The 72,089-nt window shown below is 43.1% G+C and overlaps 1 protein-coding gene across 1 annotated transcript; it reads left to right on the top strand.

The window, feature by feature from the left end:
• Positions 1-19,488: 19,488 nt before the first annotated feature.
• LOC309550459 (succinate receptor 1-like) lies at positions 19,489-54,189 on the top strand (the record flags this gene model as incomplete). Its single annotated transcript, XM_082250832.1, has 5 exons — positions 19,489-19,549; positions 22,215-22,362; positions 49,169-49,286; positions 49,792-49,941; positions 53,205-54,189. 5 exons carry the CDS (start codon positions 19,489-19,491, stop codon positions 54,183-54,185), a joined length of 1,458 nt encoding a protein of 485 aa, XP_082106958.1. The 3' UTR covers positions 54,186-54,189.
• Between the last annotated feature and the right edge of the window lie 17,900 nt (positions 54,190-72,089).

The following is a 72,089-nucleotide window of genomic DNA, read 5'->3' as shown; positions in this document are numbered from 1 at the left end:
AATGGCTTGACAGTTTTCTCATGATTAAAAATATTGACAGTTTATGACCCCGGTTACCCGACATATCGGGTTACATCATAGGTTTGACAATTCTTGTGTAAAATTCAGGGTCCTGGAGATTATACCCCCTGATCCCAGAGGAGGCAATTGGGACCAGCGGATATTGCGGCGTGAAACTCTCTGGATAGAGAGACTGAACGCTACCATGCCCCCTGGACTGAACGAAGCCCACTCTTACAAATCATTTTTGTAAGTCATTCATAACTGAATTTTTTCCTCTAGTTTTTCATCTCTTAGTTTGTTTTCATCCCCCCCCCCCTTCCCCCGCCTCTTTTTTCTCCCCTTTTTTTCCCCTTTTTCCTGTTCTGTCTCCCTGTCCTTCATCAGTAATCCATGCTCAATTTGTATGATGTATATAATTTCTGGCTCTAATTTATAGGGTTTGACTACCCTGTTTATAGCCAGTTCTTATGTGTAGAGTGATAATACCACTTCTACTATATAATACATTTATCGAATCTATTAATATGTTAAATATGTTTCAAAATGTTTATGGTCAATTGCATTTTTGTATTTGGCAATGTATCCCATTTGTGTCACATTTATGTATTTATGCACACAATGTATTATATAATGTGTGTTATTTTTGCGCTCATGTACTTTATTATGCAATATGTGTTATTCTTGTGTCCATGGTTCAGTATTGGCGGCCATGTATCATCATTTCCTTGCCCTCTGGCATCGGCCCGGATACTCATTGTTTTTTTCCATCCACCGTCAATGGGGTGTGACTGCTTCGGGTCTCTCCCCCAATGGCGGGCATGTGACGTCAGGTATGGCCCTTCCCACTATGGGTTCTGGGAGATATGCTGGATCGTGACTGCCATTCCCTCTTCCGCTTCCGGAGCCCCTCCTCCTGCCCCGTGCGGCGGTCGTTGGCGTGTGTTGGTCAACGTCCGGCTAGTGCGCATGCGTGTTTGCGCGCGCACTCCTCACGCCAACCCCGATGTTCGTCAAGACATCTGTCTTGTACGTCATCCGGGTGGAGTCTCCTGGCCATATATAGCGGCAACTTGGCGTCCTTCCTTGCAATCGCAGGGACTGGACGTGTGACTCGGTTTTTCGACAGGTAACTTTTCCTCCCTCTTGTCATCTTATTGGGCAATAGCAACCTGTATCTACTTTATATCTTGGCGGTGGAGCAGTTTACAGACGGGATAGATCCTTGCTATATCTTTACAATTTATGGCTAACCTTCATATGTCTCATGGATGGATCAATATATGGATTATTATCCATTCAGCCTTTACATTTGCGAAACTAGTATTAGATATATGGTATATGGATCATTATCTATTTAGCCCTTATACTTGCTAAACTAGTACTATATATATATATGTTTTTTTGCTGATATGTCAAACTATTACTATACACACATATATATTTTTTGACAACCAATATCTATCTGTACTGCTCCTCCCCTAATATATTGTGATACTATTGCCTATATAAACTCTTTTCAACCACTTGTCACAGTGAATATGACCTGCCTTATGTCCATAGTGATTCCCTATTGAAGGCAAACATATATATACAGTGGGTACGGAAAGTATTCAGACCCCCTTAAATTTTTCACTCTTTGTTATATTGCAGCCATTTGCTAAAATCATTTAAGTTCATTCTTCCTCATGAATGTACACATAGCACCCCATACTGACAGAAAAACACAGAATTGTTGACATTGTTGCAGATTTATTAAAAAAAAAAAAAAAACTGAAATATCACATGGTCCTAAGTATTCAGACCCTTTGCTCAGTATTTAGTAGAAGCCCCCTTTTGATCTAATACAGCCAGGAGTCTTTTTGGGAAAGATGCAACAAGTCTTTCACACCTGGATTTGGGGGTCCTCTGCCATTCCTCCTTGCAGATCCTCTCCAGTTCTGTCAGGTTGGATGGTAAACGTTGGTGGACAGCCATTTTTAGGTCTCTCCAGAGATGCTCAATTGGGTTTAAGTCAGGGCTCTGGCTGGGCCATTCAAGAACAGTCACGGAGTTGTTGTGAAGCCACTCCTTCGTTATTTTAGCTGTGTGCTTAGGGTCATTGTCTTGTTGGAAGGTAAACCTTCGGCCCAGTCTGAGGTCCAGAGCACTCTGGAGAAAGTTTTTGTCCAGGATATCCCTGTACTTGGCCGCATTCATCTTTCCCTCGATTGCAACCAGTCGTCCTGTCCTTGCAGCTGAAAAACACCCCCACAGCATGATGCTGCCACCACCATGCTTCACTGTTGGGACTGTATTGGACAGGTGATGAGCAGTGCCTGGTTTTCTCCACACATACCGCTTAGAATTAAGGCCAAAAAGTTCTATTTTGGTCTCATCAGACCAGAGAATCTTATTTCTCACCATCTTGGAGTCCTTCAGGTGTTTTTTAGCAAACTCTGTGCGGGCTTTCATGTGTCTTACACTGAGGAGAGGCTTCCGTTGGGCCACTCTGCCATAAAGCCCCGACTGGTGGAGGGCTGCAGTGATGGTTGACTTTCTACAACTTTCTCCCATCTCCTGACTGCATCTCTGGAGCTCAGCCACAGTGATCTTTGGGTTCTTCTTTACCTCTCTCACCAAGGCTCTTCTCCCCCGATAGCTCAGTTTGGCCGGACGGTCAGCTCTAGGAAGGGTTCTGGTCGTCCCAAACGTCTTCCATTTGAGGATTATGGAGGCCACTGTGCTCTTAGGAACCTTAAGTGCAGCAGAAATCTTTTTGTAACCTTGGCCAGATCTGTGCCTTGCCACAATTCTGTCTCTGAGCTCTTTTAGGCAGTTCCTTTTGACCTCATGATTCTCATTTGCTCTGACATGCATTGTGATCTGGAAGGTCTTATATAGACAGGTGTGTGGCTTTCCTAATCAAGTGCAATCAGTATAATCAAACACAGCTGGACTCAAATGAAGGTGTAGAACCATCTCAAGGATGATCAGAAGAAATGGAAAGCACCTGAGTTAAATATATGAGTGTCACAGCAAAGGGTCTGAATACTTAGGACCATGTGATATTTCAGTTTTTCTTTTTTATTAAATCTGCAACAATGTCAACAATTCTGTGTTTTTCTGTCAGTATGGGGTGCTATGTGTACATTCATGAAGAAGAAGAATGAACTTAAATGATTTTAGCAAATGGCTGCAATATAACAAAGAGTGAAAAATTTAAGGGGGTCTGAATACTTTCCGTACCCACTGTATATACAATCTACTTTTTCAGGCAGTACCGCTGCGGATCTGCCCTGATTGACCAATACCATATTGACACCTTGCCCAGTCCCTGTCCATAATTATCTCTGGGAACTACCTAGGTAAGATCATATGTATTCATTACATCTCATACTCTACTGTGGTCTCATACAGATGTCCGTTCATGAATGAATTCTTGGGACATTCTGTGGAGATACTACATTATATGACTCATTGTGGTTCCATATAGATGTCTCCCCTATGAATTTGGGACATCTGGTCGAGATACATCTTATTTATTACCTTCTATTTCTTTTCCTCTTGTTTTGAATCCTCAGACCCTAGTACTCACTAGCTGCAGTCCTGCCCTGGTTCTGTGGTCAGTCTCCCGTGTCCGCCCCCGGGGGGGTCTCCCCTTACCTTGCGGTCTTAATCACATTGCCGGGCCGTTGTTTTGATGCCAGACAGGTGCGCTATGTATGTTTACTCCATTGCCTCTATTCATGGACTCATTACTAACACTGTGTTTTTTCAATTAATATGCAAAGCTTTACTGTTTGACACCTTCATGACATTGAATGTTGTTTATATTTTTTTACATATCTGTGTATGATGTATTTACACTTTCTTCTTGTCTCTTTACCCTAGTGTTTTCATTTGAAACATATAGTGTGAAACCCCCAAAAAATACCCCTGAAGAAGCGGCTATATTGCCGTGAAACATGTCGGGTTAATATTTGTGGGCCGTTTGTTTCCTGTACAGACATCATCTGATTGGATGGTAAACGGGTATACAGTACACTACTACTTACCCCTGTGTAGGATCTCACATTTACCTATATTATAGATAATGAACATGGCTGTAAACTGCATCTGTTTTTAACATCACAATTTGTCATTGTTTATTGTAATTGTTTATTACAGTATACATTTTATTGATTTTTGTTCATAATAAAATATACCTTTTTTACTTCCATTTCTGATTTCTTACCCTTTACATGTGGTTTACCAAGCACCCTAAAAGTCCCCTGTCATAGGCGCCCAATCTTTTCCTTTTGTCGACAGTTATAATTATGTAAGTATAATTTGAAATATTTTTGATCCAGAGAGATGATTTGTCGGCCCTCGGGGGTCAGCGAGGATTTTTTTCTTTCTGTGTGACAAAATTGGCAACAGCTGTCTAGAGGATTTTATTTTGCTTTCCTCTATACCAAAACGACATGGCCTATAAAAGGCCAAACTTTCTAGATACCTTTTTTCCTACTTAAAATGATTGTAAGCCCCAATTTTTTTTTTAATAATAAACATATCATACTTGGTTTTGCACAAAGCAGCCCCAATCCTTCTCTTCTCGGATTCCTCACCGGTGCTCCTTGCTCCTCCTCCCTGCCCAGTGCCTGCAACAGCAAGCCAATTTATGTGTCTATAAGCGCAGCCTATCCCTGCCCCCCTCCCTTCTCACTGGCTGTAAGTGACAGCAGTGGGAGCTACTGTTCTCATACACAGCGCTGGATTGAGTTTGGGCTCAGGTAACTATAAACGGGAGGGGGCTGGGGGGATAGCTGCACTCAGAAGGTTTTTTTTACCTAACGCAGGGAATACATTAAGGTAAAGAAAAAATCCTCAGAACCTCTTTAACAAAGTCATAGGGAATGATTTGACTGTGTACGTCCTGAGGAAGCGTGCCTCACGCACGCAAAACGCGTTGACGTCACACACTTGACGTCCCGCCCCCTACCCTTCGCCCATACATGGCACTGTGGACACAGCCAATACCGCAGCTAGCGGCGCCAAGACCAATGGGATCCTTATGAAGACTGACTTCCGGGTCACGGAGGGCAATGTGGCGTGGCTTCAGCCAGGAACTGTGCGATACCCAACGAGAGAGGAGCTGTTCCTGAAACAAGTGATCTGAAGTATGGTGGTGAAAGAGATCTCTTTCTTTGTGGACACTGCCTGCAACCTGTTTGAATCAAGAGGTATGAGCACAACCATGTTGAGCAGGTCGGCTGATCGGCAAGGGCACTGAAGATATTTGGTAAGACAGTTCCGTTTTATGTCTATGTGAAATACCCATCAGCGATCTATAGCTGGCACTCAGCCATTATACCTGGAAGTTGTTCTTAAGTTGCAGCCAAGTGTAAATGGACTTTTAGCCAATCTGAATGTCTCTGAGTTGGACTGTCTTGTTTCACTAGACATTCAATAAGTCTAAACCACATATTTTGGCAGTACTTTTCACCACTGTCACCCACTTGTGATTTTCTCTACATAGCCACCTGCCCAATATACCCGACATCAACACAGTCTGGACCACTACAGACATACTTCTTGACAGCCGTATCCCTTCATTAGGCTCATTTGTAAGCTGCAAAACCCGATCTCACTGTGAACTGACCACATACTCCTATCAGTGCTGTATCTAGGCCTAGGCCGACAAGGCCCAGGCCTAGGGCGGCACTTTGCGGGGGGGCGGCAAAAAAGCCGCCCCCCCCTGCACGAAACCCCCCCAACCCGTCCTCCCGAATCCCGGGTAGCGGCAACGCTCTGCTGCCTTCCGCCACCCACGGCCGCCTGCCACACACAAGCAGTCCCAGGCGGCCGGCGGCTTGAAGAAGACTACAGATTTGCCTTTCACTGAAGGCAGCTGAAAGGGCGGCGACGGCGGCGTACTTTGCCAGGGGGGAGGGAGGGGAGGGACAGTGCCACCCCCATAGATGCTGGTAACTTCACCTAATTTAGGTGGTGGGGCGGAGCCTAATTCTCCGCCCACCCTCCTCCGTGCAGCCGCCATCCCTGCACATGATCCCTGGGCTGCCCTGCACAGTGCAACTGACTGTGCGTGTTGGACGAGGGGAGAGAGCAGGGGATAGAGAGCACTTTACCTCATTCACTAAGCTAAAATAAAAATTTACATTTTAAGGAAAAAAATCACTTTGCTTAGTGGTTTGCAAGCAAATATCCTGTTTTGTTTTGTTTTTTCTTGCATATGATTGGGTATTCTTTGCAAAATTAATAAATTAATTTTTATTTGTTTCTCATGTTTACTAAAATAAGTGAAAATGTACTTGGAAAATTTATCATGCTTTACTGCTTTAGTAAATGAACCACTGTTAATATAGAGTTGCTTCAGACATCATCCCTTCTCCTCTGCTCAATTTTTTACGAATCAGACAATCCGTACTTTGTTTCCCAAATAATTTTTTATTTTAAGGTATGAAACACAGCAAGTTATTTTTTATTCTAGTTAGTAATGTATCCTGTCAGGCTTCTTACTAATTTTAATCAAGACCAGTAAAAAAAAAATATATTTTACTGCAACCTTTGTAAATAACTCGTTCAAGTCTGCAAATAATTTAAAGATCATCTTACCCTATTATCATGGTGGGTGCTAAAGTAAAACTTTGTGCCACCCTTACATGCATACATATCTGTTTTTAGAACTTTAATGTTCATTATATAAACTCGTATTGATTAATCACATACAGCCTGTATTCCACAAAACATTGCTAGTTTCCCTTACTTTTTTTTTTTTTTTTTTATATTTCTTTATTAAAGATTTTCAAATACACATGATAAAAAGAGATTGTAGTACAATTCATTACATTCTTCATCCAAAAAAAAAGTATGCAGTTTTTCCCCATAGAACTCCCCATTCTCCCTCCCTCCTATTTTCCCCATCCCTATCTCCTCTCTGTCTCACCACTACCGACAATCCCTATTTTCTTTAAACTTTTGCCATGTCTCCCAAATCTCTATCCTATTCTCATATTGTTCTTCTCCCCACACCCTTAGAGCTTCCAACTGTCTCGTTTTCTCCACTCGTAGTAGCCACTCTTTAAATGATGGAGGTTCCTTCTCGTTCCACCTTAGGGGGATTAAACTTTTTGCAGCGTTTAACAGATGTGGAATCAAGGATTTTTTATAATGTTTTATCGACATCTTAGTCCCATGAAATAAACAAACCCATGGATCTTCTTCGATGTTTATGTTGGTGATTTTTTTAATTGCATCTAAAACTTCCTGCCAATATTTTCTGATTTTTGGGCATTCCCACCAGATGTGGGATATTGTACCCGTCACCTGACATCCCCTCCAGCAATATTTTGAGTTCTCCCCATGGTATTTCCCCACTTTATCTGGGGTATTATACCATCGGGAGACCAGTTTATAATTAGTTTCTGCCATACTCATGTCTATTGCGGAGCTATGAACCAGTTTCAGACTTTTTTCCCATTGGAAACCTTGACTATGAGCACCTAAATCCATTTCCCACTTTTCCGCAAATGGAGGCAATGCCAGCTCTTCACCTTCATTAAGGATTTTATACACATTTGAAATACTATTTCGTATTTTCTCCGATATACATATCTGTTCAAATGGCAATAATTCATTTGCCTCTCTAATCGGCTGAGGTAGGGAATTAACGAAGTGTTTCAGCTGGCAGTACCTCCATTCCGTGAGGTTCCAGTCCCCCCTTTTTTTCAAATCTGCAAATGTAATAATTTTTCCTTGTTTCATAATATCCTTTAACCTTACATCCCCCTCTCCCATCCATTTTCCATATTCCTTACCGACCCCTGGTGCAAAAAATTTTGTGCCTTGGAGTGGGGTTAGTGGTGAGTTATATTTCCATTTTTCTCTAGTGTATATTATGTCCCAAATTTTCAATGCCTGTCGTGTGATGTCGTGTGTATTACTATTTAACTTTCTATATTTTGCTGGGATCCAGATCATTTTCCCTAAATCAGTGTCACTCATTGTGTTTTCAATTTTAACCCAATTTTTTTCACTCTTATTTTTTCCCCATTCCAACACCCGTGTGAGAATTGATGCCTGGTAATATTTTTTAAAATCCGGAAGTGCTAACCCCCCCTCTCTCTTACTTTTACTTAATGTCGTGTACTTAATCCTTGGTTTTTTATTTTTCCACACAAACTTGGTTATGAGTGCTTTTAATGTTTTAAAAAATACCCGTGGGATCTGTATTGGTATCATCTGGAATTTATAAGATATTTTAGGTAAAATTACCATCTTTATGATATTAACTCTTCCCATCCATGATATGGCTCTCGGTGTTAGTCTATTTATTTCTGTTTTGATTTCGTTTAATAAGGGCAGGAAATTTATCTTATATAGCTTTTCGGGATAAGGGGTTAGTTTAATTCCTAGGTATTTTAAATCTTCTTTTCTCCATAGAAAGGGGAACTCACTTTCTAGCCTATTCCTCTCCTGTGTACTCATCTTAATGCTTAGAATCTCTGATTTTGTTTGGTTGATTTTAAAATTTGAGAGTTCTCCATATTGTTTTAGGTTTTTTATTAAATTTGGCAAGGAGATTCTAGGGTTGGATACATAGAACAACAGGTCGTCTGCAAACGCAGCTACCTTATGTTCCTCTTTCCCCACTTTTATCCCTTTGATGTCTATGCTTCCCCTTATTGTTGCTAATAGTGGTTCTAGCGAGATCACAAACAACATTGGAGACAGGGGGCACCCCTGTCTCGTTCCGTTGTGCATCTCAAAAGGGTCGGATAATATCCCATTAATTCTTATTCTTGCGGTGGGTTGGTTGTATAATGTCCTGATCCAAGCCATCATCCTCGGCCCCAATCCTAGCTCCTCTAGTGTTCTAAACAAAAATTCCCAATCGACCCTGTCAAATGCTTTCTGAGCATCAATCGACAGAATCACATTTGGGGTTTTATTTTTGAGCATTTGGTTCATCAGCAAGATTGTTCTAATGCCGTTATCTCTACCTTGTCTGCTTGGTATAAAGCCTACCTGATCACTATGGATCCACTCTTTCATTAACCTTTTCATTCTCATTGCCAGTATTTTTGTGAATAATTTGGTATCTGCGTTCAAAAGAGATATCGGTCTATAGCTAGAACATAACGTTTGATCTTTTTCTTCTTTAGGTATAACTGTAATTGAGGCTAGTAGGGCTTCCTTACTCATATTAAATTTGGTACCTAGTCCATTCATATATTTTTCAAGCCTTGGGATAAGAAGATCTTTAAATTGTTTATAGTACCCGATGGTAAACCCATCGGGTCCTGGGCTTTTACCCACGGTGGTTTCTTTTATAGCTCTGAATATCTCCTGACTTGTAATTGGGGCCTCTAGTAATATTAATTTTTCCTCATCGATTTTCTGCATTTTTGCTTTTTCCAAATATGTTTTGATCTTTCCTTCTCTATCTGAACTATCCTCTTGTTTTCTCTCCCCTTTTACTGCATACAGGTTACTGTAATATCTTTGAAACTCCCGTGCTATTTCAGTAACTGAATGGACTAGTTCCCCGTCTTTATTCTTAATTTTGTCAATATAATTCCTTGCTTTTTTTTTCTTAGTAATTCTTGCCAAATTTTTTCCTATTTTATTTCCTTCCACATATTTCTCTCTTGCCACCCTATTAAAATCTTGTCTGATTTCCTGTTCTAATAGTTCTTTTAGTTCATCTTTTTTCCTCTCCAATAGGGGGTTAAGATCAACCTTGTTTGTTTTTATTTTTTTTTGTTTTTGTTCTAGGTCGTACACCTCACTCATCAATCTATCTTTGTTTTTAATTCTCTCTCTCTTCCTTTGTACCCCTTTTGATATTAATATGCCCCGCATATAGGCTTTGTGTGCCTCCCAAATGATGTTTTTAGGTGTCTCCTCTATGTCGTTATTTTGGAAATAGAATTCTAGTTCTTTCTCAATTTCCTTCCCCCATATTTTATCCTTAATTAATTCTTCGTTGATTTTCCATGCATTCATTCTGGGTTGTTTTTTACCCAATTTCATTTTTAATATAATGGGGGAGTGGTCTGACCAGGTTCTTATCCCAACCTTCGCCTCTGTAACTTTTTCTATCCAGCGGTGTTCTACCAGGAAGTAATCAATTCTTGAGTATGTCCCGTGTACATTTGAATAATAGGTATAGTCTCTTTCTTTTGGGTGGAGGATTCTCCATATATCTGCCAATTGATTTTGGTATAATTTTCTCTTAATCTCTTTATTCTGGTGAGTCGAGATTCTTTGGTGCCTCGCTGTATTATCTATCTTTGGATCGAGGCTCAGGTTGAGATCCCCTGCTAAGACCACCCCTCCTTTTTTAAAGTTTATTAATTTCCCCAAGGTTCTACCCAGGAAGGGCCCTTGTCCCTCGTTAGGGCTGTATAGGTTTGCTAATGTGACCTCCTCGTCATTTAACTTTCCTTTCAGGAAGAGAAACCTTCCCTCCGGGTCCACCAGCCTCTCCTCCAGTACGAATCTCGTCCCTCTGGCAAACCCAATTGCTACTCCTCTAGATTTTTTCTTAAATGAGTCCGCATAGTACCATGTAGGGTGTTTATGTGAATAAAACCTAATATTTGTAGAGTGCGTAATATGTGTCTCCTGTAGGAATATTACATCTGCGTTCAGATATTTAATTTCTCTCATAATTCTCTGTCTCTTAACCGGGGAATTCATTCCCCGTACATTATAAGATAGAAAATTTACCTCTTCCATCCCTTTATCTTGTTGTTCCTATTTTCCCATATTTTAGTTTTACTCCTTCTCTTTATCTTTTCCTCCCCTCTGGGTTTGTTTGGCTGGTGTTCTCTACGGTTCGGGCTCTCCCTCTTATATGTGGGTTTTTGTCTTTCATATGAATAGGATATTCGGGATATTTTTATTTTTTCTTTTTTCCTACTTCTAACCTCCCCCCTTCCCTCCCAGCCCACCCCCCATCCCCCCTCCCTCCTCCCCCCTCCCCCAGGCAAAGCTTGCCTCCTTGGGCACCTAGTTACCACTTGCCCCATTACTAGGCTAGTCGATTTATCCACCCTCCTTTCCATCGACATTTCCCGGGGGTTGAGCTCTGCTCCTGCTCGCCAATCATTCCCTTCCTCCCTGTCCTTGGGGTGAAGGTTGAGATTCACCCTAGTGCCTCCTTAGTGCCACCCTATTTAGACTCTTTATATAATGCTCCCTATCCTCCTCCCCTCCCTCCAACATCTCCCTCCCCCCCCTCCCCCCAGTCAAACCGCCTTTTCCCCAGTCCGAGCATCAGTCTTTAATTCTTCTCTTTACTCCTTTTCTTTTTCCTTATCTCTTCCTGCCACTCGTTTTCATCTTCAGAGTCCTCCTCCAGGGGGTCTTGATGTGTCCATCCCGGAATCTCCATTACTGGTAATTTCATAGCCTCGCAAAAGGTCAAGGTCTCTTCTGGGAACCTCAGTAGGGCCGTCCTTCCATCCTTTCGTGCTCCCAGACCTGGCGGATGACTCCAAAAGTACTGAATATTTTGTTTCTTTAATGCCTCTACCACTGGTTTTAAAGTGCGTTTTCTATTTATTGTATCCTGAGATAGGTCTGGGAATACTTGTATCGCTTCATCTTCATATCTCATTATTGGTCTGTCCCTCATCTTTTCCCAGATTTGAGCTCTTACATCATATTTATGAAATCTCGCTATTACATCTCTAGGTTTATCTTTTGGAGCATTCAGAGGTTTCCGTATTCTGTGGACTCTTTCAAATTCTATTTTATCAGTATTTTCTTTCCCTAAAAGAGGATTGAAGATACTTTCCAGCATTTCCTCTAGTTTTTTTTCTCTGCCCTTTTCCGGTAGCCCCCTAATCCGCAAATTCTTCCTTCTATTTCTATTCTCTTGATCTTCCATCTTGTAAGCCATATTCCTCTGGTCAAACTGCATTCTCTTCATTTGATCTTTTAGTTTTTTTAATTTTTTCCCATGAGTGTTGATCTTCATTTCTGTTTCTTCCACTCTTATCAGGGTATGTCCTAGGTCCCTATATAGGTTTGACATTTCAGATTTGATTGACCTCTCCAAATTGGAGAACATTTCCATCATTTCAGATTTTGTAGGTGGCTGATCTCTTCTCCTCAGATCTTCTTCCCTTCCTGATTCGCAGTCACCCATAATTTGTGTACTCTCCCTAGATGAATCTATAGTCTCCTCTACCGGAGGCTCCAGGTTTTTTGTACCTTTAGTCTTCTTATTCCCCTCATTATTTTGTTTTGGTTTTACCACTGGTTGATTTTCCGCTACTTCATTTTGCCCCCTCCCATCCTGAGTCATATACTTTCTGATAGTCCCCGGGCTTGCTGTAATTTTAGCGGGTTTCTCCGTCCCCTCTCTTGTCTGTTTATTCTTTATTTTTGACATGATGCCCTCTTTCTGTGCTTACTTCGGGGCGCTGAGCAGATGGTAAAGAAGTACGTATTTTTCCCGGGTGGGTATTCTGGCCCAATGCGCCTTTCAGGTCCCCTTTTCTTTCTTTATTAAAGGCAGTGTCTTGCTGTCACACGAGTCCCCTTACTTTTGACCTAACTATCCAGATGTGCTTACCTCCAGCCTTTCCTAAGCGACCCAGGTTGCACAGTATTTATACTTCACACCACTCTCATATATTATTTATAGAAAACTCTTAACTTGTATTGTAAGGACCTCTACCCCAGATGTATATATTAGAGGCCTCCCGTGGAGAAGTGTTTTAGGTAGTCGCGGAGAATCCTCTCTGTAATTCCCTTTTTAGTTGACTAACTTAGTGGTTCAGGGGGGGGGTTCCGTGATCTTGTATTTATTTATTAGAGCCTAAAGTTTCTGAAGAATTTTCCAGAGTGGTCTATCACATAGACCTTTTTTGAAAGATCTCCTCATTGGGGTATATCTCCTAGGCCCGCTAGATCTTCTTTCTCTAGGAATCTGTGGGGTATCCCCTTTTTTAAGCTTCCGATCCGGAAAGGCCAGGGGTGTTTACTATCACTCCATATTACCGTCTCTTAGTACCTTCCCACCTGGGATTATCTTGATAGTAGTCCCTTACGGTAAAATAGATAATTAGGAAGCTTGCTTATTTACTCCTTTCTCCCCCGGGGGAGATGCTCTATCCCTGGGCAGGGAACATCATAGGGGCCACAGGAGTTCCTTTCATAACATAGTTACATTCTACCCCCAGCCTCCCCTTCTCTCTCCACCTTATTTTTCAGTATATGTTAAGAATAGAGTTAATGGAGAGTTAAATGGCTCGCTTGTTGAATCCTTTCTCCACCTGTAGAGCCTTTCAATATCCTATCTCTGGCAGTTGGCCCAAGGGATTTACCTGGTCGTTATCCCATCACAAACAGTCAGTCAAACCTTATCACCATGGGTAACCTTGATAACAATCACTTTCAGCAGAGCTTACAGTGTGTATTGAACAAGAGGAAAAAAAAAAAGAAAAAAAAAAAAAAAAAGTATATATAATTTGGGGGGGCTTTCACCCTCTCACCACTCCTTTGTGACCCAGTCTCGTGATGCCTCCTTTTTTTTACACGTCAGGGCTCCTTCACTGTATGCCTGTTCGTGTGTACGGCATCCGCAGCGTCTCCCCTCTCGAGGAATCGGACTCCCGCTGCTCTCAAGTAGTGGGTGCTGCTCCTATCCCCTCTCTTTCCCGGGCAATGTTGCCGATGCCGTCCAGCTACTCCCTCAGTCTCGGATGGCTCGCCGTTTTCATATGGAGGATCTCTCTCTGCCGACGGGCTCGAGTGGGGTTGGCTCGTACGGACAGTCCGAGCTTGCTGCTCACACGCTGCTGCACCCTGGTGGCCGTACGGGATCTACTTCCCCGGAGCAGTCCTTCCTTCCATCGGACTCCGCTCTACGGGGGAACCTGCTCTCGGCAGGGATCAACCGACTCTCCGGGTCCTTCAGCAGAGTTGCAGACGGTCACATAGGGGATCGGGTATGGGGTTGTGTCGTCTCGGACTAACTTCTCCTGGGGTCTGGAGGATTGTGAGCGTTCACCATCATTTCTCGGGTGGCTCCCTTGTCGGCACTAGCATGAACTCAGATCTGGCGCCATGACCAGGCTCCTCCCCCCGTCCGAGATGTTCTCTTCCCTTACTTTTTTAATGACAAACAGCTACTTAATAAATATTAGTGTGCCAGCAACAAATATCTACACTTTTTATCACAAGGGTTATAAACAGATCAAAAGATCATCAGTTGTGTATCAAAGCAAAAAGATTTTAGTAATATTTTAGGAAGACTTTTTTCATAGTAGGAGTGGTAATTTTAGTATTTTAGTTCAGAATGTAAAAATGGCCAAATCAATCATATCATTCATCAGAGTTTTAAAAATGGCTTGACAGTTTTCTCATGATTAAAAATATTGACAGTTTATGACCCCGGTTACCCGACATATCGGGTTACATCATAGGTTTGACAATTCTTGTGTAAAATTCAGGGTCCTGGAGATTATACCCCCTGATCCCAGAGGAGGCAATTGGGACCAGCGGATATTGCGGCGTGAAACTCTCTGGATAGAGAGACTGAACGCTACCATGCCCCCTGGACTGAACGAAGCCCACTCTTACAAATCATTTTTGTAAGTCATTCATAACTGAATTTTTTCCTCTAGTTTTTCATCTCTTAGTTTGTTTTCATCCCCCCCCCCCTTCCCCCGCCTCTTTTTTCTCCCCTTTTTTTCCCCTTTTTCCTGTTCTGTCTCCCTGTCCTTCATCAGTAATCCATGCTCAATTTGTATGATGTATATAATTTCTGGCTCTAATTTATAGGGTTTGACTACCCTGTTTATAGCCAGTTCTTATGTGTAGAGTGATAATACCACTTCTACTATATAATACATTTATCGAATCTATTAATATGTTAAATATGTTTCAAAATGTTTATGGTCAATTGCATTTTTGTATTTGGCAATGTATCCCATTTGTGTCACATTTATGTATTTATGCACACAATGTATTATATAATGTGTGTTATTTTTGCGCTCATGTACTTTATTATGCAATATGTGTTATTCTTGTGTCCATGGTTCAGTATTGGCGGCCATGTATCATCATTTCCTTGCCCTCTGGCATCGGCCCGGATACTCATTGTTTTTTTCCATCCACCGTCAATGGGGTGTGACTGCTTCGGGTCTCTCCCCCAATGGCGGGCATGTGACGTCAGGTATGGCCCTTCCCACTATGGGTTCTGGGAGATATGCTGGATCGTGACTGCCATTCCCTCTTCCGCTTCCGGAGCCCCTCCTCCTGCCCCGTGCGGCGGTCGTTGGCGTGTGTTGGTCAACGTCCGGCTAGTGCGCATGCGTGTTTGCGCGCGCACTCCTCACGCCAACCCCGATGTTCGTCAAGACATCTGTCTTGTACGTCATCCGGGTGGAGTCTCCTGGCCATATATAGCGGCAACTTGGCGTCCTTCCTTGCAATCGCAGGGACTGGACGTGTGACTCGGTTTTTCGACAGGTAACTTTTCCTCCCTCTTGTCATCTTATTGGGCAATAGCAACCTGTATCTACTTTATATCTTGGCGGTGGAGCAGTTTACAGACGGGATAGATCCTTGCTATATCTTTACAATTTATGGCTAACCTTCATATGTCTCATGGATGGATCAATATATGGATTATTATCCATTCAGCCTTTACATTTGCGAAACTAGTATTAGATATATGGTATATGGATCATTATCTATTTAGCCCTTATACTTGCTAAACTAGTACTATATATATATATGTTTTTTTGCTGATATGTCAAACTATTACTATACACACATATATATTTTTTGACAACCAATATCTATCTGTACTGCTCCTCCCCTAATATATTGTGATACTATTGCCTATATAAACTCTTTTCAACCACTTGTCACAGTGAATATGACCTGCCTTATGTCCATAGTGATTCCCTATTGAAGGCAAACATATATATACAGTGGGTACGGAAAGTATTCAGACCCCCTTAAATTTTTCACTCTTTGTTATATTGCAGCCATTTGCTAAAATCATTTAAGTTCATTCTTCCTCATGAATGTACACATAGCACCCCATACTGACAGAAAAACACAGAATTGTTGACATTGTTGCAGATTTATTAAAAAAAAAAAAAAAACTGAAATATCACATGGTCCTAAGTATTCAGACCCTTTGCTCAGTATTTAGTAGAAGCCCCCTTTTGATCTAATACAGCCAGGAGTCTTTTTGGGAAAGATGCAACAAGTCTTTCACACCTGGATTTGGGGGTCCTCTGCCATTCCTCCTTGCAGATCCTCTCCAGTTCTGTCAGGTTGGATGGTAAACGTTGGTGGACAGCCATTTTTAGGTCTCTCCAGAGATGCTCAATTGGGTTTAAGTCAGGGCTCTGGCTGGGCCATTCAAGAACAGTCACGGAGTTGTTGTGAAGCCACTCCTTCGTTATTTTAGCTGTGTGCTTAGGGTCATTGTCTTGTTGGAAGGTAAACCTTCGGCCCAGTCTGAGGTCCAGAGCACTCTGGAGAAAGTTTTTGTCCAGGATATCCCTGTACTTGGCCGCATTCATCTTTCCCTCGATTGCAACCAGTCGTCCTGTCCTTGCAGCTGAAAAACACCCCCACAGCATGATGCTGCCACCACCATGCTTCACTGTTGGGACTGTATTGGACAGGTGATGAGCAGTGCCTGGTTTTCTCCACACATACCGCTTAGAATTAAGGCCAAAAAGTTCTATTTTGGTCTCATCAGACCAGAGAATCTTATTTCTCACCATCTTGGAGTCCTTCAGGTGTTTTTTAGCAAACTCTGTGCGGGCTTTCATGTGTCTTACACTGAGGAGAGGCTTCCGTTGGGCCACTCTGCCATAAAGCCCCGACTGGTGGAGGGCTGCAGTGATGGTTGACTTTCTACAACTTTCTCCCATCTCCTGACTGCATCTCTGGAGCTCAGCCACAGTGATCTTTGGGTTCTTCTTTACCTCTCTCACCAAGGCTCTTCTCCCCCGATAGCTCAGTTTGGCCGGACGGTCAGCTCTAGGAAGGGTTCTGGTCGTCCCAAACGTCTTCCATTTGAGGATTATGGAGGCCACTGTGCTCTTAGGAACCTTAAGTGCAGCAGAAATCTTTTTGTAACCTTGGCCAGATCTGTGCCTTGCCACAATTCTGTCTCTGAGCTCTTTTAGGCAGTTCCTTTTGACCTCATGATTCTCATTTGCTCTGACATGCATTGTGATCTGGAAGGTCTTATATAGACAGGTGTGTGGCTTTCCTAATCAAGTGCAATCAGTATAATCAAACACAGCTGGACTCAAATGAAGGTGTAGAACCATCTCAAGGATGATCAGAAGAAATGGAAAGCACCTGAGTTAAATATATGAGTGTCACAGCAAAGGGTCTGAATACTTAGGACCATGTGATATTTCAGTTTTTCTTTTTTATTAAATCTGCAACAATGTCAACAATTCTGTGTTTTTCTGTCAGTATGGGGTGCTATGTGTACATTCATGAAGAAGAAGAATGAACTTAAATGATTTTAGCAAATGGCTGCAATATAACAAAGAGTGAAAAATTTAAGGGGGTCTGAATACTTTCCGTACCCACTGTATATACAATCTACTTTTTCAGGCAGTACCGCTGCGGATCTGCCCTGATTGACCAATACCATATTGACACCTTGCCCAGTCCCTGTCCATAATTATCTCTGGGAACTACCTAGGTAAGATCATATGTATTCATTACATCTCATACTCTACTGTGGTCTCATACAGATGTCCGTTCATGAATGAATTCTTGGGACATTCTGTGGAGATACTACATTATATGACTCATTGTGGTTCCATATAGATGTCTCCCCTATGAATTTGGGACATCTGGTCGAGATACATCTTATTTATTACCTTCTATTTCTTTTCCTCTTGTTTTGAATCCTCAGACCCTAGTACTCACTAGCTGCAGTCCTGCCCTGGTTCTGTGGTCAGTCTCCCGTGTCCGCCCCCGGGGGGGTCTCCCCTTACCTTGCGGTCTTAATCACATTGCCGGGCCGTTGTTTTGATGCCAGACAGGTGCGCTATGTATGTTTACTCCATTGCCTCTATTCATGGACTCATTACTAACACTGTGTTTTTTCAATTAATATGCAAAGCTTTACTGTTTGACACCTTCATGACATTGAATGTTGTTTATATTTTTTTACATATCTGTGTATGATGTATTTACACTTTCTTCTTGTCTCTTTACCCTAGTGTTTTCATTTGAAACATATAGTGTGAAACCCCCAAAAAATACCCCTGAAGAAGCGGCTATATTGCCGTGAAACATGTCGGGTTAATATTTGTGGGCCGTTTGTTTCCTGTACAGACATCATCTGATTGGATGGTAAACGGGTATACAGTACACTACTACTTACCCCTGTGTAGGATCTCACATTTACCTATATTATAGATAATGAACATGGCTGTAAACTGCATCTGTTTTTAACATCACAATTTGTCATTGTTTATTGTAATTGTTTATTACAGTATACATTTTATTGATTTTTGTTCATAATAAAATATACCTTTTTTACTTCCATTTCTGATTTCTTACCCTTTACATGTGGTTTACCAAGCACCCTAAAAGTCCCCTGTCATAGGCGCCCAATCTTTTCCTTTTGTCGACAGTTATAATTATGTAAGTATAATTTGAAATATTTTTGATCCAGAGAGATGATTTGTCGGCCCTCGGGGGTCAGCGAGGATTTTTTTCTTTCTGTGTGACAAAATTGGCAACAGCTGTCTAGAGGATTTTATTTTGCTTTCCTCTATACCAAAACGACATGGCCTATAAAAGGCCAAACTTTCTAGATACCTTTTTTCCTACTTAAAATGATTGTAAGCCCCAATTTTTTTTTTAATAATAAACATATCATACTTGGTTTTGCACAAAGCAGCCCCAATCCTTCTCTTCTCGGATTCCTCACCGGTGCTCCTTGCTCCTCCTCCCTGCCCAGTGCCTGCAACAGCAAGCCAATTTATGTGTCTATAAGCGCAGCCTATCCCTGCCCCCCTCCCTTCTCACTGGCTGTAAGTGACAGCAGTGGGAGCTACTGTTCTCATACACAGCGCTGGATTGAGTTTGGGCTCAGGTAACTATAAACGGGAGGGGGCTGGGGGGATAGCTGCACTCAGAAGGTTTTTTTTACCTAACGCAGGGAATACATTAAGGTAAAGAAAAAATCCTCAGAACCTCTTTAACAAAGTCATAGGGAATGATTTGACTGTGTACGTCCTGAGGAAGCGTGCCTCACGCACGCAAAACGCGTTGACGTCACACACTTGACGTCCCGCCCCCTACCCTTCGCCCATACATGGCACTGTGGACACAGCCAATACCGCAGCTAGCGGCGCCAAGACCAATGGGATCCTTATGAAGACTGACTTCCGGGTCACGGAGGGCAATGTGGCGTGGCTTCAGCCAGGAACTGTGCGATACCCAACGAGAGAGGAGCTGTTCCTGAAACAAGTGATCTGAAGTATGGTGGTGAAAGAGATCTCTTTCTTTGTGGACACTGCCTGCAACCTGTTTGAATCAAGAGGTATGAGCACAACCATGTTGAGCAGGTCGGCTGATCGGCAAGGGCACTGAAGATATTTGGTAAGACAGTTCCGTTTTATGTCTATGTGAAATACCCATCAGCGATCTATAGCTGGCACTCAGCCATTATACCTGGAAGTTGTTCTTAAGTTGCAGCCAAGTGTAAATGGACTTTTAGCCAATCTGAATGTCTCTGAGTTGGACTGTCTTGTTTCACTAGACATTCAATAAGTCTAAACCACATATTTTGGCAGTACTTTTCACCACTGTCACCCACTTGTGATTTTCTCTACATAGCCACCTGCCCAATATACCCGACATCAACACAGTCTGGACCACTACAGACATACTTCTTGACAGCCGTATCCCTTCATTAGGCTCATTTGTAAGCTGCAAAACCCGATCTCACTGTGAACTGACCACATACTCCTATCAGTGCTGTATCTAGGCCTAGGCCGACAAGGCCCAGGCCTAGGGCGGCACTTTGCGGGGGGGCGGCAAAAAAGCCGCCCCCCCCTGCACGAAACCCCCCCAACCCGTCCTCCCGAATCCCGGGTAGCGGCAACGCTCTGCTGCCTTCCGCCACCCACGGCCGCCTGCCACACACAAGCAGTCCCAGGCGGCCGGCGGCTTGAAGAAGACTACAGATTTGCCTTTCACTGAAGGCAGCTGAAAGGGCGGCGACGGCGGCGTACTTTGCCAGGGGGGAGGGAGGGGAGGGACAGTGCCACCCCCATAGATGCTGGTAACTTCACCTAATTTAGGTGGTGGGGCGGAGCCTAATTCTCCGCCCACCCTCCTCCGTGCAGCCGCCATCCCTGCACATGATCCCTGGGCTGCCCTGCACAGTGCAACTGACTGTGCGTGTTGGACGAGGGGAGAGAGCAGGGGATAGAGAGCAGAGGAGAATCCGGGAACCCCCAGGCCAGGACAGCAGGAGCCAGGAGCAGGTACTGTAAATGAACCTAAATTAAAACTGTGCTCTGCACTGACTGCAGTACATACATTTTAACAGAATGTGAACTGTTTAATGATGTTGCATTGTGATTTTATCATGTACAAAGTGTTTCATGCATGCTAAAATCAATGAAAAATCATTAAACAGTTTACATTCTGTGAAAGTTCATGTACTGTAAAAAAAAAAAAATGTAAAAATACATTAAATATAAAAAAATATAAATCTAAAAAAAAAAAAAAAATGTACTGCAAAGTGTTCCATGCTCTAACTATTACTACGCTGTATCTTGGCCTAGGCCGACGGCTGTTCTAGGGATATTTTGCCACCCCCCCACACAGAAAACCCCCTGCCCTCCCTGACCTGTCCTCTGAGTACCGCCCCCCATGCTGCCTCCTGCCGCCACAGCCCCCTGCTGCACACATACAGTCCCCAGCGGCCGGCGGCTTGCTATACAGTGCCACTTGTCAGTAAGAGGCCTACTTTGCCAGGGGGGAGGGAGGGACTGGTTGCCCCACAGAGGCTAGAGCGGCCGGTGACTGGCCAGACCAGCTGCACTTACTTCAGCTGGTGGGGGCGGAGCCTAATGCTCCGCTTACCCTCCTCCGCACAGCATCACTACACAGTGTAACTGTGTGGGGGACAGGTCTGTCTTTGTCCATAGGAGAGAGAGGAGGACCAGAGAACCCCCAGGACAGCAGGTACCGTATTTACTTTCCGGCCAGTCGGACAACCAAATTTAAACTTTGCACTGCAGTACATACATTTTAACGGAATGTGAACTGTTTAATGACTTTGCACTGATTTCAGCATGCATGGATGGAGCACTTTGCTGTACATGAGCTTTCACAGAATGTGAACTGTTTAATGCGTTTGCATTAATTTCAGCATGTGCAAAGTGTTCCATGCATGCTGAAATTGTAAACCCTTTTTTTTTTTTCTTTTTTCCTCTTTACCCTGAAAGACAAACACATAATGAGCTAGTATGCATCGCATACTAGCTCATTATGAAATACTTACCTTAGAACGAGCCCCCGCCGTGCCGCCTGCTTACCTGTAGGACGGGCGACATGTCCAGTCGCCCGTCTTCCGGGATCGCGGCATCCGGCCATCTGATTGGCTGGAGCCGCGGTGATGTCACTCCCGCACATGCGCGCGGGAGCCAACGGTCACGGCACGGAGTTCTGAAGGAACGAGTGCCCGTTCCTTCAGAGCGCATGCGCCAGTGACGTCACTGGATGCATGTAAGGTAAATATCTCCTAAACGGTACATGTTTAGGAGATATTTACAGTACCTATAGGTAAGCCATATCATAGGCTTACCTATAGGTACAACTTGCCGAGGAGGGTTTACTTCCTCTTTAACTGACAACTGCGCGGCCATGCGATGCTGTACCCAAATAAAATTTACATCCTTTTTTTCCCCACAAACAGAGCTTTCTTTTGGTGGTATTTGATCACCCATTTGGTACCCACTTTTAATGTATAGAGAGGAAGAGGTTGGGCCTAAACAGGAATGGGCGTGGTTTACAGATGTCAGGGCAGGTCTTAAACAGGAAGGGGTGTGGCCTTGATAGGAAGGGGTGGGTCATAGTGAAATTAGGGGGTGCACGAGATTAGTCAGGCCTAGGGCAGCACAAAACCTAAATACACCACTGACTCCTATACTCCCAATTTCAGGGTAATGACTATGGATTGTGATTTTTGTCAGGAGATCTAGTTATATTCATATGGTATTCCTCAGCTGAGTATCTGTATTCCAATCAAGGTAACCATCAGGAGATTGTAGGCTGTGATTATCCTGCAGATACGTCACGCAGCGGATTGCTGCACATTCTGGGGAACTTTGTTGGCCAATTGTAACCACAGGTCGGCATGCCCAGCACATAAGTGGGTAGTAGTGAACCCAGTCATGCAGTGACAGATCACTCCCCACATTAGGGACTAGTGCTGATTCAAGGGGCCAGGTTGGGGGCCAGGAGGGGACCTCAGTGTGTGTATACCATCTTGTCATCTTTGTCCACCCAATTTGGGTTTTCAAGGTCAATATCGTACTGTAATCATGGTGGTTTCTCCATGGAATTTTATCTTGTTTGTTTACTTCATCACCATCAATAAAAATATTTTTTGCACGGTACCAATGTGAGCCCCATTTATGCAGCCTCTCTGAGGTGATCTTTACCGCCTCCATCTTTCCTATTGTCTCTTTAACAAAGTAACTGTTTATGCTATTATTATTATTCTAATTATTATTTAATAGGATTTATATAGTGCCAACAGTTTGCCCAGGGCTTTACAACATGGGGGCAGACAGTACAGTAATAATACAATAAAGGAGGAATCAGAGGGCCCTGCTTGTGAGAGCTTACAATCAAGGAGGGAGGGTCAAGTGATACAAAATGTAATAGGTGTGGGAGATGAACTGATGAAGAAAATTGAAGTACAGTTGTTAGATGGGGGCAGGATATGTTTCTCTGTAGAGAAGGGTTTTCAGGGATTGTCTAAAAACAAACAAAGTAGGAGATAATCGGGCAGATTGGGGTAGGAAGTTCCTTATGATGGGTGAGGCTTGGGAAAAGTCCTGGAGGAGCATGAAAGAAGGTGACGAGGGAGATAGAGAGCAGGAGGTCTTGGGAGGAGTGAAAAGAATAATTTGGTTGGTATTTAGATACCAGGTTAGTGATGTAGCTGGGAGAGTAGTTTTGGATGGCTTTGTAAGTTGTTGTTAGTATTTTGAATTTAATTCATTGGATGAGTGGAAGCCAGTGGAGGGGAGCCTGGCAACAGCATTCATAATGGACTGAGGGGGGGGATAGCCTATGTGAAGGTAATCTAATGAGTACTGAGTTGCTTTGTGGTGTCATTGGTTAGGAAGGGGCGTATTTTGGAGATGTTGAGGACGTTGAGGCGGCAAGATTTGGACAGTGATTGGATGTGGGGCCGAAAGGATAGTTCAAAGTCCAGGATTACATCTGGAACCTTGGCATGCGGGGATAGGCTGATAGTTGTGATATTAATCTTGACAGAGAGATCGGGGGAGGAAATATTATAAGCATGGTTTTGGATAGATTGAGTTTGAGGAAGTGCTATGACATCCAGGCTGATATGTTTGTTAGTAAATTAGTGATATGTGAGGAGACTAAAGGCGTGAGCTTAGGGGTAGAGAGATACATTTGGGTGTTGTCGGCGTAGAGATGATATTGAAAGCCATGGGAGCTATTGGCTGACCCAGGGAGGAGGTGTGTAGATCGCGAATAGAAGAGGTCCAAGAACAAAACCTTGGGGGACCCCAACAGAGAAAGGAAGAGTAGAGGAGGAAGTAGAATTGTAGTAGACACTGAAGGTGTGGTTGGATAAGTAGGAAGAGAACCAGCAAAGAGTACAGTCACAGAGACCAAAGGAGTAACTTTTTTTGAGGAGGAGGTGGTCAACCATATTAAGGCCAGCAGAAAGGTCCAGGAGGAGGAGAACAGAGCAGTGTCCATTGGGTCTGTTAGTAGATTGTGTGTTAGTTTTAGGAGGGCACTTTCTGTGGAGTGTTGAGGGGGAAATCCAGACTGAAGAGGATCAAGAAGGTTATTCTCGGTAAGGTGGTTGCTTAGTTGGTTGTGGACCAGATGTTCAAGAAGTTTGGATAAAAGAGGAGCAAGGAGGTACTGTAGTGGGTAGGTTGATAAGATTGGTGGGGTCCAATGAGGGCTTTTTAAGCAAGGGGGTAACTAGTGCAAGTTTTAGAGAGTTGGGTAAGATGCCAGAACAGAGGGAGAGATTGAAGATGTGAGTTAGAGAATGTAGAATAGAGCCAGAGGGTGAACGTAGCATTTTTGCGAGGGAACAGGGTCCAGAGAGCAGGTGGTTAGCTGTACTTTAAAAAGAAGTTCAGCAACCTTGTCTATTTTTGTGGGGTTGAAAGAGGGAAGTATTGATTGTACCTGTGGGCATGGAGTGTTAAGTGGAGAAAGTATCTGTGCAGCAAAGTTCTCCTCACAAATTGTATTAATCTTTTTTTTTTTTCCAAAATTGTATTAATCTTATGTTTGAAGTTATTGGTGATCTCCAGGGCAGTGAGTGAGTTGGTGGGTGGAGGCTGTGGAGGACGAAGTAGAGAGTTGAAGGTAGTTAAGGGATGACAGGACTGGGATGATAAGTTGTTAAAGTTGTTAATGAGAGTAATAAAGTAGGTCTGCTTGGCAGTAAGGAGGCGGGAATTGTATTTTGAAGGGCAGATTTAGATTGGTTGAAACCAAGAGCACGGCTATGTTTTTTCAACTTCTGGTGTCATCTGTTTGCCAAGGTTATAGGGGTTGGGCCTGATTCTGGGTGTGGTGAGGGAGGCCATTGTGTCACATGAGGATTTGGTTAGGTTGGGGCAGGACAGGGTGAGATTTTGTCATAGACGTGGTCAGTGGCAGAGTAGAGAAGAGAATGATTGAAATGGCGAAGGTTTCTATGGGTAACTGTTAGGCGGTTGGAGGGTGAGGAGGTGAGGGAGAGAGTGAAACTAATAGGGCGGTGATCAAAGAGAGTGAAACAATAGTTGGAGAGGTTGCATGGAGTGCATAGATGGAAGAACACAAGGTCAAGGGTATTGCTGTCAGAGTGAGTAGATGTCCAGCTTATCCTTGTATTTGACATTGCTATGGAATATATAGCAAATGTTACGGATCAGGAACTGTATTCTTATTTTTTGCACAAGTTTTTAGTTGGTTAAATATAATTAATCTATTAAAGGAATCACACTTATAGTGCTCGTTTTAAGATTCCTAGAAAAGGAAATTGATAGAAGTTCATCAGTCTTTTTTTTTTAATTTTAGATTTAGCAATCAAAATATTGTAAGATCAAATGATTAACACTACCTATCTGCTGGGTATGAACAGCTTTATTAGCACATAGAGACTTATCTTGAGTAATGTAGCATCAAATTCATTTAAAAATACAGAAAACAAAGAAAAAAGATGTAGGACTTTAACAGTTGCCACAGATAACCCCAAGTGAAGAAAACTCAGACCATTTAAAAATATACAAAAGTTTTTTTTCACATCATCATAAAAACCTGTATAAATTACATAAAGCTATCCCTCATACATTTACCAACTGGCTACAGTATATTAAAGTGATTGTAACGTTTTTGTTTTTTTAATAAAAAACATGTTATACTTACCTACTGTAAGCAGTTGGTTTTGAACAGAGTGGCCCTAATCCTCCTCTTCTTGGGTCTCTCTTCTGTACTCCTGGCCCCTCCCTCCTTTTGAGTGCGCCCACAGCAAGCAGTTTGCTATGGGAGCACCCGAGCCGAGTCACAGCTCCCTGTGTCCATTCAGACACGGAGCCGTGACCTGGACCCGCCCCTTCTCTCTCCTAATTGGCTGATTGACTTTGACAGCAGTGGGAGCCAATTACGTTGTGCTTCTGTCTCAGCCAAGGACAAAAGGAGTCCTGGGCAACTGAGACACTCCTGCAACATCGCTGGATAGAGATGGGCTTAGGTAAGTATTAGGGGGGCTGACAATGCATTAAGATAAAAAAAACCTTCTGCCTTTACAATCCCTTTATGTGTTCTATGTGAATGAAAACCAACGTCAAATGGCCCTATCAACTTGTTGTATAAGAAAATGAGGGTCTCCGCATAATGGGCCAAGTACAGGAATAAATCAAGCCGTATAAAGGGGAGGCACCACACCAGGGTCACTGCAACTTCAAAAGGACCCTTCCAGAGACCACTTTCTTCTATAACACAAGATGGGAGGAATATATGCAAAAAGAGTGGATCCCAAGGTTGAAGGGATCTATTTGTGTACTAAAAACTGGTTAGGTTTGTCATCCTCACAGTGCGACACTTAAATCAAAGTTAAGCACAACATGTCCTCTTGAAGCTGCAGTGACCCTGATGTGTTGCCTCACTTTATACAGCTAGATTTATATGCCTTGTTCCTCCTGCTCCAACTTGGTTGGAGCCCCTTCTGGCCTAAGATTCTTGACTCTATGCATGGTTCATCAATAAGATGACCTGAAGAAGCCATCTGGCAAAACGCGTAGAGATCCACATTTGTGATGACTTACTGATTCCTGTACTTGGCCCGTCCTATGAAGGCCCTCATTTTCTCATACAGTATCTCACAAAAGTGAGTACACCCCTCACATCTTTGTAAATATTTTATCATATCTTTTCATGTGACAACACCGAAGAAATTACTCTTTGCTACAATGTAAAGTAGTGAGTGTACAGCTTATATAACTCAACACACAGCCATTATTGTCTAAACCGCTGGCAATAAAAGTGAGTACACCCCTAAATGAAAATGTCCAAATTGGGCCCAAAGTGTCAATATTTTGTGTGGCCACCATTATTTCCCAGCATTGCCTTAGCCCTATTGGGCATGGAGTTCACCAGAGCTTCACAGATTGCCACTGGAGTCCTCGTCCACTCCTCCATGACGACATCACGAAACTGGTGGATGTTAGAGACCTTGCGCTCCTCCACCTCCTGTTTGAGGATGCCCCACTGATGCTCAATAGGGTTTAGGTCTGGAGACAAGCTTGGCCAGTCTATCCCCTTTACCCTCAGCTTATTTAGCAAGGCAGTGGTCATCTTGGAGGTGTGTTTTGGGTCGTTATCATGTTGGAATACTGCCCTGCGGCCCAGTCCCTTAAGGGAGGGGATCATGCTCTGCTTCAGTATGTCACAGTACATGTTGGCATTCATGGTTTCCTCAATGAACAATAGCTCATTAGTGCCAGAAGCACTCATGCAGCCCCAGACCATGACACTGCCACCACCATGCTTGACTGTAGGCAAGACACACTTGTCTTTGTACTCCTTACCTGGTTGCCACCACACATGCTTGACACCATCTGAACCAAATAAGTTTATCTTGGTCTCATCAGACCTCAGGACATGGTTCCAATAATCCATGTCCTTAGTCTGATTGTCTTCAGAAAACTGTTTGCAGGCTTTCTTGTGCATCATCTTTAGAAGCGGCTTCCTTCTGGGACAACAGCCATGCAGACCAATTTGATGCAGTGTGCGGCGTATGGCCTGAGCACTGACAGCCCCCCCCACCCCTTCAACCTCTGAAGCAATCCTGCCACAACTCATACGTCTATTTCCCAAAGACAACCTCTGGATATGCGCTGAGCACGTGCACTCAACTTCTTTGGTCAACCATGCTGTTCTGAGTGGAACCTGTCCTGTTAAACCGCTGTATGGTCTTGGCCACCGTGCCATATGGGAGAGTGAGAGCGATAACACCAAATTTAACACACCTGCCCCCCAGTCACACCAGAGACCTTGTAACACTAACAAGTCACATGACACCGGGGAGGGAAAATGGCTTAATGGACCCAATTTGGACATTTTCACTTAGGGGTGTACTCACTTTTGTTGCCAGTGGTTTAGACATTAATGGCTGTGTGTTAAGTTATTTTGAGAGGACAGCTAATTTTCACTGTTAACCACTTGCCGACCGCCGCACGACTATCTACAGCGGCGGTCAGCCCCTCACAGGCAAAGTGACGTAGGTCTACGTCGCTCGCCTGTGAGGGTTTAGGGAGCGAGCGCGCGCCGCCGGAGGCGCGCTCCCGCTCCCGCGTGGTCACGGACCCCCCGCGTGTGTGACCGGCGGACCCGATCGCCGCCGGCCACTCTGCGATCGGCGGGGGAGAGGGAGAAAGTCAGGCAGCTTGTGTAAACAAGCTGCCTGTCATTCTCCTCTCTGTATGAGAGATGATCACATGGATCTACTATGTAGATCCATTGATCACTCTGCATACAGTTGAAGCCACAGCCAATCACAGTTAGAATCACGCCCCTAGGGACACACACAGCCCCTCCCTCTCAAATAAAGTTAACCCCTTCACTACCAGTGTATTTTTACAGTAACAGTGCATATATATAGCACTGATTACTGTAGAAATGTCACTGGTAACCCCAAAAGTGTCAAAAATGTCAGTCAAGGGTCCGATCTGTCCGCCGCAATGTCGCAGTACCGCAAAAAAAAACGCAGATCGCCGCCATTACGCGTTAAAAAAAAAAACAACAAAAATGACAAAAATCTTTCCCTTTGTTAGTAAACGCAATAACTTTTGCGCAAACCAATCAAAATACGCTTTTTGCGATTTTTTTTACCAAACATAGGTAGCATAAAACAAATTGGCCGAAAATATTAAAAAATTTTGATTTTTACATTTTTTTTTGGGGGAATTTCATATAAAAAAAAGGGAAAAATATTGCTATTTTTGCAAAATTTACGCTCTTTTTTTGTTTATAGCGCGTGATCAAAAAATCGCACAGGTGATCAAATACCGCCAAAAGAAAGCTCTGTTTGTGGGAAAAAAAGGACGCCAAATTCGTTTAGGTACAGCGTCGCACGACCGCGCAATTGTCCGTTAAAGTCACGCAGTGCCGAATCGCAAAATACCCTCTGGTCGTTTAGCAGCCAAATCCTCCGGGGCTTAAGTGGTTATACAAGCTGTACACTCAACACTTAACATTGTAGCAAAGTGTCATTTCTTCAGTGTTGTCACATGAAAAAATACAATTAAAATATTTACAAAAAATGTGAGGGGTGTACTTACTTTTGTGAGATACTATATAACAAGTTGATTGGGCCATTTGACACAAGTTTTCATGCACACAGAGCACTTAATATAGCCAGTTGGGAAATGCATAAGGAATTGCCTTATGTAATTTATATTTATTTATTATAAACAGATTTATATTACAATCAAGTTGCCACCTGTCCAGGTGGAATGAGAAATGGGAATGGGAATATACTATTAGAAGCAACAGCTGGTGTGTTAAATTAAAGAACAACTGAAGGTGAACGGAAGATTTGAAAAGCAGGTAACTAGTATGCTGGAATGATTTACTAAGAAATGGTATGATCCTAAAATAGTAAAACATTTTTATTACAAGTGCAAAGAATAGATAGGGTATCTTTTTCAGAATAGGATGGATCTAGAAGGTAGGAAGAATGAGTTAAGAAATCCCCACTTTTATTGGCATAAGATTTTACATTATGCTAAAAGTAATATGCATATTATTTTTTCAATTTTTATTATTATTAATTATTATTATTATTTATTAATAATAACCCATATATTTTTCACATTTTGTTCACATTTTGTTTTTAATTTTAATTTTGTCCTTCCTTCGATATTTGTGATATTTTTATGGGACATGTATATATAGTAATATTAGAATATCGGTTAATAAATAATATACAGTAGTTTAAAAATTAATTGACTTCTTTGATTTGAGTACTTGTTTTTGTTACCTATTTTTATATTTTGAGCACAATCAACACCTGAAAACCTTTCTTATGGTGGATTTAAAAATGATCCCTACCCCCCCACTCTTGTGTAATGGAGAAGTGGGATCTCATTTATTTCTATGTGAGCCGATAGAATATTATTGCTGAGGTATGCAGTCCTTTCCAGTGCTTCTCAGATCAGTCCCTTTGTACCTGAGGATAATTCTGCATTCCTAAAACCAAGCTCTACACTTCAGTTAAAGCGGTTGTAAACCCAATAAAAAAAAAAAATAAAAAAAAAAACCCCGCAAGACAAAGGCATAATGAGCTAGTATGCATCGCATACTAGCCCATTATGTATAACTTACCTTAAAACGAAGCCCCGACACAGACCCCCGGACATCGCTGCGGGCGCTGCCATGATCCCTCGTCGTCTCTTCCGGGTTCGGCGGCTCCGGCATGCGCGCGGGAGTGATTTTTCCGGCAAGCTCCCGGCAACTTAATTGAAGGTCCCCCCGGACCTTCAGAGCGCATGCGCCGCTCGCGCGAGCGGCTGCATGCACTGTAAATATCTCCTAAACCGTGCCGGTTTAGGAGATATTATTTGTACCTACAGGTAAGCCTTATTATAGGCTTACCTGTAGGTAAAAGTGTCAAAAAGCGGGATACTCCCGCTTTAAAAAGTAAATTGAAAATCCAACCTGAAAAGTGGGAGTGTAAGGGGAACAATAAATGTGCAAAACAAACCTGGGAAATAAAGTACAGAGCTCTCAGAATTTAGAAGAAATAAAAATGTAAAATAACATCATCAGCATTGTGTAGCAAATATTATTTTCTGTTTAATGATTTGTTATTAGAGATGAACAACATACTTGATGTACATTGTGACAAATTTTTCACAATTTATATGGCTTGATGGTATTTCAGAAAACACAGTTCCCATAACATAATAATCAGACAATATTTATAGATCTGTTGGAGGTGGGGGGGGGGGGGGGGTTTCCATTGAAATTCCCTTAAGTATTCAATAAACTCGATATATCAATGAATTGTACAACCATAGACATAGGATTCAGAATATCAAACAATTAGTGTTTCAAATGTTTGCGATCCTCCACATATTGACCTAGAAACCTAAGGAGTGATACACCAGGGAGTATCTCTTAGATATTTATTGTAGAGAGTTTCATCACTAACCTTTACAATCAGGTCATGGTAGCAAGGGATTAAACTGCAACAAAAAATATTTAAAGCTCAAGCAGAGAGCTAGAGTAACGGTAAATAAAGAGAAAAATAAAAGGAAAGAGGCAAAAGTTTGGGTGGGGAAAAGAGGGGGTGCCAGGGGATGAGCTCCAGTCAGTAGCCTTTTAGTGCAGTATCTGGTCATCACCATAAGCCTAGGACAAGAGTAACAAGGATCTATCAAATAGTATTCTATTCATGGAGACCATATGCGCTCCCGTAATTGAGTATGGCTGCCATTTTTTAATGAATTAGGTAACACAACAATTTTTCTACAACTTGTGCTATTGTCAGGATAGAGAACCAGCATACTTTTTCCAATGCTTTTTTCACTGTAGCAGAGAAACATCAAAAGGTGAATTGATTTTTGGTGGAGTCAGGTAGTTTTTGGTTTAACAGTGCTTCTTTTGGTGACTTTTGGATGCCCTTCCCAAATAAAGTATATAAAAAATGTTTGTCCAGAACCTTTTAACTTTGGAATACTCACACCAAATGTGCATAAAGGTTTCTGGTAATTGGCATCCCCTAAAGCAGTGGTGGCGACCATTGGCACCCCAGATCCCCAGATGTTTTGGAACTATATTTCCCATGATCCTCAACTACACTGCAGAGTGCATGAGCATCATGGGAAATGTAGTTCCAAAACATCTTCCAAGGTTCGTCATCACTTCCCTAAAGCAATGGTTCAATGCAGGTCTTTATTTAGTCAAATAGATTGTGACCCAAGACCCAGGCTCCTCCAATCCGTGGGTGGGAATACAATATAAATGCAATATTTCCAACCCCCCGATGGGAGGAGCCTTGATGTGGGGCCACATGGAACCAGACCATGCCAGACCACTATATAAAAACCAGTTGTATGTACTCCAAATTCAGCTGAGAAACCGGGGATTCCCCTCAAAATGTTTCAGCTCTTTTTTAACTTTTCTCTCACATTCGGGACTTGTGTAGCAGACCAGGCTGGGTGGAGCACCTCTTGGACTGTGTTATGCTTGATTCATGTCATTGTTTGTGAGCATATACCCATATTCCTTTCAATAATAAATTGTTGCAAAGGTAATGTGCTACGCTGGTGCGCCCTCTGTTCCTTATCTTTTAGAGTCTCACATTTGGGTTTCCCTGGCCTGATAGGAGTGACAACACAGTCTGTGCAGATGTCAAACCAGTTGAAGATATTTGAATGTATGCGACTGCACATTTCTCCCAAGTGCAGGAGATTTGGTTTCCTTTTTTTCTGTCTGCATTTATGGAACAGTGCACGAAAAGGTGCCATATTTGCTTCAATTCCTCTGGTTTAAAGGCACCCCCTCATTTTCCCTTGTAAATAAAGATTCATGGAGGCTGCCTTTGGTGATTAGTCTTTCTGAAAATGCAAGCTGCGTGTCTGAGTCACTGACCCAGAACATATACAGAGATATGGAATTCTGACACGGTCATTGACAACCTGCCCCAAAAAGTGACATGTACATTTTGGCTTTGCCCACCCTTTGTGGCAGCACATGCCTCAATTTTTGCTTCTGCAGAGTGCCAATTTAGCAACATGTCTGACAAAAGTAATTTTAGTGCAAAAATAAGTATCCCTGTTTCATTTGAATGAAATGAAGGATGCGTTTTTTCTTGTTCAAATATTTTATTGAAGGAGAATAACATATAACAGTAACAACTTTTGATATACGTTGCATAAGAATGGCGTAAGCCACGTCAGGTAACTAACAAAATCAACAATAGCTGCAGTAAAAACATGAGAGCTTGTGTGAATGGGATAACAAGCTGGGCAAGTATAAGTAGGCAGAAAGTGGCGTGACCAGCCCGCAGGCACCCCATAAAGGGAACACACTGTGCCTAGACAGGGAGGTGCAGCCAAGTAGCTGGAGAGCCAGGGGTATACAGTGCCCAATACTTTAACAACTTGTAGAGAGAAGCAGATGGGTGGGAGAAACCTCAGAAATGATTGACCAGACGTGAGGAACAGGGGGTATAGTCCAGTAAACTGGGAGAGCTGACTAAACATGCGAGTCTGCTCGGTGGACCATATAGTGAAAGGTTGGATTAGGTAAGGATGTTGTTACCGCTATGAGAGAAGCATGTAGGAAAGAAGAGTGGGAAAGGTAGGGTAGGTGGGGGGGAACATTGGGTGGGGGTAGCACAAAGAAGAGTGGGAGGGTCGCTGGGGGGGTCCGTGAATGGAGGGAAGGGATGAGCATAGATCAGGGTAGAAATAGGGCATCAACAGGGAGTTATTGAAATTGGAGGGAAGGAAGTTGTCAACCCAAGGTTGCCAGAGTCTGTCAAATCGTTCTACTTTGTCCATCAGGGTAGCTTCAATCTTGGCATGTATCATTGCAGTAGTGACGCGCTGTTTAACTTCAAGTAGAGATAGATGTGGAGATTTCCATGCCTTCGCTATGGTCTGTTTCGCTGCCATAGTTACCTGCATAAACAGCTTGTGCAGAAATTTCGAAACCATATCTGGTTTCACATTGAGGAGGGCCAGTAGAGGGTCGGGCAGGATTTGTGTGGCCATTAGTGTGGGAAGGACCCGAAAGACTTCCTGCCAAAAAGTTAAGGATGCTTTTTTTTATGCATATGTATATTAAACTGTTTGAGGAAGCATTGCAACAACCCAAAAAATGGATTTTTGTAAAATCTTACCGTAAAATCCTTTTCTCTTAGCTCATTGACAGACGTAGTCCTCGGTGATACAGCACCTTCGGGTTATGTTGCCTCCACAGGAGTAGGACTAGACAGGAAATAAAATGCTCTGGCCACACCCTAGGGGCAGTCCCCGAGGGTATATCCTCTCTCTCTCTGCCACAGCAAATCAGTTATGTCACAAAAGCAGTGTTTAGAGAATTTAACCCAACCCAACTCAAAAACAGAGGGGCGGGTACTACGTCTGTCAATGAGCTAAGAGAAAAGGATTTTACGGTAAGATTTTACAAAAATCCATTTTTCTCTATCGCTCATTGACAGACGTAGTCCTCGGTGATACAGCACCTTCGGGACGTCCCAGAGCAGTATCACAAATGAGGGGTGGGAAAATGGAAATCAAATCCAAATCTAGAAGGCCCAACCGGTGCCAACTAGAAGTTTACAATGCTCATCCTTAATGATGAGACTCAACAAAAAAAAATTTTAAACAGAAAAAAAACCCTCGAGGTAGACCACCGGTCACCTCAAAATGCGGCCTGCAAAACCTTGCGGCCAAATGAGGCATCCGCCGATGCCATCACATCAATTTTATAAAATTTTGTAAAGGTATGTACCGACGACCAGGTGGCCGCCTTACATACCTGGACCACTGACGCCTGATAGAGAAAGGCCCAGGAAGTACTGAGCGCTCGAGTGGAGTGCGCCCTAACAGGGAACGGAGGACTCTGACCCTTAATAGAATAAGCCTGTACCACCGTCTGTCTAATCCATTTGGCAATAGTCGCGGCAGATGCAGGCAACCCCTTTCTGGGGCCATCCGTGATCACAAAAAGTGAATCCGTCTTACGGAATGATTCCGTAGCCTTCAGGTATACCCTGATTGCCCGAACCACATCCAAGGAATGCAACGCATGTTCCCGATGATGATTGGGCTGAGGACACAAGGAAGGTAGTACAATATCTTCATTCAGATGAAAATCTGAAACCACCTTAGGAAGAAACGATGGCTTAGGATGGAGTACTACCTTATCCCTATGAATCACCAAGTATGGGGACTGGCATGATAAAGCAGCCAGTTCTGACACCCTGCGTGCAGAAGTGATAGCCACCAAGAAGGCCACCTTCTGGGATAAAGTAAGCAAGGGAATCTCCCTGATGTTTTCAAAAGGAGGTTTCTGTAGAACCGACAAAACCAAATTAAGATCCCAGGGCGGTAAGGGCGCGCGGACTGGTGGAGCCAGGTGCCGCACCCCCTGGATGAAATTCCGCACCAAGGACTTGGTAGCTAAAGGTTTCTGAAAGAAGATTGCTAATGCTGAAACTTGACCCTTGATGGTGCTCAAGGCTAGCTTCTGCTCAACCCCTTTTTGCAAAAAGGCCAATATTCGAGTCACCGAATAGGTACGTGGAGGAAGTCCTAAAGATTCGCACCACGCGATATAAGTCTTCCATGTGTGATAATAGACTCTGCTGGAAGTCGCTTTCCTTGCTTTAATAAGGGTAGGAATGACTGAAGCTGACAACCCTCTGTCCTTCAGTACTTGGGTCTCAATGGCCAGGCCATTAAAACCAGCGACTGTAAAGCACAATGGTAGATTGGTCCTCGAGACCGCAGATACTCCCTGAGACGCAGTTCCCACGGAATGTCCGCGACTAGCAAGTCCAAGTCGGCCAGGCCGGCTTGACGAGGCCAGCCTAGAATTTCTAGGACCACTGGCACTGACGGGATTTGAACCAGGCGTCCCTAGAGCTATCTGGCCCCGACCATCCGACAAAGTCTGGTCGTTTTCTGTTCCCACACATTTATCCGACACCTGATTCCTATCAGGAACGGTGATCTCTCCTGGTTGAATCTCAGGGACCGAAGTCACCCGGCTAGAGGCTTCTTGGTCTGTCTGGTCAACCAGATCCGATTCCTGTGGGGAATTGAGACTAATCTTAGGAAAAGGTGAAGGAAAAGATCTATTCAGGGAACGGTGACTACCGCTCCCTGTAGTACTTAAATGTTGGAAGGGAAGAATCGCACTGGTAGTAGTAGTCGATGCTCGATCTAATGTCCTGAATACCGGTGAAAACGTCCCCCCACCCTCAACCCGGGTGGGGGCGCACCTTCAGGCTGTGTAATCCTTTGCTTCGGGTTTGGCTGAGTCAGTCCTCTGTTTGTCCGACCAGCCTTTCTTGAACCCTCCTGGAGGAGTCTTGCCTTTCCCGCTTGTTCCAGCCGGGCGTGCGAACCCTTTATGGGCGGTAAAGAAAGGTCCTCGCTTGTTGCGAGGTCCCTTAGCTTTAGCAGCCTGTGGCAAGAAAGTGCTCTTGCCCCCAGTGGCATCCTTAATAATTTCATCTAGGGTGGCCCCAAATAGGCGATTCCCCTGAAAGGGGAGATTCGTCAAGGTCTTTTTGGAACCTAGGTCAGCTGACCAGCATTTTAACCACAGCACACGTCTGAGGATTACCGCTGACATAGATGCATGCCCTAATAGGGGGGTAGCATCCAAGGCTGCGTCACAGACAAACTGTAGCCCTTGTATAATCTGTTCCATCAAATCAGATGTTCCCTGGGGGATATCTTTTCCCCTTAGGTCTTGGCGTACCAATCTCGCCCATTCCGTTAGTGTCTGGGAAACTAGACCAATAACAATTACTGGTCTAAATGCTGACCCTATCAGGGAGAAGATAGTGCGGGACTCCGCTTCCATCTTTCGATCCACCGGATCCTTAAAGGACGAAGTGTCCTCCACTGGGATAACCGTGGCTTTATTCAGCCTGGAAATAGGTGGATCCACCACTGGTGGTACCGTCCATTTCTTAATGAGGGATTCCTCAAACGGATAGCGTCTAGCAATACGCTTGGAAATAGTAAAGGTACGTTTAGAATGCTCCCATTCTCCTTTAATTTTATTACCAAAACACTTGGGTACAGGAAAAACCTTCACCGTTTTGATGGGCTTGTTAGTACCAAAGGGAATCTCTGTTTCAGTTGCCTCTGCCGGTAAAACCTCAAGTCTTAAGGTTTCCCGCACTGCCACAACTAGTGCGTCCACCAATGCTTCTTCCTGAATTATGGCGGAAGAATGAACGTCCTCCTCACTGTCTGAGGGAGCTTTACCTGAGATAACAGCCCTTGCAGAGGGACCTGCAGCTGCAGTGACCATCTCTGAATATGAGTCAGAGGTGTCAGATAATATAGGGGTAGGCGGGGGTCGCTTTCTTGACCCCCGTCCCTGACAGGCCGCCTCCACCCGAGCCACCATAGACTCCAAAACTGCTGTAAATGCATCCATACTCTGTGCACCGGCGGGTCCCGTGGCCCCCTCGAGGGAGACAGGTGGGGGTACTTGTGTGGCAGGGTCCATGATTATTCCAGTAACTACCCGGAAAATACAATCCAAACTTAAATAAAAAAACTTTTTTTTTTTTTTTCAGACCCCCAGCGCCACAAAAGCCCCTCAGTGTTACCTGCTAGGGATCCCTATCGATCGAGAGAGAGAGAGAGAGAGAGATAGACCCCCAGGCTCACCACTTGATGCTCAGAGTTCACTGCAACAGGTTACAGCGCTGTCTTCACAAACAGGAAGTCTTTTGGCTGGCTGCCCGGGAAGAAAGGAGGCGGCTCCGCCCCTCTGCACGCCTTCCGGCGCCTCCCCTAGCTCCACGAGGTGTTTGAGTCACCTCAAACATGGCCGCCCCCATGCTGAAGACACGAGGCTACGCCAAAATGGCGGCCTCGTGCGATCTACGGCGGTCTGATACAGCATAGCGGCGTCCTGCAGAGTAACTAGGCATCGCAAAATCTTTCTCTCATGGAGATCAGCTTGACCGGCGGTACCGAACCCTGGCGGAACCGCGTGGCCGTCGGGAGACCTGCTTCAGCTGGAGAAATGACCTGGCAAGCCGCATACCTGTCCTGTGCTTCTGACAGGTAGGATACTTCTAGTAACACAGTAAGATTCCAGTGCTGCCACATATTACAATCATTTAAACATACTTTGTAATTAGATTGTCAGCTCCCAAACCAAGCCTGCTGGCTTTTTGTACACACAAATCACACTCAATATAGGGGGATCTGTGCTATGTTATAGGATAGAGGGGAACCCATCCTTACCATTACAGAGAGGGGCCCGCGTTCACCACAAGACCCGTCAGGGGGAAAAGGGGAACATACTACTCACCATACCGGAACCAGGCGGGCGCCAACTCCTGACAGTACCCCTCTCCACCGAAGTTGGAGGGCTGTCGACCAATACGGACGCCGTGACTCATGGTCCTTGGCGTTTCAGCGAGACGTTTAACTCGCAGGGTCAGTCCCCTCAAGTGGGACTATGTCGCGGCCGACCCAGCGCGGAGCTATGGCTTGCACGCGCTCGTAGGCTGAACTGGGGTGACCACTGGATCTCAACATCCTGCCCGTCGCCCAGTTCAGCTTTCTTGCTTGAAGATCTCACAGGAACACTGGAGAAAAAAAGCTGTCTAAAAAAAATCTTTTCTAAGAAAAAAATCCTGCCAGGACCGAAGATCCCAGCAAGGTATCTAGGTCCTTACTCCTGACTAGACAGAAAAAAACTGATTTGCTGTGGCAGAGAGAGAGAGGATATACCCTCGGGGACTGCCCCTAGGGTGTGGCCAGAGCATTTTATTTCCTGTCTAGTCCTACTCCTGTGGAGGCAACATAACCCGAAGGTGCTGTATCACCGAGGACTACGTCTGTCAATGAGCGATAGAGAAAAGTAGATTATCTCGCAGATAGGGAACTATTTATGGGACTGTAGGATGAAAAATTCTAAATCTGTCAACAATGACTTAAATCCTTAATAAATAAATATACACCAAACTATTTTATAATGCAGTAGCCACAGCCCTTTATTATAGGCAATATTTAAACTTATTTAATATATCATTAGAAATAATTTTATTTGTTTTATCTGACACCAATACTATATTTTACATATCCAAGAAAGTTACCATAAAATATACATATGACCATAACTCAGCCATAAAAAGCTTGAGTTATCCAAAAGCATCCAACATAACTTTTACAGCCCCCTTTCGTGAGAAAGGAGCAAATGCTACATGAATAGAGCTTTGATGTGGGAGATCCTTCCTGTTCTGTTTTCTACCGCTGACTAACAGATGATGTCATATTTAAAAATTATAAATTTACCAGCCTTTATTTAAAAAACTATTACAGAGGCAACTTAAAACTGGCCATTAACATTAAAATATGCAAATTATCTTAACCTACTAAAGTTTTCTCTGGTCTGCCACGTTCTCAATGGTGGAGGGCTGGGGCAGTTGTTTGCCTTGCCTCCATCTTATATGGGATCATAGCCAGAGCAATTCAAAATATGTCAACTAAAACCTAAATCCTTAATAAATGAATATACACCAAAACCATTTTGGAATGCAATGGCTGTGGCCCTTTATTATAGGCAATAGTTAAACTTATTTAATATATAACATGAAATAATTTTATTTATTTTAACTGACACCAACATTATAATTTACATATCCAAGAAAGTTACCATAAAATATACATGTGACTATAACTCGGCCACAAAAAGCTCTAGTTATCCAAAAGCTTTTTCAGCCCCAAACACCAGACTCATCACAATGAGCCTGGCACCCCCACCAGGACCAAGGCCATTTCAATAATGGTTTGTAAATCCAAGTTAAAAATATTTAATACAATTTCAGACAGATAAATATGAAAGGATTTATAAAAACCAATTAGCTCATCCTCCAGGTCAACATGGGGAAATGAAAAACCATGTAAATTAGGAATAAATCTTGCCACTGCCCTGTTCACATGCTTACGTATCTTTTCAATTTTTTTTTAAATTTAATGAATTTCAGCCATTTTAAATGTGAAATGATCTCTGAAAAAAAAATACAGTACTGGGCAGTACAGAATGTATTCATAATAAAACAACTTTGATCTTTGCAATGATGCACAAGGTTTTCCTGTGGCCAATATTGTTGCCAGCCAAATGAAAAATGATGACCTAAGAGATGGGCTAAGACTTGTATAGCAATGACAATGAATCCCGTAAACCAGTCCATCGCATTCCTCAATCACGTACCACCAAAAAAAAAATTCAGCATTGGGAAGAACTAAATTAAAGCCCATAAGATCTGACAGTGGCTCTCTGATGCGCCAGAAGACAAAAGGAGTGACCAATGATATACATGTTTTTCTAGGCATCTGCAGATTAAAGACACGAGTAGCCCCTGACACAGCCAAAACAGTTAGACCTCCACCCTCCAAGATTTGTAAAGACAGAATCTGAAAACTCTAACTGAGCTGCTGCTGTAGCCGCTTCTATACAGAAAGAATGTGACGTTATGTGCAGGTGACCCATACCAAGAGAATCCAGACATTTACCTAGTACCAAATTGAACTGATAAATGGTTAGTGGTGTACCAGAAAGATGAATAAAAAGATGATCATTAAATGAAGGACGAATAGCCAAAAATTGGGACATAAGCAAACATACACCAATTGACAAATACCTGTTCTTCTGTAACGTAATCCAGAGGCCCTTGTTGAGCTGGTCTGTCTTACTTTGTTGAAGCAAAATTTGAACTAAGTTATCCCTCGTAACAATATCTGAAAACAATAATCCTGAATTTCCCTTGGCCGAAAAAGAAAGCAATTTGTATACCCTAAACTCCCCAAAAAAACAAAGAGCAATTGAAAAAGCAACACTTCATATGAAGAAAAGCAAACAGATTCCATCGCTGAGCAAATACGCAACAATAATTTGTATGCTTTGGGCAATCTGGAGTCCACTACAAATTTTCCCTTAGGATACACTTTCAAAACCTGTTTTACTGAAAAGTAAGTGTAACAAGAAGGAGCACCACTAAGTCTAAAAAATTAAATACCAGATATATTTTTAACAACATGTGAATAAAAATATCCTTTCGATAATAAGAAATTTAAAATTGACATGACTAAGGCCTCGGAAATTGGAAATGTCACAAGCCTATTTGAAGCGAAAAAAAAACCCTACCATAAATTCAACACTGCTTGATACACGTTGCTTGATACAATGCCCACCTAGATGGAGCAACCTAAGAATGAATAGCTTAATGAACTAACGTCATATTAGATTCCATAAATGCTGCGGGCATTGGAGGCCAACTGAATCTGCATCTGACACCAATGATCTGAATCGACTCCTCTGCATATATGATAAAAAGTCAGCAATAGCGTTAGAGACACCTGGTACAAATGTAGCTTTAAGCCAAATATTGAACCCTAAATATTGCAGAACTAAATGGCTAAAATGGCAATTACTGGTAAAGACTTAGATGACAAGCACTTAACTGCACACCTTTATTATCAAAATGTAATAATATCTGTTGATTACAGAATTGGAAACCCCATAACCCTGGAGCTACCACTACTGGAAATAATTCTAGCAAAAACGATATTGATGGTATAGCCTTTTTCAATCCAAGTTGCAGGCCAAACATACGCTGACCAGTGCCCTTGCTAAAAAAAAACTCCATAATCACAAGAATCTGAAGCATTGGTGAATACATTTAGAGCAGATGCTGTACAAAAAGAAGCTTGCCAAAGAGAATGGCCATTAAAATATGATAAAAGTGCGCATGCGTGCGGGATTCAAGATGGCCACTTAATCCTGGAACTGTGCACCCGGCCGACTGTTAGGTGCTCTGCACAGGGATCCTGAGGCTTCACTCCCTGGTGTCTTGGGCTGCCACAGTCCCTGGAAGGTTCCCACAATAGCGCATGGGTGGAGGGAGCGGTCATAGGGCCTGTTCCCACACGCCGCCGACCACTCGATCCTCGTGGCCTCTTCCAAGATGGCGTCTGCCCCCTCGACCCCAGCTGCCACATAGAGCCTGCTCATAAGACCTCACTGCAGGCACTGATTCTAAGGCTACATCTCAGGACTCTCAGTCACCAGCATGCATTCCAGCCCAGGTCAGGACTTCTCCTGCCTCCTCTGAATCCTTAATTGAACAGACCCTGGATGATCTGCTGCTGTCATAGCCCTTCCCTCACCAGCTAGCCCAGTGATATCAGACTCCATTCACAGCTCTCCTTCTGGGGAAGACATTGATCAGCAGACTCTGTTCACAAGATTTTCTGCAATGTTAGATCAGGGGCTAGCCAAAACTGTGCAGGAGATTACTACTACTATTAAAACAGACCTGCAGGGGCTGGGGGTTCGGATGGATCATATTGAGACCAAGCTGGAGAAAACTGTGTCTCGCACTAACCAAAATACAGCATGCATTGAGCGCCTTCAATAACAACTAGATCAAGCGCGGAGATATAATTTCCATATACAAGGCCTGCCTGAGTCAGTGAAGGATGGGGATACTGCTGTTCATACGCTTATGAAAGATCTTCTTACTGACCTGCCTTCTCACCACTTTGATCTCGATAGGGCTCACTGGCCCCTTCAACCCCAGCGCCCAGAGAGTCCCCCATGGGACATAATAGTCAAGCCTCACTATTAAGCCACAAAGGAGCTAGTGATGCACAAAGCTAAAGAAATTGTCTACCCTATCTCTCCTTGGTCATGACATTCAAGTGTTTGGGGACATTTCTCCACTTTCGATGCAGAAACGCAGATTCTTGAAACCCCTGCTGGCGGTCCTCACACGCAAAGCTATAAACTAGAGATGGGAGTTCCCATTCTGTTTGTCCTTCACCTATTCAAACAGACAGCACTCTTTTTCCTCTTTTGCGGAGGGTGAGGCCCTATTGGTATGGCTTGGACTTATTTCTTGGGATGGCCCTGCTGAGGGGCCTTCCTCTTGCACTAGCCTGGACCACCCTGGAAGTTCAACCCGACCGCTCTCCCCATTGTGGCATCAAGCTTCCACTGGTCACTCTGGGCAGTCCCAACCTCCTTGGAACTTTTGTTGGTCTCTGCTGGCGAAAAGTTGTACCTTCTACTCTATACTGTTGACACCCAGGACTTTTGAAGCCTTCTTGGGCTACCCCTTCAAAAGTTCATGGAACTTTCATGTGCCTTGTAAGTTACTAATTTTTGTTTTTTGCTTCCTGTTTAGATATGTTATTGCCATGAGACATATTTTTGGTTTTTGCATTATGTTGTGCTGCAGTCCTTCCCCTCAGGGTTCCTGTTTTTCTACTGGGCTGCATGCACCCTTTTGTGGAATCTGAGGAAGTTTCCACTGCAGCAGAACTCCATATTTTTTTTGTTTTTGTTTTGTTGTTTTAGTTCGGAATGGCCCCAGCTGGTGAGGTAATTTGCCCGACAAACACTATGTCGCAGAAATGACACTTGTTTTATTTGTGGTAATTAATATCCAATGTGTTTTCCCTGTTCCATGTTGTATATGTTTACTTGAGCTCAGGCCTGGGTGGGTGGGTGGTTGTGCAAACTCACTCGAGCCGAATCTCTGATGATTTAGGCTTTTGGCCTGATTTTCACACCACGCTGGTTTCACACCTTACTGGTTTGGGAGGCGAACCCTTTTTTATCCCAGCCCCTGGTGATTTTTTCTGGCCTCTGGCTGTGGTGTTTGTGTATATACTTTTAGTCTTCTCCTCCTTTCTATTTAACTTTGTCCAAGCCTGCTTTTTCTTTTTTTTTTTCTGGAGACCTAGGTTTCAGTTCGTCTGCTCCATATCATGGAGCCCCGGAGCCCATATGAGGTTGGAATCTGCTCTTTGGGATGGGCTGAGTGGTGACCAATGTTGTAACACACAGTATCTGACAAAAGTGAGTACACCCCTCACATTTTTGTAAATATTTTATTATATATTTTCACGTGACAACACTAAATAAATGATATATATAACAGTGTAAATTTGCTGTCCTCTCAAAATAACTCAACACACAGTCATAAATGTCTAAACCGCTGGCAACAAAAGTGAGTACACCCCTAAGTGAAAATGTCCAAATTGCATTCAAAGTGTCAATATTTTGTGTGGCCACCATTATTTGCCAGCACTGCCTTAACCCTCTTGGGCATAGAGTTCACCAGAGCTTCACAGGTTGCCACTGGAGTCCTCTTCCACTCCTCCATGATGACATCATGGAGCTAGTGGATGTTGAAGACTTTGCGCTCCTCCACCTTCCATTTGAGTATGCCCCACAGATGCTCAATAGGGTTTTGGTCTGGAGTCATGCTTGGCTAGTTCATCACCTTTACCCTAAGCTTCTTTAGCAAAGCAGTGATCATGTTTGGGTCGTTATCATGTTGGAATACTGCCCTGCGTCCCAGTCTCTGAAGGGAGGGGATCATGCTCTGCTTTAGTATGTCACAGTACATGTTGGCATTCATGGTTCCCTCAATGAACTGTAGCTCCCCAGTGCTGGCAGACCATGACACTCCCACCACCATCCTGGACTGTTGTACTCCTCACCTGATGCTGCCACACATGCTTGACACCATCTGATTCAAATAAGTTTATCTTGGTCTCATCACCACAGGACATGATTCCAGTAATCAATGTCCTTAGTCTGCTTGTCTTCAGCAAACTGTCTGCAGGCTTTCTTGTGCATAATCTTTAGAAGAGGCTTCCTTCTGGGATGACAGCCATGCAGACCAATTTGATGCAGTGTGCGGCGTATGGTCTGAGCATTGACGGGCTAATCCCCTACCTCATTAACCTCTGCAGCAATGCTGGCAGCACTTATATGTTTATTTCCCAAAGACAACCTCTGGATACGACGCTGAGCACATACACTCAACTTCTTTGGTTCTGAGTGGATCCTGTCCTGCTAAACAGCTGTATGGTCGTGGCCACCGTGCTGCAGCTCAGTTTCAGGGTCTTGGTAATCTTCTTATAGCCTAGGCCATCTTTATGTAGAGCAGCAATTCTTCTTTTCAGATCCTCAAAGAGTTCTTTGCCATGAGGTGCCATGTTTAAATTCCAGTACCTAGTATGAGAGAGTGAAAGCGATAACACCAAATTTAAAACACCTGCTCCCCATTCACACCTGAGACCGTGTAACACTAACGAGTCACATGACACCGAGGAGGAAAAATGGCTAATTGGGCCCAATTACTCACTTTTGTTGCCAGCGGTTTAGACATTAATGGCTGTGTGTTGAGCTATTTTGAGGGGTCAGCAAATTTACACTGTTATACAAGCTGTACACTCACTACTTTACATTTTAGCAAAGTGTCATTTCTTTAGTGTTGTTATGTGAAAAGATATAATAAAATATTTACAAAAATGTTAGGGGTGTACTCACTTTTGTGAGATACTGTATATATATATATTTTATTTTACACCATGAGTATTCTTCGGTCCACAACACCCCCCTGTAGGGTGATATCACACAACACTCAAGGGCTTAACTCCCCTACCAAATGTCGGAAGGTGTTCCAACACTATTACTCCTGTAAGGCAGACATTTTGCTACCACAGCAAACTCATTTCCCCAAGTCATATAAGCCTTCCTTTTTTCACAAACAATACCCAGTCTAGCTAGAGGGGTAGCTAACTGTTTTTCAAAATGTAACTCTTTTACCCTTAAACAGGAAAGCAGGGACCCGGAAGGGAGTTTTTTTTTGGTTAAAGGGTTTGTGGAGAACAACTTTGCTTCTTCATCTCTTACTATGCCCCCTACATTGGTCAAGATACCTTTTTTACTAAATTGCTCTGTGCCTTAACCCCACACCTGGAGGGGTAGTTTATCTGTGGGGGGGGGGGGGGGGCACTAATCTCGCCTTGGACTTGTCCTTGGATAAATCCAATCCCATACGGTCATGTTTCAAACTGACCCCTAAGACAAGGGTGGCTAAAATGTTATATTCACTCAATCTAGTTGATACATGGCGTGAGTCAAATCCTGTAATGAGAGGTTATAAATTTTTCTCAGCACCGCTATCCACGTATTCTCATATTGATCATATTTTTGTCTCATCCTCTCTGGTGCCCAGTATTCATAAGGCTGTCATCAAGGCTGTAGCATGGTCACACCACTCTTTTGTTATTGTAACATTGTCTGCACTATTGGTCTCCCCACGTTCCTTACAATGGAGGCTCAACAAATCTCTGTTGTCCAATCCCAGCTTGTGTGAGGACATTCGGATCAGTCTGAAACAATATTTTAATAAAAACATAATGGAAGATGTTTCCCCGGTAACGGTTTGGGCAGCACATGAAGCCAGGGCAGCTGATAGGGGGGGACCATTAGTCCTCCAGTATGGGGCCCGGGCAAACAGGGGGGCCCCCACGGCACGGGAATCAGTGCAGTCAGGCAATTACAGAAGGATTATCTGTGCCGCTCTCTGCAGCAGCTGAAGACCAGTTTCTCCCCCTCCTGCCAGCTTTCAGCTGCTGCGGAGAGAGACACAGACACAAGGCATTGTTCCTATAATTTCTTCTCTGACACTGATCACCCTCCCTGTTCTGCCTGCTTCTGATCCCCCCCCCCCCCTTCCTCGTGTGCCCCCCCCCCCCCTTCTCCACAGTGCTGCAGGCTTCCCTGTCCTGTAGAAAAATAACAAATTGTAAAAAAAAAAAATAATAATAATTAAACATTGTAATGAATCATTTTAGAAATTGTAAACTAAAAAAGTAAAATATATTAACATTTTTTAAAATTTTTTTTTTTTAATGTAATAATAAAAAAAAAAAAAAATAAAAAGGACTAATTCACACAGGTTTTCTGTTATGTTTGTGTCTGCTAATAGTGATTTTAGTGTATTTTTAGTGAAAATATTCTATTGATATATTTGGGGGGGGGTGGCGGGGGCACTGCCAGGTAGGTTGTACGGGGCCCCGTGATTTCCAGCAGCAGCCCTGCATAAAGCTGTGGTATATGGAAAATTCAAATTAGAGATTCAGTTATCCTCCCAGCTGCACCAAATTCAGGCTCTGGATGATGAGTTACAATTACTGCTTAGACGTCGTAAGCGTACCTTGGATAACTCGCTACTTCAGCGAATTGATCAGATCTGGCTGCAACTGAATCTGGCCTTAAGGATGAAGATCGAAAAGTGTATAAATTGGGCCTCTACTAAGTTTTACATGCACAAAGACAGGATAGGGTCTCTGCTGGCGCATAAATGAAATCCACGCGTGTAAGCCTTTGCAGTGCCTAGGGTGAGCTGCTCGGATGGCATGTATTCATAAAACCTGCATAAGGTGTTGGAAGCCTTTAGAGGCTTTTATGCCTCCCTAAATAAACTCCCGGGTGGGGAAGATCATCAATCCTGTGCACAATACCTTAAGGGTATTTCACATCCCAAGATCTCTGCGAAGCATAGAGGGCACATGGAAGCCCCTTTCACGTCACGGGAGGTTATAGCTGCCATTAAATCCACAAATACGGGTTCACTTCTCAAGATCTCTGCGAAGCATAGAGAGCACATGGAGGCCCCTTTCACGTCATGGGGTTATAGCTGCCAATAAATCCGCAAAGATGGGTTCTGCTCTGGGCCAGTTTCCCGGCTCTTTACTATCACAAGTTTCAAGACTTTTTGGTCCCCCGTTTGGTTTGGTATTTTAATGCTTTACAAGATGGGGCTGCGTTAGACCCCAACTCCTGTATGGCATATATATATATATATATATATATATATATATGTAAAAAATTCCTCAGTCTTACGCCTATACTGTGAATTAGTCTCCGCGCTCCAGGAAGCACCAGCACACCGGCTGGTAAAAGTTAAAACCAATGTAGCAGCTACTTAAACAAATATGCAGTATATTTGGTGATAAATAAACAAAGAATAATAGTAGCGCTTGAAACAGTGTTAAAAAGACTCTAAAATAAACCATAAAGAGTCCCCCAAGATGTCACTCTGGTAAGTGTTGAACTCCTCCCAGCATATGGAGAATAGTCCTGTAAAGTTATTCAATGTTGGTACATCAGAACATCCATCCCCTGAGAATCCGAAACTCCAACAATTCACAAACCGCAAATCATTTGTGTAGTTCAACAGGGTCACCAGTATTCCACCACCAAGTGCAGGGGGGCAATAAGAAATGGCCACTCACCAGATCACGTTGCTCACTTACTCTCATAAGTGAGCACACCTCGCATATAATCAATGCCCACGAGTAGAGATCAGCAAGGGTTAAATCCAAGATTGGTTCAGTGGTTCTCTTCCTCTCATGCTCATCACCTACTGCCTCCTTTCCCCGCTCTCACGGCGCCCTACCGTTGCTACAGCAACGCATGAGACACTTCCGGTCTGCTCGCCGAGGAGAGCAGACCGGAAGTGTCTCATGCGTTGCTGTAGCAACGGTAGGGCGCCGTGAGAGCGGGGAAAGGAGGCAGTAGGTGATGAGCATGAGAGGAAGAGAACCACTGAACCAATCTTGGATTTAACCCTTGCTGATCTCTACTCGTGGGCATTGATTATATGCGAGGTGTGCTCACTTATGAGAGTAAGTGAGCAACGTGATCTGGTGAGTGGCCATTTCTTATTGCCCCCCTGCACTTGGTGGTGGAATACTGGTGACCCTGTTGAACTACACAAATGATTTGCGGTTTGTGAATTGTTGGAGTTTCGGATTCTCAGGGGATGGATGTTCTGATGTACCAACATTGAATAACTTTACAGGACTATTCTCCATATGCTGGGAGGAGTTCAACACTTACCAGAGTGACATCTTGGGGGACTCTTTATGGTTTATTTTAGAGTCTTTTTAACACTGTTTCAAGCGCTACTATTATTCTTTGTTTATATATATATATATATATCTGTTATTCCAAAGCCTAATAAGAATAAGGGAAAGGTTGAAAACTACAGACCCATCTCACTAATAGATAATGATCTTAAACTGTTTACCAAAGTATTGGCTAATAGACTGTCATCCATTATCAGTTCCTATGTACATAGAGTTTAAGTGGGCTTCATCGTGGGTCGCCAGGGGCCAGATCAGATTAGAAGAGCAGTGGTCATTATCACACTTCAGAGATGGGCTGGGGGCTCCTCTAAAGAGGGACTTCTCCTATCCTTAGATCTGCAGAAGGCTTTTGAGTCAGTGCCCTGGATGTACATGTTTCAGGTCTTAGAGACCTGGTGCTTTGGTCCTCATTTCTTACGTATCCCGGGATCCCTATATTCTCATCCACAAGCCAGAGTTAAATTATTAGGATACCATTCTGATCCCATTACAATTGAATACAGTATGTGACAGGGATGTCCACTGTGCCCTCTGCTCTTCGCAATTGCGATCAAAACTGTGGCCATCACTATACGTGATAACCCGATTATTAAAGGTGTGCTGTGTGGTCCCCATACACATAAATGTGCATTATTTGCAGATGATATGCTATTACTATTATTTTTAACCCCCCCCTCACCTCACTCCCGAATGTTCTTCAGACTTCAGACTATATGATTTTGGTGAGATATCTGTGCTCAGAGTGAACAAGACAAAATCTTCTGCCATGAATATTATTGTTCCAGACTCACTACTCTCACGTATTTTGGAATCCCTCCATTTCAATGGCATGAGGTAGCTCTTCCATATTTTGGTATTAATCTCTCCCCTTCATACTCTTTCTTATATTAGGTTAATTATCCTTCCTGTTTTAGGTGCCTAGCGCAACTACTTTCTAGTTGGGCCTTGTATGATCTATTGTGGCTTGGTAGAATTCATGCAATCATAATGATTATCCTGCTTAAACTTCTATATTTCTTCAGGCCTTTACTGGTAAGGGTCTCCAGGGTAGACTTTTTCTGCATTCAGGCTAAAGTGTTAAAATTTATATGGGGCACTAAAGGCCATAGATTGGCCCGCTCCATTTTGTTCGCAACCCAATCAAGAGGGGGGTCTTGGTGTTCCTGATTTCTACAGCTATTATAAGGCAGCACAAATAATGCAACTGTCGACTGTTTACTCTCCCTGCGAGAGACCAGACTTGGTTTAAATGGAATGCCTGGCTATTCCATCCTTCCTGATTGATTTTCTCCTGTGGCGTCCTCTCAAAGAGAGGCCCTTAGTGTAGTTACCTACACTTTCCCATTTATTTGCTATATGGGATCAATCACGCTCTAGTCCCTGGCTGACCTCTACGTTCACCCTCTTAGCTCATATATTTCATAATCCTAATTTCCCTCCCGGTATGGATATTAGAGTGTTTAGGTGGTGGACAGATAAGGGTCTATACCATGTCAGTCATTTTTTTACTCATCATGGCCCCTTTACTCTCTCCCAGTTGCTGCTGACTCCATCTCAGAAGCAACCATACATGTTGGCCTGGGAGAGGGACCTTGACCGTACTGAGGACCTGGAGTCTTGGTGTTCCAGACTTCAAACCTTCTACAAAGGTATCCTGAATGTATCTTTGATAGAAGCTAGTTTAAAAGTACTGGCCAGATGGTACCTAGTTGCTGCATGCCTGGCCAGGATGTATAACAAAGCTGCGGGAGAATGCTATAGGGGCTGTAATATGCAAGGCTCTATGCTTCCCATCTGGTGGGATTGTCCTAAAAATCAGGGCCTACTGGAATAGGGTGTTTTCGATGCCCGGAAAATAAGAGCTCTCTATTGAGCAAAAACACAATTTAGCTTTACTTAATGGCCTACCCTCGGTATGGCCACGCCCACTGAAATGCCTTATTTTCTTTATTTTGCTAGAAGCTAAGATTATTATAGCAGGAGCATGGAATACACCCTCAGTATCGTTTGGACGATTTAAACATAAAATTTCTTGGATCATGGTCCATGAAAAGATTGCAGGGATCATTAATGATTGAAGTAAGCTGTTTGATCAGACTTGGGAGCCTTGGGTGAACTATATACATGTACCTTTGTCCATGACCCCAGGGCAGTACAACCACGGGACTTGACTCCAACCTTTTCTCAAACCTAACCAAGGTCTCCTTATATGTTTTTTGGATCTTTATTTCTTCTGACTTTCATCATCTTTTCCCCTTCCTCTTCTTTTCTTCTTGGACCTCTTGTTGTCCTCTTTTGATTATACTGTCTTTGTTGATGTGATATCAATGGTAACCAATGATACTCTGCACCAATCAGGAATACTTTTTGAATGCCTTGTTATGTAACTTTACAGTACAGAGACCTACAATCTACGCTTCCATGCATTTTTGGGTTACGGTTGGTGGTTCTTGGTATTCAGTTTATGTTTGCTATCATATGCCTATATTGTTATGATCACAACTTTATGTTTCGGAACTTTATTACGTGTGTTGCTCTTGACAATGTGTTATTGTGGCCATGTGGCTATTTTTTTTTTTTCTATGCTGACATGAACAAAAAATTTTTGAACAAAATAAAATCTGATAAAAAAAACAATTCTAGAATATTATACATCCACTCTAATAGAATAAGTTATGCGCTGGAAATGGGGAGGACATGTAAGGCCTGCTAAAGCCCAATACAAACGTTTAGAAAATATGTGACCCATCGGAATTACTCTGGTAGCAAAAGTCAACATGCCCAATAAGGAATGAATATTTTTTTAAACCTAACTTTACACTTAGAAATGATAAAATCAAGCAGTGTTTTAATTCTGACATATTTTTTCTATAGACAGTCAAAATTTCATGGCCACTGTATCGATAGCAATGCCCAAAAATTTTAAGCCAGTTGTAGGAGCAACAGATTTTTCAGGCACACCAAACTGACGACATAAAATTTTGAACGTAGTAAATAAATAAAGGCAATCCTCAGAATTAGCTTTACCAATGAATAAAAAATTGTCTAAATAGTGCAGCATAGTGGTAGAAGCTGCCTGACAACTAACCACCCAGTCTAAGAATGCCCAAGAAAGTTCAAAATATCAACATGACAATGAACACCCAAATAGGGAGACATCGATCAAAATAATAATGGCCTTGGAAATAAATACCAAGGGAATTGAATGCTGAAGGATGTATTGGCAGCAAAGGAAAGGCTCATTTAACATCAGCTTTAGCTAGAAGAGCCGATGCCCCCATGGAAGAAATTTTGACCATGTCGTCATAAAAAGAGACATTCCCGTCAGATAACAAAATCTTACAAGGCTTATAATCTTACAAGGCTGCAGTGCCATACCAACTTAAAGTGAAAGTAAACAATATCCTTACTTTCCAAATATAATCATGCACATCTACCACTTGATGGCCCTGTAATGTATTTTTTTTTCTTACTATGCTTTTCTTTTCTTGTAATGCTCTTCCATGAGCTCCTGTCCTGAACATCTCATGTTCCCCTTTACTTTTGTTTGTTTGGAAATGAAAGAAACAGTGCAATTCCAAAAGGTATTTTTAGACTTGGAAGAGGCTGAGAGCAAAAGAAGACACTTTTTTGGGGATAAGAATGCATACTTGAATATCATTTTTTTTTTTTAACCAGAGTTTATAGGGTCTTTTTGGGTAAACCTTTTTTTGCAATATTTTTTTGCAGCAAGAGACATTACTTGTTATATTTTAAGGTTTAAAATGAGGTATAATGAATTTGATTGATGTAAGGTCCTGCACCTGGGTGTTTTGTGTGATGTTTAGGTACAGTGCATTAAAGTTTGATGCTCCAGCTGGTATTTATCCAAAATTAAAGATAATGACCTACCTGGAATACATATGGAGGGAAAGTTGGAACTCTTTGTCTACATGCTTGATCTAAATCAGTGGATCAACATGACAGCAGGTGAATTTGAATTTTCAGAAAAAGAGATGATCAATGTCAGTCTATGTCAATTTGTATTCACTAAAATGTTGCTTTAAAAGATGACCTATGATGGCGTGGGTCCAATTTTTATCTGAACCTCTAAACAGATGTTTTATATCTGTTTTTTTAGCAGGAGTTACAGTAACTCATTTCAGGCAAATTGTCTCTTAGTGAAACCTGATAGGTGGCATTTGAAGGGAGGGTAAGGGGGGAGAGTTACTTTGTGTATAAATTTCAGCTTGAACCACTGAACCCTGTAAACAGGCTATTTTTAGTAAGAAGACCCAAGTGCCAAAAGATACCTTCTGGCCTAAAAAGAAAATGCAAAATATGAATATATGTAATATGAATATGTAATATTTTATATCCACCTGTCTATAAAAAAAATGTAGTTTTGGCTATAACATATAAAAATGTAAACAGAAAAGTTGTGACTTTGAGTGTCTTAATTAGCATAGGTGATTGTTTAACAAGAATCGCTGGCAAAACGTATTTTACTAGGTAATATTTTAAACCTATATGTACCAAAGTTGGCTTATTTATGAAGCTGTCTGCTTAAAAGTCCACTCTAAAAGATTACCTAAATAATAATAATGACTAAAATAAAAAAGTTAAAAAAAATTGCCAGAAATGATTATACCAGTCATTAACCTCATATTTACCATGTTATTATTCATTAATCTTTAATACCTATTTGAAATGTGCACCTACTTTCTCAGAGTATTTTTGTGCCAGACATTTACCAGTTATTAGTCAAATGTAGAAAACTGAATCCCCTTCCTGAGCAACATTCTCTAGGCTAACTCCTAGTGTAAGTAGTTACCATGTGAGTGCTTCTTTTTTAGGCATGATATAGAGACATTGCAAAATCTCTGACAGAAGATAAACATTTCCAAACTGTATGTTCAAATAGTACAAGATTAACATTTTATTAATTGTATAACTGTCACTTACTTTTAGAATTCTAACTGTTCATCGGTGGACTGTCTCCTTGAGAAATACTACTTATCAACTGTGTACTCACTAGAGTTTATATTTGGCATTCTTGGGAATGGCGTTGTAATGTTTGGCTATATCTTTTGTATGAAGAAATGGAGCAGCGGAAGCATCTACCTCTTTAATCTGTGTTTGTCAGACTTTGCCTTCCTCTGCACGCTCCCTCTACTGATTGAAAGTTATTCCAATGAACGTTGGCTCTTTAATAAGTTCTTGTGCTACAGCAACAGATACCTACTTCATGCCAATCTGTATACCAGCATCCTCTTCCTTACCTTCATCAGTATTGATCGGTACCTTCTTATCAAGTTCCCTTTTAAAGACCACATAATGCAGAAGAAACCTATAGCAGTCACCATATCTGTTGGGATTTGGATTGTGGTAATGTTAGAGATCTCCCCAATGCTATTATTCATAGAACTGAGTGATAACAGCCAGTGTCTCAGTTATGGGAGTTCTGGGATGGCCTCATCCAGCTTCATCTACAGTGTTTGCCTTAGTGTCACTGGCTTCTTCATCCCTTTCTGTACCATGTGTTTGTTCTACAGGAAAATGGTTTCTTTTCTCAGGAACAGGAATCAGCAACTTACAACATCCTTCTCTCTTGAGAAACCTCTTACTCTAGTGTGTGTGGCTGTAATTGTGTTTTTTATTCTTTTTACCCCATATCACGTTATGAGAAATGTAAGGATCGCCTCACGTATGGAGGAATGGAAGCTAAGTAATGAGACAATGATCACCATCAATTCCATTTATATCATCACACGACCCATTGCATTTCTAAATAGTATAATAAACCCTGTGTTCTACTTTCTCATGGGGGACAATTTCAGGGAAATGTTGTTAGCAAGGGTTCGGAACATGTTTCGGGTAATAAAATGTCAATGTGCCTATAAATTCAGCTCTAGTCATCAGGAAGCTAGAGACTATAGCACAGAGTCATAGCAATAAGTTGTGTACATAGTGTAAATACAATAGTAATATACTATAATACTCCTAAGTGCTAAACATTTATGTTATAAGCTGTTGTCCTATTCCTAAAATAAGAAATAATGTATAAACATAAAGTGACTCCAGACAGTATGCAGTATAAAAAAGTACAAATTTATTGGATTAATTCAAAAATCATATTAAACAAGCTAAAAACTTGCTAAGCCCTCCCCCACCTATCACCACAGTAACAACGTTGTTACGAAAGTAGGTTGGAAGAGGTATAGGTGTTTGTCTGACCCAGGATAGATATCAATCATGAGTACCATCAAATGGCTTAATGGCATGATTGTATACACAGGGGTGGTGACAAAAACCTCCATCTCAGTATCAACGAGCCTGTAGAATTCATATATCTATAACTTTAGGGTAAAGACTTATGAATACTGAGTGGAGCTAGGGATAACAATGCACTTATGGTACTGACAGGAAATAATGTTTCCATAAATTATAATTTCAGACACCAAAGGGTTAAAGTCTCTACATATCTTCCTATGCTGGTCAGCAGCTTGTATAGTTCATCACTTAACCGAATATGTTGTACAGATTCATGCACTAGTGGGTTTGAGATCAAAATGACTGTCATGGATACGTTTGTGATCTATGCAGTAAGTTATGAATGGCTGTGTGGTCATGGGGGGGAGACTCACAGTTTGTTGACCAGTGAAAAACACGTTTACCTCTCCCAACTTACTTTTGTGACACTAAGCCGAGTGTGTACTTGATACTTTATTCATAACAATGTTGTTACTGTGGTGATAGGTGAAGGGCTTAGCAATTTGCCTTTTTGATGTGATTTTTGAATTAGTCCAATAAATTTGTACTTTTTTATACTGCATACCATCTAGGGTCACTTTATACCTACTATCTGTTGAGTCCTTTACCCATCTTTCTTTTGCAAACGATTATAGTTTGATATGTTTAACCACTCTTACTGATTGAGGAATGATGGATGCCCCACACTGTCCCTCACCTTTCCCCTTAACAATATGAAGTAATGCTTATTAATGTCTAAACATATTCAATATATGATTGGTGTAGTATCTGTTAAAGATTTCTAGTCTTAATTTATAAGAGGACAATTCCTAAACAGCATGTTCAATCTCATAAAACTTCATTACATTCCAAAATAGACAAAAAATCCAGTTATGGCTATAAGGCTGACATTTGAAGTTATCCCTATGAGAACTAAAGCGTGTATTAGGATTTTTACTATTTTATGCCAAAGGACCAACTCTATTTTTGGAAGTTATTATCTATGTTGATTGATGACACTGGGTTAATGGAATCTTGTTTACAATTCTACCTTGTGTATAAATATTAATATAATGCCACTGTATGTATTTATAAAAGTTGATTGAGCCCAAGAAAATTGTGAAAAGTTTTGTGTCTTGGCTTTTTTCCATGCTTTTTCCTGTACTGTTAATTTTTGTACCCCAAATGATTTTTGAGCATGCATGGTTATTACTAAGTATAGTTCTGACCACGAAAATTATAAAAACAAAAAAAAACAAAAAACCAATGATAAAAAAAGAGGATAGGCTGCAGAATATGAAAAATCATTAAAAGATTGGCATTAATTGGTTGAAACCCGAGTAAAGGGTAATGAGGACACTGACCCTGATTTACGAAAGTAGTAAAGCATTTTCACTTTCAAAGTGAATTTTCACTTATCTAATGAGGTGAAACAAGGTGAAAATTGAATTTGTAAGGAATACCAAATCATGTGCAAGAACATTGAAGAATATACTGTATTTTCTGGCGTATAAGACTACTTTTGAACCTCAAAAAAATCCCCCAAAAATGGGAGGTCGTCTTATACGCCGAGTATAATATCTCCAAGGTAACCTAAGTATAAGTATTACCGGTAGATCATGTAATAGGGGGGTCGTCTTGTACGCCCAGTCGTCTTATACGTCGGAAAATACGGTAAGTTCTACTTGACTCGACTGGGTGACACTTGACATGGACCTTCATTGTATTGTTCATTTAGGCACAAGAGACTCCATCTTGTTCTCAATGTTGAAATGTGCTCTGTAACCTTCACTTAACACACATACACAACTTCTGCTAGAAGCTCTCTTTCTCTTTACTCCGCCTCCCTTCTCAAGGTTTTACTTTTTCAATTGTTCTATTCGCTAGTCTTTAATAACATATTTCTATTTGTTAGTTTTTAAAAACATCTCACACCACCCCTTTCTTATCTATGTATAAGCATGTAATATTATTTTGTCAGAACAGACATTTTAAACACAGAGATTGCTTTCTGTGAATATGTTCCTGCAATTGCAGAGTTACCTTTTATTTAGAGTCTTAACCAGAAATTTCTACAACAATCATGGTGAGTCAGATATCAGGAGTGGGCAGAGTCTCCAGAAGGAACCACGCTTTGACCAGGATTATCAGGAATGCAGACATCTAAATGCCAGCTAGGTAAGAACGCACGCCGTCAACCCGGAAGTCGAGCTTGGAATGCAAACCGCTCTCCACGCTACAGGCAGATACCGGTGGACAGCTAGCAGCTTTTTAGGCAATTTTTATCCATGTTTGGCTACTTACCCTAATAAATAATACTTTTTAACGGTACTGCACCATCCGGAGCCTCTTTTTTTCTTCTCCCATATCCAAATGGAGGACCTCGGGAACTCGATCCATTTACCTTGGAGAATCCTGGTCTAGGGGGACCTGAGCCCAGCAGTCACCTTTTCCCTGGCCGGGATGGTCATAAAGCACTACTGGTCTCTTTGTTATATGACATTTGAGACCTACCACATCTGGTGAGTTTACATCCTATTTCTCCTTTGAAAGTCACCTTTGTGATTGGATCTCCTGGATCATTGGAGGATTCAGCACCAAGCACTGGCACTTTTTCCTGGCACTTTCTTTGGACTTTTTATCACATAGTCACTTTTGAACTACTTTGGACTTCACCTGGCACTATTAATACACTTATTGTTATTTATTTATATTTATATATACTGTCTTACTGTGCATTTTAAGGGCATATATTTTAACTATTATGCTTTTAGATTGGTATTTTATTCCCATTTGCATTTACCAGCAAGCGCTATATTATCCCTTTTAGCCGGGGGGTTTTCTTACTTAAGCTGTCCTTAAGCTTGCTTATATTTTCTGCCTTTCCTATGTGTCCTATCTGTCGGTTCTCAAGGAAACCAGACCCACTCTTAGACCTTTCTGGTTGGGTAATGTGTGTGTGCAAATGTGTTTGCTTCTCCCTACATGGGTTAGACTGTGTGTGGATAGGCAGAATCCTCTGAGTTTCCCTGCGTTGACTCCTTGTGGGTGACCTGAGTCAGAGGTGCATAGTAGGGTCAGATAAACCCACAGAGAAGAGAAGAGAAGAGAAGAGAAGAGAAGAGAAGAGAAGAGAAGAGAAGAGAAGAGAAGAGAAGAGAAGAGAAGAGAAGAGAAGAGAAGAGAAGAGAAGAGAAGAGAAGAGAAGAGAAGAGAAGAGAAGAGAAGAGAAGAGAAGAGAAGAGAAGAGAAGAGAAGAGAAGAAGGGGGTTTCTTAGTGAGTGTTTTGTCTATTGTCATAAACCCCTTCAATCCACATAGATAAGTGAAGACTACTCTTGTAAATCTGAAGATTTGCTGTACTATTTGTTTTAGAGGCCAGAGGGTATAGGCACAAGTAGAGAAGAGAAAAGATTGGTCAGTCATTATGGGCATTAAATTAAGTAAAGGAATGAAGGGTGAGAGACCCTCAGAAAATACCCAGCACAAGATGAGCACTAGGGAATATATGAACCAAAGGTACGGTTCCGCCTATACTGAGCCCCTAAATAAATGGGTAGAATGGAGAAAATGAAGAGCTAAACCTTTAAAATCTTAAGGGACTTTTGATTTACAAGTATGGCAAACTTTTCTGCAGGATTATGGCCCCCTATTGGCTGACCCTCCTGCGCGAACCGATGTAGCCCTAAGTCGGTCATGCCCTTGCTGCTGGGGGGTGAGCACGCGCCACAGGCGGTGCACTCCCGCCCCCACTAAGCAGCAGGGATGCTGATGCAGGGGAGCGATTGCGGGTGCCCGGTGGCAATCGCGGCCGCCGTGCACCCGCGTTCGTTCCCCGCTGAGAGAGGAAAATGGTCAGCTGTTGTAAACACAGCTGACCGTTCTTCTCTCTGAAATGATCACAGAGCACCTGTAATCCTTCTATATAGGATCACAGGTCTCCATAGTCATTTGACAAGCCCCTCCCCCCACAGTTAGTAAACACTCCCCTAGGCTCACATTTAACCCTTTGATCACCCACTAGGTTAACCCCTTTCCTGCCAGCGTCATTAATACAGTAACAGTGCATATTTTTAGCACTGATTACTGTAGTAATGTCACTGGTCCCCCCAAAAGTGTCAAAAATGTCAGTTAGGGGTCCGATCTGTCTGCCGCAATATCGCAGTCCCACTAAAAAACCCGCAGATCGCCGCCATTACTAGAAAAAAATAAATAAATACAAATTACATAAATCTTTCCCCTAGTTTGTAGACACAATAACTTTTGTGCAAACCAATCAAAATACGATTATTGGGATGTTTTTTGTTACCAAAAATATGTAGCAGAATACAAATTGGCCTAAAAGGATGAACATTTTTTATTTTTACTTTTTTTTTTGGGGGGAGGGGGTACGTTACATAGCCGAATGTGAAAAATATTGTTTTTTTTTTTTTCAGAATTGTTGCTCTTTTTTTTGTTTATAGCGCAAAAAAAGAAAAATTGCAAAGGTGATCAAATACCACCAAAAGAAAGCTCTATTTATGGTAAAAAAGAAGAACATCAATTTTATTTTGGTACAGTGTCACACAACCACACAATTTTCTATTAAAATAACGAATCATAAAAAATGGCCTGGTCATTAAGGGGGCAAATCCTTCCAGTTCAGAAGTGGTTAATGCATTGTATGCATTACAATAAAAAAACCTCCTGTGTGAAGCAGCCTCTCCAACACCCCCTAATACTTACCTGAGCCCCATCTCTATCCAGCGATGTCCACGAGTCCCTCGGCCGTCCGGGACTCTCCCTCCTGATTGGCTGAGACACAGGAGCCAAGCCATTGGCTCCCGTGGCTGTCAATCAAATTCAGCCATTTAGGAGAGAAAGAGGATGTGGCTGAATGGCAGCTCTGTGGCTGAATGGACACACGGAGCTGCAGCTCGGCTCAGGTGCCCCCATAGCAAGCTGTTTGCTCTGGGGGCACTTGACAGGAGGGAGGGGCTAATAGCACCTGAGAAGAGGAGGATCCGGGCCGCTCTGTTCAAAACCACTTCACAGGGCAGGTAAGTATAGCATGTTTGTTATTTATTTATTTTTAAATGAGATTTTACAATCACTTTAATTCAGTTGCAGAACCAGGAGCCTAATGAAGAGAAGGATAAGTGGACCAAATGTAATGCTACCCAAAATTAGCAGGGCCTATGGAGCACTGAGAACAGGTGGTGTCTACCCAGGAGCTTGTACCCAGTTTTAGAGTAACTGGCACATGGCATCAGGCATCTTGCTAAGGGCGCGATGGTGGCACTTACTGACTGCTATTGGATAGCACCTGGATTTTTTACACTTGCAGCCAGGTTTTGTGCTTCTTTTCTCACTTGTGTTCTGTACAATGCATGGAGGCCTGTTCATGTTCCCCAAAAGCCTTCTCCTAAGTCAGATTCACATTTTCAAGAAATTAAAATAGACTACATTCAGATGCCCAGAATAGGCACCTATGAGTATGCTCTAGTGTGCATTGACATGTTCTCAGGTTGGCCTGAGGCCTGACCAATAGCTAAAGCAAATGCAAAAATAACAGCAAAGAAAATTTTGAACAAAATAGTTTGTAGATATTGAGTTCCTGAAACTATTGAGAGTGACAGAGGCACCCATTTTACCAGGAAAAGTGATAAAAGAAGTAATGGAAGCCCTTCACATACAGCAAGCTTTCCATACACCTTATCATCCACAAAGTAGTGCTAAAGATGAGAGACTCAAAAGATTTTTGAAAAACAGATGTGCAAAATTTAAAGCAGATACAGGAAAAGGATGGGTGGAAGCTTTTCCAATAGCCCTATATTCTGTACAAACTACCCCTAAACATGGGCTGTCCCCCTATGAGATTTTGTTTGGAGGGCCACCTAAAACAGGGCTATATTTTCCCCAACAGTTGCACGCTTTTCACTCTAGTCTGTTAGAATATGTACAGGTTTTGCAAAGAACATTGAATAAAGTACATAAGGAGGTTTACAACTCTATCCCCGTCCCAGAGTCTGTTTCAGGTGTTCATAGAATCCAACCAGGTGACTGGGTGGTGGTCAAGCGACATATTAGAAAGCCGCTAGAACAAAATTTGACGGAGCACATTTGGTGCTTTTGACAGCAGGTTCTGCAGGTTTTGCAGGTTGAAAGGAAAGCCCACCTGGATTCATGCCGGCCATTGCAAGAAAATTCTAACGTGATGATATCCTGTTGTTTGTGTGAACTGAGACATGGAAAATTAACCCTTTCATCCAAATGTTAAAATTGTATGCAAGCCATAGAAACGCTATTAACTGCTGAGTGTGTTCTCACTTACATCCCCAAACAGGAACAATACCCATGATAGCAATGCTTCCCAACTTCACTGATCTAAACTGTACTTGAATAAATGGCTCATGCATGGTCTCTACAGCATATGAGCACAGATAAGTTAGTTAAGTTAAGTTTGATGGTTTCAAAACACATAGACATTCCATAGATTTGTCGAAACATTACATGCCCATTTAACACTAAATGTACACAGTTGGGCAATTCAGATTGTACTGGAGCAAAGAATACAGTTTATGGAGGAAATTATGCCTAGCATTATTATATACCAGACCCAGAACTAGAACTCTTTATTGTACAAATTGCTCACAGTTCCCAATATGTAGAAATATTGGTTACCTGAGAATCCATGTTATTGCATCTAGTGTTTTAGGAGCAGGAATGCCATCCATATGTAGAGGGTTATATTTTATATGTGGAGATAAAGCTTACGACTGGCTTCCTATTAATGTTAAAGGTACATGGTATATTGGGAAGTTATTACCTGCTTTGGCTGTTTGCAAAGATACAGTGTGACCAGGTCAAAGTCCAGATCACCCTTTAGTGTTCAAAAAAGAGCTGTCCACTGAAGAAGACATGACATAGTCATGGTTCCCTTCCTGGACAGGATGGGGAATTGAAGCAATGAAAAAAAATACATAATTACACTAGAATTGTAGATGAGATTATTAATCTTACTACCACTGAAAGGCTTTTTAAATGAAGAAAACGTTCAGCTTAAAAAATTAGTATTAGAGCATAGATTAACACTGAATTATCTCACTGCAGCTAAAGGTGGGATGTGTAAAGTTATTAACACTGACTGTTGTATATACATTTCTTATAATGAGGACATTATTAAAGGGCATCTTGCTAAGACTAGATAATTACAAAATAAGGCCAGATATATTGCTAAAGATGGATGGAACACCTTTAAGGGATTAAGAGGTTTTGGGGCCTTTTTTATATGGCATAGCAACATGGTACATAAATTAGGTGCTTACATTGTGATATTTCTGTATCTCATACTTGTTATTTACTTCCCACTGTACAAACAGAAGGTCTACCAGCCCTGATGAAACTATTATTCTGAGGAAGCTAAGAGAGAGCTGAACAGGACGCTGTCTCTCTGCGCCAATGTAGCAGGAGTTACCGGGAATTGGCTGAAGTAATGCGGAGAGGAATGGTGTCAAATAAACAAAAGGCCGGAAAAGACATGGACTTTCATTGTATTGTTCATTTAAGCATAAGAAACTCCATCTTGTTCTCATTGTTGAAATGTGCTCTGCAGTGGCGTCGGCAGGGGGGGGGGGGCTGAGCGGGGCTTCACCCCCGAGTGTGCCCCCAAAAAGCCCCGGGTCTCGTATGGATCGTTTTTAGTTATTAGCCCCGAGTGTCAAATATGCTCCTCCTTCCTTCGGCTCTCAGTTCACCTCAGCGCTGCAGTCAGAAGAAGACGGAGGGGGGTGGAGGCGGAGTCAATGCTTTGAAATCCTCCTCTCCTCATGTGACAGCAGAAGAGGTTCTCGGAGCGGAGGAGGATTTCAAATTCCTCTCCTTGCCGCCTAGCATTGGCTCCGCCTCCACCCCCTCCGTCTTCTTCTGGCTGCAGCGCTGAGGTGAGCTGAGAGCCGAAGGAAGTAAAGCACGGGGGGGGGGGGAGAAGAAGAAGAATGTGAGTGCCCGAGGGGGGGGAGGAAGAAGAATGTGAGTGCCCGAGGGGGGGGGGGAGAAGAAGGTGAGTGCCCTGGGGGGGGAAGTAGGTGAGTGCCTGAGGGGGGGGAGGGAGGAGGAAGAAGGTTAGTGCCTGAGGGGGGGAGGGAGGAGGAAGAAGGTTAGTGTCTGAGGGGGGGAGGGAGGAGGAAGAAGGTGAGTGCCTGAGGGGGGGAGGAAGAAGGTTAGTGCCTGAGGGGGGGAGGGGAGGAAGAAGGTGAGTGCCTGAGGGGGGGGAGGAAGAAGGTGAGTGCCCGAGGGGGGGTGGAGGGAGGAGGAAGAAAGTGAGTGCCTGAGGGGGGGGAGGGAGGAGGAAGAAGGTGAGTGCCTGAGGGGGGAGGAGGAAGAAGGTGAGTGCCTGAGGGGGGGGGAGGAAGAAGGTGAGTGCCTGAGGAGGGGGGAGGAAGAAGGTGAGTGCCTGAGGGGGGGGGAGGAGGAAGAAGGTGAGTGCCTGAGGGGGGAGGAGGAAGAAGGTGAGTGCCTGAGGGGGGAGGAGGAAGAAGGTGAGTGCCTGAGGGGGGGAGGGAGGAGGAAGAAGGTGAGTGTCAGAGGGGGGGTGGAGGGAGGAGGAAGAAAGTGAGTGCCTGAGGGAGGGGGAGGGAGGAGGAAGAAGGTGAGTGCCTGAGGGGGGGGAGGGAGGAGGAAGGTGAGTGCCTGAGGGGGGGAGGAAGAAGGTGAGTGCCCGAGAGGGGGGAGGAGGAAGAAGGTGAGTGCCTGAGGGGGGAGGGAGGAGGAAGAAGGTGAGTGCCTGAGCAAGTCACCCTGTGTGACTGGATAGGAGGGGCATCCTTGGAATCCATCCACATAAGGTTGTAAAAGACCCCCAATCAGTGGCGGCTGGTGTACAGAGGGCGTAGGGGCGCCACCCCCCCATCTTTGCGTCTGGCCCCCTAATCTGCATGCAGGGGCGCCGGACGCATGGAGTTCAATGGGATTTTTTTTGGCATCACTTGATTAGAGCCAGAGGCTCTAATAGGGCGATGCAAAGGGTGGACCCGGGGCGCAGAGCAGTGCGTCCCGAGCCCACCCATTGTTTGACAATAGCGAATGAAAATTCGCTATTGTCACACCGATCCTCCTCCTGGCCAATCAGGAAGCGCGTCCAATACGCGCTTCTTGATTGGCCACAAGGCAAACCCCTTGCCATTAGCCGAGAAGGAGGCGGGAGCGAAAGGACTCGTGGAGACGCGCCGCCGGTCACCGGGACTCAGAAGAAGCCGCCCGCCGCTGCTGCTGGGAGGACTCGTGGAGACGCGCCGCCGGTCACCGGGACCGAGAAGAGGCCGCCCGCCGCCGCTGCTGCTCCAGGTAGGTAAGGGGGCACGCACGCTGATCTCTGCATTGGGGGCATGTATGCTGGTCACTACATTGGAGCATGTACGCTGGTCACTACATTGGGGGCATGTATGCTGGTCACTGCATTGGGGGCATATACGCTGGTCACTGCATTGGGGGCATGTATGCTGGTCACTGCATTGGGGGCATGTATGCTGGTCACTGCATTGGGGGCATATACGCTGGTCACTGCATTTGGGGGCATGTATGCTGGTCACTGCATTGGGGGCATGTATGCTGGTCACTGCATTGGGGGCATGTACGCTGATCTCTGCATTGGGGGAATGGTATGCTGGTCACTGCATTGAAGGGGGCATGTACGCTGGTCACTGCATTGGGGGCATGTACGCTGATCTCTGCATTGAAGGGGGCATGTACGCTGATCTCTGCATTGAAGGGGGCATGTACGCTGGTCACTGCATTGGGGGCATGTACGCTGATCTCTGCATTGAAGGGGGCATGTACGCTGGTCACTGCATTGAAGGGGGCATGTACGCTGGTCACTGTGCATTGAATGGGGCATGTACACTGGTCACTGCATTGAAAGGGGGCATGCTGGTCTCTCTGCATTGAAAGGGGGCACGCTGGTCTCTCTGCATTGAAAGGGGGCACACTGTACCTTAATTACTGAAGGCCCCTTTCACACTTTTGCAACCTCAAAGTCACGCGATTTTTTACAGCGTTTTTTGCCGCAAAGCAATGCCTATTACATTTTTCTGTTTGCGCCCCCCCCAAAAAATTTTGAGCACCAGCCGCCACTGTCCCCAATATACCTAGAATAATGTGCACATATTAATCTGCAAGTGTTCACAGATATGTATAGGTCAGAGTGTTTAACTGACAAAGAATGATGTGCCATAGAACTGCTGATGTTGATGTATTTTTCTTCTCTGTTTCTAATAAATGCATACTTTACACCCCCCTTTCCAGTACCCCCCCAGAACTCTTCAGGCCCCCCCACCTCTTTAGCCCCCCTTCCCCAGGGCTCTTCAGCTCCCCACAGTGCTTTACAGCTCCCCCCATGCTCTCTGACTCCCCCAGTGCTCTCCACCCCCCTGTGCTCCCTGGCTCCCCCCTCAGTGATCTACAGCCCCCCCAGTGCTCTTCAGTTCCCCCCTCCCCCGTACTCTGTTCCCCTGGTTTTCCCTGCCCCCCCTGCTCTCCACCCCCTTGCTTTCTAACCCCCCTGCAATGCTTTCCAACCCCCCCCCCCTATTTCTTTCCAGTCTCCTCCTGTGCTCTCTAGCCCCCCTAGTGCTCTTCTATCTTCTATCTTGTCTGCAGTCTCTGACCATCCCTTGTACTATGTCCGCAGTCTCTGACCATCTCCTGTATCATGTCCACAGTCTCTGACCATTTCTTGTATCATGTCCGCAGTCTCTGTCCATTTCTTGTATCATGTCCGCAGTCTCTGACTATTTCTTGTATCACGTCCGCAGTCTCTGACCATTTCTTGTATCACGTCCGCAGTGTCTGACCATCTACTGTATCATGTCTGCAGTCTCTGACCATCTCCTGTATCATGTCCGCAGTCTTTGACCATCTCTTGCATCATGTCTGCGGTCTCTGATCATCTCTTGTATCATGTCCGCAGTCTCTGACCATCTCTTGTATCATGTCCGCAGTCTCTGACCATCTCTTGTATAATGTCTGCAGTCTCTGACCATCTCTTGTATCATGTCTGCAGTCTCTGACCATCTCTTGTATCATGTCTGCAGTCTCTGACCATCTCTTGTATCATGTCTGCAGTCTCTGACCATCTCTTGTATCATGTCTGCAGTCTCTGACCATCTCCTGTATCATGTCCGCAGTCTCTGACCATCTCCTGTAGATGTCTCCAATCTCTTACTCAAATTTAAACACATTGCTAATAGTATCAGCGATCTGTTTATGCCAAAGGTAGGACTGTGCAGGGAAGGCAGAGAGTGCAAAAGGGGGCACAGTGATTAGAGAGATGGGGGGGGGCTGTGAAATATTTGCAACAAATATTCTTGAAAACATTACAAATTTTTTTGGGTGTTTGTACATTTTTAAGTTTGGGGGGGGGGGGGGGTGCCAGATATAGGATCTGCCCCGGGTGCCAAATGCTCTAGGTACACCACTGCACAGATGAGAGAGTGACGGAGGGCTGATTTTTGAAGCCTTAGCCCATATTAGCCTTTTAACTTAATTTACTGAAACTGTACAAAGGTACCCTAAACCCTGTGGCAACCAATTAGAATTCATCTTTTGCTAGTGTGATGTCAGATAAGTAAATGCTGATCGGTTACTCTGGGTTGCCGCATTTTGCACTTAAAATTTTGCTTTGTACACAGTTTCTTGAAGAAGCCCTTGATGTTCAACTTTCCCAGGAAGTCATAGAGGAGCTGACTCACCATTTTCTGGTTACAGCTACTTTGGAAAGATTTGGTGTTAGTGCTTAATCTAGACTACTGGGAAATAATTTCTCTTGTGTGTTGTGGATGTTCTGGGACCTCTGCTATTTCCAAAATGGCTGAAGAAGTTCCATAGGAGCCTCCAGAAAGGCTTCTACATGGGGCACCCTGATTGCCATAATTGGTGCTCTTAATTGCTTTATGGGAAGAGTTACAAGTAAAAGTGGAGATTAGAAAGTTGACAGATTAACATGCGTGTGGTCACATTTTAGAACATTTTATGGTGGGGCATTGGGCAGGGTTGAGGGGAGAGGGGCATTGGGTGGAGCTTGGGCGGGGCTTACTTTGAAATGTGGGAGGGGTTATCAAATTTACCTTCGGGCTGAAGCCCCTGGTCTTTTTCTCACCTAGCAACGCCCCTGGTGCTCTGTAACCTTCACTTAACACACAGACACAACGTCTGCTAAATGCTCTCTTTCTGTTTACTCCCCCCCCCCTCCCTCAAGGTTTTACTTTTGCAATTGTTCTATTCGCTAGCCTATAATAACATATTTCTATTTGTTCGTTTTTAATAACATCTCACACCACCCCTTTCTTATCTATGTATAAAAAAATATGTGACAATACATTTTGTCAGATTGAACATTTTAAACACAGAGATTGTGTCCTGTGAATCTGTTCCTGCAATTGCAGAGTTACCTTTTATTTAGAGTCTCAACCAGAAATTTCCACTGCAGAGAATATATTAAGGTAAAAAAAAACCTTCAGGGAGGCGAATGCGCAGGGGACTCCAAGATGGGCGGTTAGCCTTGGAGCTCCGCACAGCTCCGGTCTTCTGATCCCCACTAGGGATGATCGAACGGTTCGGGTCAACCATCGGTTCGACCAGAACATTGGCTGTTCGAGGTTCGGCCGAATTTAGAACTTTTTGCTGAAAAGTTCGGAATTCGGCAACCAGAACCGACCAAAATGCAATGGGTCAGGAAGTGGGCTTTAAAAGCCCGTGATTGGACCAGAACCATTAGTAAAAGCCAATTGAGGGGGCAGGAGAATGCTAGGAATGTGATTGGAGTGACTAGGGGGTCCCTAGACCAATCATTAGTGAATACGCCCCCCAGTATATAAGATAGCCCCGGCAAATTCCTAGCATTGTAATACAGGGACATGGAAGAGAGTGGAAGCAGTTCTCTTAAATTTGCTTCAAAAGTGTCATTTAGCATTTATTAGTGTGAGGAAAGGGATATCTAGTGTAGTTAGAGTGCTCTTTTACACTTTAGTTAGATGCAAAAAATTAGTTTCTGTAGGGAAAGTGTTAAGTGCCAGGGTGACCGTAATGTAGTGTAGGGTGAACTGACTCTGACTGCTATGGCAGGGTGACCAAACCCTTCCATATCAGGGTGACCGCTATAGAGAAAAGATCGTTTCTCTTATGTCACATTCAGAGCACTGATATGGCTTCTCACCGGTCAGCTTGCTTTTTGGCTGCAGGCGTTTATAGGGATTTTTTGAGGACATGTTTGGAGTCAGGCATGACATCTAAACATGTGTATAGGGGGTATATATACACACCCATGTATGTATATATGGAATGTGTAAAAAATCAGGTGCGCTACCCAAATGTGTATATTGAAATACAACAATAGTGTAAAAAATATACTAATTATGGAATAAACTATGGAAACAGTTCAAATCGTGCTAACAAAATAGTCCGAAATGTGACTGGTGAATCACCAATGTGCAATAAACGTCCATATTAAAAGTCCATAAATAAAGGTGCAAATGTGGTGACATAAACTTCAAACTCAGGAAGATGTGAACTGTGATTGGAAGGTGCAAGGTCCCACCACCAGCTTAGCCTCTTACCAAAAGTTAAACTTTAAGGGCATATACGGATGTGACCGCTCCAGGGGTCATGCAACCAGGTGGAGGGATTCCCAAAAAAAACTAAGAAGGCACTCTAACACACTAGTGCTCCCTAGACTCTTACCGGACAAAAGCCAGACAAGAAGCTTGGAATAATATTGATGAGTGATCCTGCTGGGAATTGCTGGCCTCTAGGATGGTTGCTGTAGTTGCTTGTGTCCAAGAGGAACAGACCCAAACAGAAACCTGATGGTAAACGATCCTGCCAAAAGTGCCTGGACTCTGATAGGCTACTGTGACTTCTGTGTCTGGTTAACCTCAATGATAGGGGACACAACATAGGGGACCGCCATAGTGCATTATCAACAGTAAGATTTTATTGAATACAAGTGATTGCACTTACAGTTATGAAGACAATTATAGCGAGTTCCCTCAAGGTGGAGCTGTATGGCGGGGTCCGCCTGCAGTGCGGACCACTGCCTAGGTCTAGTTGTGATGATGCGGCGCCTAGACCTAGATCACAACTAGACCTAGGCAGTGGTCCGCACTGCCGGCGGACCCCGCCATACAGCTCCACCTTGGGGGAACTCGCTATAATTGTATTCATAACTGTAAGTGCAATCACTTGTATTCAATAAAATCTTACTGTTGATAATGCACTATGGCGGTCCCCTATGTTGTGTCCCCTATCATTGAGGTTAACCAGACACAGAAGTCACAGTAGCCTATCAGAGTCCAGGCACTTTTGGCAGGATCGTTTCCATCAGGTTTCTGTTTGGGTCTGTTCCTCTTGGACACAAGCAACTACAGCAACCATCCTAGAGCCCAGCAATTCCCGGCAGGATCACTCATCAATATTATTCCAAGCTTCTTGTCTGGCTTTTGTCCGGTAAGAGTCTAGGGAGCATGAGTGTGTTAGAGTGCCTTCTGAGTTTTTTTTGGGAATCCCTCCACCTGGTTGCATGACCCCTGGAGCGGTCACATCCGTATATGCCCTTAAAGTTTAACTTTTGGTAAGAGGCTAAGCTGGTGGTGGGACCTTGCACCTTCCAATCACAGTTCACATCTTCCTGAGTTTGAAGTTTATGTCACCACATTTGCACCTTTATTTATGGACTTTTAATATGGACGTTTATTGCACATTGGTGATTCACCAGTCACATTTCGGACTATTTTGTTAGCACGATTTGAACTGTTTCCATAATTTATTCCATAATTAGTATATTTTTTACACTATTGTTGTATTTCAATATACACATTTGGGTAGCGCACCTGATTTTTTACACATTCCACATTATTCACTCTAAGGTAGCGGCACACCCTTATCCGAATCAGCGCACTTTCCTACCTAACACTATTATGTATATATACACCTGCACATATACAGGTGTGAAAGGAGCATAAATCTATACTTGCGCTAATTAAATAATTAACACCAATATGGCTCTGCTCCTATCACACCTATATATGTGTAAGTGTAAAATACATATAAGTGTGTACATATATACCCCTATACAGAAGTTCAGATGTTTTGCCTGCCTCCAAAGAACCCAAAAAAATGCCCAAAAAAACGCTAGCACCAAAAGAAAAACGCCCAGGTGTGTTGTTGCAGGCATTTTTTGGGGTTTTTTGGAGGCAGGCAAAACATCTGAACTTGTGTATAGTGGTATATATACACACATACTTGTATGTATTTTTACACTTACACATATATAGGTGTTATAGGAGCAGAGCCATATTAGTGTTAATTATTTAATTAGCACAAGCATATATTTCTGCTACTATCACACCTATATATGTCTAGGTGTATATATACATATAAGTATGTGTGTATATATACCCATATACACAAGTTCAGATGTTTTGCCTGCCTCCAAAGAACCCAAAAAAATGGCCAAAAAAACGCTAGCGCCAAAAAAAAAAACGCCCAGGTGTGTTGCAGGCATTTTTTTGGGGTTTTTGGAGGCAGGCAAAACATCTGAACTTGTGTATAGTGGTATATATACACACTTACTTGTATGTATTTTTACACTTACACATATATAGGTGTTATAGGAGCAGAGCCATATTAGTGTTAATTATTTAATTAGCGCAAGCATATATTTCTGCTACTATCTCACCTATATATGTCTAGGTGTATATATACATATAAGTATGTGTGTATATATACCCGTATACACAAGTTCAGATGTTTTTCCTGCTTCCAAAGACGCCCAAAAAAATGCCCAAAAAAACGCTAGCGCCAAAAAAAAAACGCCAGATGTGTTGTTGCAGGCATTTTTTTGGGGTTTTTGGAGGCAGGCAAAACATCTGAACTTGTGTATAGTGGTATATATACACACACACTTATATGTATTTTACACTTACACATATATAGGTGTGAAAATAGCGAAGCCATATCCCTGTTCTATAAGTGACATAATACAAACAATCTTTTTTTTTCTGGTTCTGGACATGCTACAGAGCTGAAACTTCACAGGTACACTTTTTAGACCCCCCCAGATACTAAATCCAAAGAATTTTTTTTTTTTAATTTCTTTTTTTAATTTTTTCAATAATTGGCTCTCTATCAAAAATGACAATTTTTAAGAACTTTTTTTTGTGTGATTAATAGTCCCTGGGGCATGACCCAGACCCCTAGGCACTTTTTAGGGGCATTTATTGGGTTTTAAGGCTTCAAAATGGTGTTTTTTGATTACCGAAGTTCGGGTCCCATTGATTTCAATGGGGTTCTGATACCGGGCCGAACTTTCGGGAAGTTCGGATGTTCTGGCCGAACCAAACTTTTGAAAAGTTTGATCATCCCTAATCCCCACCACAGCCTTCAGAGCACTCGTTCCTGTTCCGCTCCACCAGTGATTGACCTGGGAACACCCAGGGAATAATCTGATGGCCAGAGGCTCTGCTAGGAGGAACCTGTCAAGTCAGCTGGCCGGTCTTTTGAAGATGGTGGCTGCTATCACACGAGGCACAGACTGTGATATAGAGGAATCCATAGCTAACCAAGATGCCTCTAGCCCTACAATACTTACTATTGTACATGTCACAGTTAGTAATCAGCTCCATGCTGCACCTTCCCCAGCATCTACTGAATCACTGATTGGGAGGACATGTGAAGACCTTATCCTGACACCCACGAGTGACTTTCTGGTCACCCCAGATGCATGTGAGAAGGGGGCCCACAATCCCCATATCACCCCTACTGATTTCCCTTCCATGATAGCAGCTTCTTCCACAATGCTGTCCAGGGGTCTGATCCAAACAGCTGCACAGATTATCTCCTCTATCCTTGCTGAAGTGTAGCATTTGAGATCATGAATGGAAGTCATAGAAAAGGAGGCTGATCAATCTGTAAAAATTAACCAAAATACTTCCAAAATACAGGATATCCAGGATCAGTTGGAAACTGCACTATCCAAAATAGATGACTTTGAAAACTTCAGAGTCAGAGGACTTCCTTCATCAAGGACTTAATCCCAGACATCCCAGGTGGTTGTTTGAAGTCGGAAAGAGTGCACAGAGTGCACAGAGCCTTGCAACCAATGCAATCTGATGGTCTACCGAGAGACATTATAGTTACACCTCACTTTTACTCTGTCAAGGAAGAGGTGATGAAATTGTCCAGGAATTCAGATGGGCTCACTATTCGGGGACATCAGGTCCAGGTCTTTGTGGACCACTGCCTCTTTACCGTACAAAGACATCAATCTCTGAAACCCCTCCTTCAGGTTCTCGCTCAAAAGGACATAACATACAGATGGTGCTTTCCATTTCACCTAAACTTCTCATATCGGAACAAGGCCCATAGCTTCTCATCATTTTCTGAAGGTGAACGCCTACTCCTACACTAGGGGCTGATTACCCAAGAGATCCCTCCTCCTTCCACTGCCAGGGGTCCCTCATCTGCCAAAAGGCCTTCTCCTTCTAGTCCACTTACTCCTGTTTGGCAGAAACAACAACTGAAGAGGTTAAGGGACTCTCAACCTCTCTGAAGAAGTCATTGGGATTAAGGACC

This window comes from Pelophylax lessonae (genome assembly GCF_965119305.1).
Source record: "Pelophylax lessonae genome assembly, chromosome: 3".
Taxonomy (NCBI): Eukaryota; Metazoa; Chordata; class Amphibia; order Anura; family Ranidae; genus Pelophylax; species Pelophylax lessonae.
This window is presented reverse-complemented; position numbering and strand designations above follow the sequence as displayed.